The sequence below is a fragment of the Artemia franciscana genome, chromosome 18 (assembly GCF_032884065.1).
Source record: "Artemia franciscana chromosome 18, ASM3288406v1, whole genome shotgun sequence".
NCBI lineage: Eukaryota > Metazoa > Arthropoda > Branchiopoda > Anostraca > Artemiidae > Artemia > Artemia franciscana.
This window is the reverse complement of record NC_088880.1, coordinates 23190114-23254118: the sequence shown is the minus strand read 5'-3', so window position 1 is coordinate 23254118 and position 64005 is coordinate 23190114. Positions and strand designations below refer to the sequence as shown.

Genomic DNA, 64005 nt, shown 5'->3' with positions numbered 1-64005 from the left:
TAGAGATTTTTTCGGAGCTAGGCTCTTACCATTTTGATGACTTATTTCTTGATGACCCTCCACTAATCTTAGCAATTAACTATTTATCAGGTGAATCGGTATTTATCCCAAACAACAACAAAAAAATTCCTAAAACAAAATAGTGAAATTATTTAATAGATTCCAGAAAACACAAAAACAAACAAAACTACGTAAAATAAAGTAAATGATTGGAAAATTGTAAGTATTTTTTGAGGTTGAGATAAAAACTCAACAATCCCCATAAGCACACGTTCCTGAATCCGCCTCACTTAAGGGGGGAATTCCTTGTATTCGTAATATTTCATGGAAGAGGAAACCCTCCCCCTGGTCATAGGACTTTTAAGAATAAAAAGAAATGTACAACTTAATATTCAAAAATATTTTAGAGGCAAAATAACTGCTTACAACTAAATACCTGTACTAATTTACTTTGTTAGGCGCTTTACTCATAATTTATTACAGCTATCTGAACCCCTGTGCTTGGCTGTCACGTTCTTGCTAACGTAAAAATTTAAAATAACAGTCAATTTCGCCAAATATAGTTCAAACATTGTCCATGCGTCGGGGGTCTTTCATGGGGCAAAATGCTAAATAAAACAAATTTAATAATTTAAATGACTGCCCAAAGATTCAGAAAATTTTCCTATTTGAGGGGATGAACCTCGAGCCTCCCCCTTGCGCATGTTCCTGTTGCAAACCTCTATTTTTGGCGAAATCTCATTATTTTAGTCCATATTTCGCACTCTGGGCTAGTACGCAATATAAATTATTCACAAAATGAAAAATTTTAGCTCCTATCGTGTGATTTGTAATAGTCAAACTCAGCTTTAATTTTGGAAAGATAATAATTTTGAAACTCAGCTTTTAAAGTTTGAAAGTTTGTCAGCTTTTAAAGTTTGAAACTCAAACTTTAACTTTGAAACTCAGCTTTAATTTTGGTGCAGGCATGGTATTGAACTCTGTGCATGTCGATTCATATTTACTTAACTATATTACCTTGTATGTAACATATTTAAGCATTCATGGATACAGTAGAGATTTAGTATAGTAGGACTTCTATTTCTAGCTCCTAAATGACCTAGGTCAAGCACAATTTTTACCTATCAGGTAAGTCAACTTCCTTCAATATGATGCTAGCTATGCAACGTAAAAACAAGAACAAAATCTATAATTGATACAGAGTCGTTTCTAGGGCTGGTGGGGTCTGGGAAAAAATTAACTACAGCACCATCCTCCCCACTTAAATATAAACAAAACAGCCAAATCAAAGAGAAAAGTTTGATCGAATTGGGCAATCCCCCAGCCACGCCCCCGGCCTCGGTGCTTGGGCAAGCTGACCCAGTTGCCCCCTAGGAACGGTTCTGAATGGATACTGATAGAAAATAAACTATATGAAAATCAAAATCACTGGACTCTTGGGGGAAGGCATTGGGCCAATGCCCCCTTCCTATTTAGCTGACTAACAAGACATTTATATGTTTATGGACGAAACTTTAAGTGGTTTTATATATTTTGTGCGAAAAAACATTTTTTTTTGTCATTATTCCAACATTTTCGAAGCCTAGATTGGGTTTATGCAAGTGTAGAATACTGAACAAAGCGAGGGGAGAAATCGGTAAGCATCTTGAAAAGTACAGCATTACGTGCAGAAGACTACATAAAATTTTCACTTGACTGCCAAATAAAATAAAAAACAACTGTTTCATATGCCAATTTCACCTTATCACTTTTACTAACATCACAATGGGTTCGTTCTTTACTAGGTTGTAGCTGTCACTGCAACTGTGATCGACCTAATAATTATTCCTATCCTGTCCATCCTATTTTTTCGGAAATATAATCTGGGAGAACTGACAAATGGTTTCTTCACTCCCTTTGGAAAACACTGTATAAGAGCCTTCCAGTATCACCGGAGCAGAAAACAAATTAACCACAAACAACACCCGCTCCGACGTATGATCTTGGCGACAAAATCAAATTCAATTACAGGAAAAGCGGATTTTAGTGTAAAATCCAATTTCGTTGTTTCATCGCAAAGCTGTAATAAAGCAGGTGGCAATGTGCTAATCTACGACACAGCTTTTTTCATATATGAAAAAAAGACGTAGATCCTTTCCCTTTTGAGGTTCGTATGTACGTCTATTTTTGCAGGATTTATGGAAGTCCCCCTTCCAAACTGTTTGGCTCTGAAATACAGTTGTACATAGGTGCCCTATCAAGATGATCGAGCTTGCACCTTTACTGATAAAATGAACCAATTTTTTTTACGGTCTATTGAATTTCTTTTATTTTTCTTTTCTTTTTTTAGTGGCAGTAAAAGTCAGTGAACAATCTTGCGCTTGTACCTTAACTGACAAAATGAACTAACTATTTTTACGCGGTCTATTAAAATTTTTTTCTTTTTTTAATGACAGTAAAAGTCATGTGAACAACCTTGGGCTAGTCTCTTTTTATCATAGACATGCAATAGCTCTGCCTAAATAGAGAGCGAAGTGGGCTCTCTCTTTATAAAAATTAGAAGATTTTTTTTTCATATAAAAAGCAAAAGGTGTAAATTATGTTCCGGCAGGCACGGGGGGAGTCAACCCTATTTTTCTTAATTTCTACTCGTTTTGGGTTTGACTCGGTTATTTGTTGTAATTTTTTTTCGTTATGGGTTTGGTAGTTGTATGCCTGAAAAATCATCTGACTTTATTTCTGCTCTCTTTGGCTTAATGTAGCTCTTTACTTTTCTTTAAGAACCTTCATTAATGGAATTTTTTTTAAATTAATCTTAGTAAATGAAACGATTTATAGTAACAGCCAATTTTTCGCAATATCAGAAAGAAGACAGATTCTTTAAGTTCTTTCAAAATCTTGGTTGTTGCTTGGAATAAGTATGATTTTCCTCTTTGTAACGTAATAATTAAAAGTGAAGGAGACAATATGGAATTATGTTTTGCTAACACAAAAAACGATTCAGGTATAAATTAAAAAAAAAACTTACAAGCTACCGGAAAAACAAATGTAAAACTACACTTTTCAATTGTTTTTACTGCATTACTTCAGTTGCATACTGAATAACTACAAAACGCAGTTATTTTCGTGAAAAGTATAGAGAATATTTAAAAACTTAAAACCAGCAGACTAAATTAGTTAATTTGACAACGAGCATAAGTTTTTATGAACAAGGACGTTAATATAAGGACGTTAATTATTAGCATAATCTTTTATGAATGACGACGTTAATTCAAGGACGTTAATTAGTTAATTTGTGAAAATTAAAAGAGCATAAGCTTTTATGAACGAAGACGTTAATTCAAAGACGTTAATTAGTTAATTTGTGAAAATTAAAGGAGTATAAGCTTTTATGAATGAGGGCGTTAATTAGTTAATTTGTGAAACTTAAAAGAGCATAAGCTTTTATGAAGGAAAAAATTAATTTAAGGATGTTAATTTGTTAATTTGTGAAAATTAAAAGAGAATAAGCTTTTATAAACGAAGGAGTTAATTTAAGGACGTTACTAGTTAATTTGTCAAAATCAAAAGAGCATCAGCTTTTATGAATGAGGACGTTAAATTAAGGACGTTAATTAGCTAATTTGTCAAAATTAAAAGAGCATAAGCTTTTATGAACGACGAAGTTAATTGAAGGATGTTAATTAGTTAATTTGTCAAAATTAAAAGAGCATAAGCTTTTATGAACGACGAAGCTAATTTAAGGATGTTAATTACTTAATTTGTCAAAATTAAAAGAGCATAAGCTTTTATGAACGACGAAGTTAATTGAAGGATGTTAATTAGTTAATTTGTCAAAATTAAAAGAGCATAAGCTTTTATGAACGAGGACGTTAATTCAAAGACGTTAATTAGTTAATTTGTGAAAATTAAAGGAGCATAAGCTTTTATGAATGAGGGCGTTAATTAGTTAATTTGTGAAACTTAAAAGAGCATAAGCTTTTATGAACTAAAAAATTAATTTAAGGATGTTAATTTGTTAATTTGTGAAAATTTAAAGAGCATAAGCTTTTATGAACGAAAAAATTAATTTAAGGATGTTAATTAGTTAATTTGTGAAAATTAAAAGAGCATAAGCTTTTATAAACGAAGGAGTTAATTTAAGGACGTTAATTAGTTAATTTGTCAAAATTAAAAGAGCATCAGCTTTTATGAATGAGGACGTTAATTTAAGGACGTTAATTAGCTAATTTGTCAAAATTAAAAGAGCATAAGCTTTATGAACGACAAAGTTAATTTAAGGATGTTAATTAGTTATTTTGTCAAAATTAAAAGACCATAAGTTTTTATGAACGACGAAGTTAATTTATGGATGTTAATTACTTAATTTGTCAAAATTAAAAGAGCATAAGCTTTTATGAACGAGGACGTTAATTTAAGGACGTTCATTAGTTATTTTGTGAAAATTAAAAGAGCATAGGCTTTTATGAAAGAGGACGTTAATTAGTTATTTTGAGAAAATTAAAAGAGCATAAGCTTTTATAAACGAGGACGTTAATTTAGGGACGTTCACTAGTTAATTTGTAAAAATTAAAAGAGCATAGGTTTTAATAAACGAGGACGTTAATTTAAGGAAGTTAATTAGCTATTTTGTGAAAATTAAAAGAGCATAAGCTTTTATGAAAGAAGAACTTAATTTAAGGATGTTATTTAGTTAATTTGTGAAAATTAAAAGAGCATAAGCTTTTATGAACATAAAGGAAGCCTAAAACTAACAGAGATTAGAATGAACAATGAAGCTAAGCATAAAGCAAAGCAAATGACAACAAATGAGACTTATGTTGCGACACAAACCTTATATTGGCTGAAAGTTTCATTTTTAATTTACTGAAAACTAAGTACGCCGCTTAAATAAGATCCAATAATCAGGCGTCTGGGGATGACAAAACTTATTTTAATTTAACGGGCATTGTGTTTCAGCATTTGCTCTCAAAGAATTTTGACAAAAAGTCAAACATAAGCGTAAGGAGTAAGGGGCTGGGAAGGGAGCATGTACGATATAATTTATACTCGTTTTGAGTTTTGATGTTGCTCACAAATCTTTCAAAAGGCTAGGACGGGTTTAAACGTAAGAAACCTTCGGTGAAAATTTAGTAAAATACAGATAAACCAAATTGACTGTTAGACTGTTACATATATAAAAGTGAAGAATGCCTTGAGGAGTATTTACTATTTTAGAGTTATATAGTTTTATAATTTTAGAGTCTTATCATGAGCTATAGAGTTAATAAGTTTTCATTATAGAGTTTTATAATGAAAAAGGAAAAACGCAGAAAAAAAATGAATGTTTACAGTACAGCACAATTCATACTCTTTATTTTTGAGGACAAGAGGAAAATAGAAATTATTCACTTTTTATTATTTTTATAGACTGCTCGCAAAAGAGGACAGAGTACAAAAAAAGTACAGGTTCCAAAGAGCTTGGATATCTGTCTTGAAGCACCGAGGACTTCAACTTCAACTTTCAACTTTTTTCTTTATTCAACTCAAAAAATACACAAACAATATTATGCCCCAACAGAGAGCAGAGCTCGTAAGGCTCGGACAGTGCAAAAACATAAGAAAAAACATCAACATCTCATCGTAATAATGATTTCAAAATATAATACGGTAGAAGACACACAAAATAGAAAAAACTCATAAAAGATAAGTAAATATATAAATACCGGGCAGGAGGGGCGTGGGAGGCCATCCCAGACAGAGGGACACAAAAAAAAACACACAAATAAGAAGATCAAATAATTTAAATTTCCATCATCAATGGTGAATAATCAAAATTTTAGCAAAAAAGAAAGTAAGGTAAAATATAATTAACCGAACAGTTTAAGAAGACACAATTTACCTATGAAGGTCTTACCATCAGCTTACCTGATGCAGCTTGTCTTTGGGTATCAACAGTTTGTTAATGGGTCAACTTTTACGGACAAAAAGCGGTACCAATTTAGCAAATTAGTTTTGCTTATTCATTTTCTTGTTTCATGACAACACTGATAAAAATGTGATGGTTCTCTAAAAGTTCAACTCAGTTCAATACATTTAATTACAAAATGATATAACACGTAACATTAATCCAAGTGGCTACTAAAAAAAAGACATGGAAGCACTTTGATATATCGCGACCACATGTATAACAAACACTTAACAAACAAAACTCTTAACAAACAAACAAACAAGGAGTAGATATGTATTGTACCGACCACACTGTTGTTGGTGATCTATTTAAAACCGGTTTCTCTGTTTGTACTCAGAGATAATCACTTTAGCCTAAATGAGATAAACCATTATGCAGGTATTTTTATTTAAATACTTAATATATAGATTAGGTATTTAATATAATGCTTTCTGGGTAGCTTGCTTTCCATAATTCTCTGTTGTAGTTTCTATAATGAAAAAAGAAATCCCCAATGCAACAGCACAAGCACAAAAACAAACACACACCGCACAACCAAACATAAAAATAAAAATATTAAATAATAAATAATATATACTAAAGTATATAAAAAAATAATAAAAAATATAAAAACAAGAGAGAAAGACAGAAGGAGAAAGGAAGACTTTTTTCTTGCTCTAGTAGTTGATATAGGTAAGTACTTGAACGTGGCCTTCACCCTACTCATCCATCCAACTACATAGGTCAAACAGCATAGCCATACATTCAACCGTAAAGAATAATCCATGGACAGGCAGTCGTGTTGTAATTAAGTATAAGTCGTCATATGCCGAATATTTAAACCTATAAATTAATTAATTATGTTACTAAAGTGTAATATTTTCATCATATTTTTGTTATTATTTCATTATGATTAACCTAACCTCACTTCTTGAGTGGGGTCGTTATAATACGTAAGCACGAAAAAAGAAAATAAAACAACCAAACTATGAGCATTCTGATTATTGATATGATGATTGATATGAACATTCAAATTATGACCATTCTGATTATATTATTGGTAGTCTTCAAGTTGCCCAACATTAAGCGCTTTGAGTTTATTATTAAATAAAAAAAAACAAGTTTTTTTAACGGGAAGTAAGGAGCGACATTAAAACTTAAAACGAAAAGAAATTACTTTGTATATGAAAGGGCTACTTCCTCATCAACACCCCGCTCTTTACGCTAAAGTTTGACTCTCTCTTAATTCTACTTTTTAAAACAGTAAAAAACTTTAGCGTAAAGAGCGGGGCGTTGATGAGGAAGCAGCCCTTTCATATACGAAGTAATTTCTGTTCGTTTTAAGTTTTAATGTCGCTCCTTACTTCCCGTTAAAAAAAACTTGTTTTTTTTTATTTAATTTCTGAACGTTTTTGAATCAATGCATGTTTTGATTTTAGCTCTCCGCAGATGTATAATTAAAACGAAATTTTTATATTTATTTTTTTGGCTAATTGGCTTTCTCGTAGTTTTGATCGAGTGATTTTGAGAAAAAGGAGCGGGAGAGGAGGCCTAATTGCCCTCCGATTTTTTGGTTACTTAAAAAGGCAGCTAGAACTTTCAATTTTTAGGAACGTTTATCAGTAAAAGATATAGGTAACTTACAAATTAGCTTACGTAACGAACTACCGTATTCTCATGTTTTTATTACATATATGAGGGGGCTCGCCCCCTCGTCAGTACCTCACTCTTTACACTAAAGCTTAAATTTTTCCCAATTCATTAAGAATGACCCCTGAATCACAAAAGCCGTAGAATAAATAATTGAAATTACTAAAAATGTTTTAGCGTAAAGAGCGAGGTATTAGGAGGAGGTGAGCCCATCATAGACGTAATAATTTCTGTTCGTTTTAAGTTTAAATGCTTCTCCTTACTTTCAGTTGAAAAAACTTTTCATATTTAAATTTCATGTTTTTTTTAAATAATGCTAGAAAATCCTGCTCTCCCTTCATGAAACTTTTCTTCTCCCATGACAAATTCCTCCAAGTAAAGTTCCCCCAACATATATCCCTCCTCTCACCCCCCCCCCTCAACCTAAAAATCCCCCAGAAGACGTCTGTACTCTTCCAAATAACCATTACTATATGTAAGCACTGGTCAAAGTTTGTAACTTGTGACCCCTCCCACGGGGACTGTGGGGGAGTAAGTCGTCCCCAAAGACAAAGTTATAAGGTTTTTAGACTACGCTGAATAAAATGGCTATCTCATAATTTTGATCCGGTGACGTTGGGAAAATAATTAGCGTGGGAGGGGGTATCTAATTTTCTCAATTCAAAACGCCAGAAATCTAATTCTGTAATAATTTCAAGAATCAGATTGCACAATTTCTGTAGTCACTGAATTAATTCATGGCTAAGGAATCAAGTTCAAACAATTCAAAAGTTCAAACAGGTGTAATCCCTTTGAGAGCTAGTTCAATACTGCAGCATATGAGTATACTGCAGGCATCTTCTTTGAATTAAATTCATTTTTTTCGGTAATCTCGGTTAAAACTTTTTTTCTGACATTATGAGAAATAGAAAAATTCAGATCGAAATAAGGATTTTTAATTTTATGAATGGCTTAAGAATATTAAGTGGAAACTTTCAGGGCATGATGAGGGAGATGTAAAACTGACGAAAAGGCAACATGTGCATACTTCCTTATATGAAATTACTCCGTATATGAAAGGGGCTTATCCTCTTCAACGCCCCGCTCTTTACGCTAAAAGTTTTTACTGTTTTAAGAGGTAGAGTTAAGAGAAAGAGTCAAGCTTTAGCGTAAAGATCGGGGCGTTGAAGAGGAAAAGTCCCTTTCATATGCGGAGTAATTTCATATAAGGAAGTATGCGCATATTGCCTTTTCGTCAGTTGTACATCTCCCTCGTCATGCCCTGAAAGTTTCCACTTAATATTCTTAAGCCATTCGTAAAATTAAAAATATTATTTCGATCCGAATGTTTCTATTTCTCATAATATCAGGAAAAAAAACGTTATAACCGAGATTACCGAAAAAAATTAATTTACAAAGAAGATGCCTGCAGTATACTCATATGCTGCAGTATTGAACTAGCTCTGAAAGGGATTACACCTGTTAGAACTTTTGAATTGTTTGAACTTGATTCCTTAGCCATGAATTAGTTCAATGACTACAGAAATTGTGCAATCTGATGCTTGAATTTATCACACAATCAGATTTTTGGCGTTTTGAATTGAGAAAATTAGATACGATAGCCAAGTGTGGTGTATAGAGAAAATTGTATATAATTCGCCTGCCCGTTAATTACACTTTTTAGTGTAGAGAAGGATTAGCAGTTGGGCCGACCTCGCACAGTTTGGACTGATTGTTCACAAGGATACATTAATGAAGCTCGGCCCTCACGGAAAGATAAGTTTCTTTCACTTTATAATCTTTCATTTACTAGGCATGAATCCTGCGAACATTAAAATCGGTGATTTATTCCTATCCAAATTTGCGGACTATCCCCTCTGGCTAATTTGAATCCTAGAGGTAATGACACCGAATACCGGAGACTGTTTTTTGCTACGGCAAAAAAAGGGGATGTTCCCTCTTCAACGCCCTGCTCTTTGCGCTAAAGTTTGACTTTTTCTCTCAACTCTAATTTTTAAACCTGTAAAATCTTTAGCGTAAAGAGCAAGGCGTTGAAGAGGGAACAGCCCCTTTCTTATACGGGGTAATTTCTGTTCGTTTTAAGTTTTAATGTTGCTCCTTACTTTCAGTTAAAAAACCTTGTTTTTTATTTAATTTCTGAATGTTTTTTAGTTAATCCATGTTTTGATTTCGGCTCTCCGCAGATGAATAATTAAAGCGAAATTTGCATATTTATTTATTTGGCTAAATTCCTTTCCCATAGTTTTGATCGAATGATTTTGAGAAAAAAGGAGGTGGAGGAGGCCCAGTTGCCCTCCAATTTTTGGGTACTTAAAAAGGCAACTAGAACTTTTAGTTTTTTACGAACGTTTTCATTAGTAAAAAATATATGTAACTTACGAATTAGCTTACGTACCAAACTTCTATATTCGTACGTTTTTATTATGTATATGAAAGGATTCACCCACTCGTCAATACCTCGCTCTTTACACTAAAGCTTAAATTTTGCCCCCTGAATCACAAAGGCCGTAGAATAAATAGTTGAAATTACTAAAAATGCTTTAGCGTAAAGACTGAGGTATTAGGAGCAGGTGAACCACTTACATGCGTAATATTTTCTGTTCGTTTTAATTTTTAATGCTACTTTTGCATATTTATTTTTTCATTGTTTTTTTTTTAAATAATGCCATAAAATGCTGCGCCTCCATTTATGGAAATCTTCTTCCCCCATGACAAATTCCTCCATGGAAAGTATCCCCCACATAACCCCCTCTTCTCAACCCCCCTCTCAACCAAAAAATCCCCCTGAAATCGTCTGTACACTCCCCAAAAACCATTACTATATGCAAACACTGGTCAAAATTTGTAAATTGCAGCCCCTCCCACTGGGACTGGGGGGGAGTAAGTCGTCCCCAAAGACATAGTATAAGGTTTTTCTACTATGCTGAATAAAATGGCTATCTCAGAATTTTGATCCGACGACTTTGGGAAAAATGAGCGTGGTAGGGGGCCTAGGTGCCCTCCAATTTTTTGGTCACTTAAAAAGGGCACTAGAACTTCTCATTTCCGTTCGAATGAGCCTTCTCGCAAAATTCTAGCACCACAGGGTCGATACGATCACCCCTGGGAAAAAGAAAAAAAAATAAACACGCATCCGTGATTTGTCTTCTGGCAAAAAATACAAAATTCCACATTTTTGTAGATAGGAGCTTGGAACTTGTACAGTAGGGTTCTCTGATACGCTAAATCTGATGGTGTGATTTTTGTTAAGAATCTATGACTTTCAGGGGGTGTTTCCCCCTATTTTCTAAAATAGGGCAAATTTTCTCAGGCTCGTAACTTCTGATGGGTAGGACTAAACTTGATGAAACTTATATATTTGAAATTAGCATTAAAATGTGATTCTTTTGATGTAACTATTGGTATCAAAATTCTGTTTTTTAGAGTTTTGATTACTATTGAGCCGGGTCGCTCCTTACTACAGTTCCTTACCACGAAATGCTTGATATATATTTATGTATATATATATATATATATATATATATATATATATATATTTATATTTATATATATTGGTATCAAAATTTTGTTCTTATAGTTTCGGTTAATTTTTCTTACTTATAGTTCGTTACCATGATCTGTTTGATAATTTTGAACTCTCAAAACAGGTAAGATAATAATAACAGCCTTATAATACAGTCATTAGTGTTATTTATGCATGTAATAATTACATGTATAATTATAGTAATATGTTATAGCCAGTTCATATTAGTAGTAATACGCGCTAATACATTTTATTACTAATAACTATCTAATAAGAACCAAGTTGAAACTTTACATGGAAACTACATTTGGTCAAAATCAACCACTATATCATGAATATATGTTAATGATTTTGATTTTGAACTTCTAAAAAGTAGCACTAGCACTAGTACTAGCACTAGCACTAGCCTCATATTCGTAATCAAAAAGTTAAGAAAACCTTAAATACTCGCTTCGGTAAAGCTGAAGCGAGAAAAAAGAAATTTTAGTTGTGTTCATTATTTTTTTTTAAACTGTTTTTTCCTAAATTTGTTAAGATTATTTTATTCAATGCTTATTTCCGTTAAATCTTCTTCCTTTTCCAAAGATCTTGGTTTTTACCCTTTTCGAGACATTTAATATCATCCGAGGTCGTGAAACATTTTTTTTTATTTATACAATCTACAATTTAATTTACTAAATCATTTTCAAATGCTTATTATCCTGGAGTTCAAATCCGTGGTCTTATTTCTAAATGTTCAATTTTCTTCAATTAACAGCCCAAATTGTAAGGTTAAGAAGCATTTATATTTGTATTGTCATAAGCTAATATGATAAAAAAAAAATCAATGGTCTGTTTTATCCCCTGTAAAATCACACCTGTCGTTCATATAAATCTTTTCATCAATTTACTGATAGAGAAAGCTAATCTCTGTGTATTTAAAGACCACATATGTTCAAAAACGTTTTTATGTTGATCCCTCCATGGTCAAGACTCTTACGGGTTATATACTTAACCTCCCATATAAGAGAACAATACAGAGAACAGCTGGGTTCGCTAAGGGGAGCCTATTGTGATGATGATTATGACAAGATAACTAGCGCTGTCATCTATAACAATTGTTATTCATTGTCACTGTCGAGAGTAAGTTTATCTTTTGTTGAATAGTAGACACCTATTCCTGAGTCTAAAATGAAAGCGCACAATCTTCAATGTGCTTTCTATGTATGATTGAGTTTTAATCCTAGTAATCCATATTTTAATATTGATTTATTGTTTAGAATTGATTCTTATTTTAAATGTTGAATTTATTTTATGAATGTCTTTAATTAGCATATTCTTTCAACTCACTGTTTCAACTTTTTTTATATTTAAATATCAAGGTAATCTAGCTTGGTTTTCGAAAGACAAAGAGAAAGTTACAAAACTTGAAACTAAAGTGAAGTACATACAAAGGAGCATATATTTGTGTGCGTGGGGGGGGGTATAAATTTAAAAATGCAAAATATAGGCAAATTGAATAAAAATCTTAGGAAATAAGGTAAATACATCGAGATTTATATGAAGTATGTGTGGCTAATAAACAATTTCCTACATACATACATCCCTGTCTCCAGTCAGCTCAACGGATAAATGCATGAGCTATTCTTAGCAGTTTTGAGTTTAGTTGAGAAATTGTCGATACTTTTTTGATTCTACTTTTCACAATGATCGTAGCCACAGCTTTCTTTTTTCTGTGCTATACCCAATGTTGCACACAATGTTTCTTTTGTCTGTAATGTTATATGTGCCTCTTTAGTTCTACTTTGCACCATGTGTTTCACCTCTAGTGTTTTAACTTACCCCTAGTTTTTTTTTTCCGTACATTTTTACACAATGTTTTTTTGTCTGTAACGTTATCTGTGCCTCTTTATTTTATTTTGCATCATAATACTGATAGCGCCCGTAGGGTTTCAATTAGCTCTAGCTTTCTTTCATATGTGCTTCTTTACACGATGTTTCTTTTGTCTGTAACGTTGCCTCTGCTTCTTTAATTGTATTTTGCACCATAATACTGATCGTGCACGTAGTGTTTAAATTAGCTTCAGCTTTCTTTCATCTGTGCTTTTTTACACAACGTTCCTTTGTCTGTAACATTGTCTGTGCTTCTTTAATTTCATTTTGCACCATAATACTGATAGTGCCCCTAGTGTTTAAATTAGTCCTAGCTTTCTTTCATATGTGCTTACTACACAATGTTTTTTTGTCTGTAACGTTGTCTGTGCTTCTTTAATTTCATTTTGCACCATAATACCGATAGTGCACACAGTATGTTTAAATTAGCTCTAGCTTTCTTTCACCTGTGCTTCTTTACATAATGTTTCTCTTGTCTGTAACATTGTCTCTGCTTCCTTAATTTTTAATTTTTTAAAAATTTTTGTCTGTAATATTGACTGTGTTTCTTTAATTCTTCTTGGCACAACAATTCTGGTACTACCCCTAGTGTTTAAATTAGCTCTAGATTTCTTTCGCATGCACTTCCTTACATAATGCTTATTTTGTCTTTAATTTTGTCTGTGCTTATTTAGTTTTATTTTGCACAATAATACTGATAGTGACCCTAGTGTTTAACCTAGCCCTAGATTTCCTTCGTCTGTTCTTCTTTCCACAATTTTTTTTCTTGCCTGTAATGTTGTCTGTGCCTCTTTAATTCTACTTTGCGCCACAATATTGATATTGCTCAAGTATTTTCTCTTAACCCTGCTTTATGAATTACGCAACCAAAAAAATGATTTGTGGCTCTATATTTTAATTACTGAGTGAGTGAATTCCACATTCTTGTAAGCAAGTCATAAATGATTCCCAATTTCTTCTGCTGAAATAGTTTGAGCAAGGTCAAATGACTGAAAATTGGATGTTCAATTCAACTATCTTTTTCTTTCCCGAAGACCAGAAATCAAATCAATTCCCGCAAGAAGGAAACTTGCCATTAAAAGGAATACCAACTATTTACACAGAAATAAGACATTTCTCAAATAGGCAAAAGTGGACTCGATAGATGGGGAACTTTAGTAAATTTCCATAATGAAATATCTTGTCGGTGTGAAATGGTTTTATTTTGTTATTCATATGACTTAGAATGACTTCTTGGAAAATATAGGGGATATCCCCCATAAAAATACAGCCGCAATTTTGCTCTTTTGAAATTCCTTTTAAATTAAAGAGCTGGGGGCTCAAGAACAGGTCAAACAGTATTCAATTCAATTCAATTCAATCACATGTATTTAAACAAAAACACATAATTACATGTACATAATCTGCCAGGAAAGCAGTGCTTGACTAGGGCAGAAACTTAACCAAAGAATTAAACAATCAACTAACAGAAACAACGGATCAACTGGATATCAAAAAAAGAAAAAAAAAGAGAAAAAAGGGGGGTGACGAAGAGAAAGAAAAGAAACGAAAATAAAAAGAAAAGAAAAGAAAAAGACCGAAAAGAGAAGGACCGCACGATATTCAAATCTAAACAGTATTTCTGTAACGACCCTTCACTGCTCGCTTTAAGGTAATAAAGTTATTTGAGTTCCGGATATCCAAGGGGATTCAATTCCAGATAGCTGGTGCAAAAAATCTAATTAAAAAAGAAGCTCTTTTTGTTGACGGTGTCTCGTGGACAACAATCAATTTAGCATGTTCATTCCACGAAATATTCTCATAAATAGTAAATCCAAGATATCTACAGGTTTTTACTCTATTTATAATATTATTTTTTACAATTGAATTGAGGTTTGTTTGGACTGATCCGATTCTAGGAAATAAAATAAAATTTGTTTTACCATAATTTAGTGTTAAATACTGTGAATCAGCCCACGATATAAGTTCAGTCAGAGCAATTTCCATTTTTTTTAAATAAATAAGGTAGATTTTCACAAGAAACAAAAAGAAGTGCATCATCTGCAAATATTATGATATTAGCTTCAGATAAATAATATTTTAAATAGTCAATATAAATGAGAAAAAGCAGTGGTCCTATTATTGAACCTTGTGGCACTCTACACGGTAAAAGATGGCACTCTGATGTTGCATTTGCATTTTGTACAACTTGAGCTCTATTAATAAGATACGAACGAAACCATTTTAAAGCCACATTACATACACCAAATGATTCAATAATTTGGATTGATTTATCATGGTCAACAGTATCAAATGCCTTTTTAATGTCTAAAAGTAAATCTGCGGGTATTAGACCTTTATCAAATGCATCATTCACCCAGTCAACCAATTTAAGAACTGCAAGGTCCGCAGAAAGTCCTTTGCGAAAGCCAAATAGGGTATCACATAGAAGATTCTGCTCCTGGAGGTAATCATACATTCTTTTATGGACTACTTTCTCATAAATCTTTGAAAAAAAGGTACAATAGAAATGGGTCGTTAATTACTCGGTTCATTTGTTGACTTCCCTTTGTGAAGGGGTAGCACTCGGGCTAATTTAAGTCTTTCTGGAAGAGTTCCCTCTTCAAGTGATAAATTAATCAGATGAGTCAAAATAGGAATAACAGTTGTTTTTGTTGCTTTAACAACTTTTAACGATACTTCATCTACTTCACAGGATTGTGATTTCATACTCATAATTATTTCATTTTCATCACAGTTTCTAAAAAGGAATTCAGAAGTAACATGACGAGGTTTAAGTTTGGGGACTGGTGGACTTTTTGATCTTTTAACTGCTTCATGGCACAGCTTAGAACCTTCCTCTGAAAAATACTTGCATAAATTTTCCGCAATTTCTTTTGGATTCATCATTTTAATCTGGTCCTTTTCCTTTTTATGCCCCAATGACTCATTGATTTTTATCCAAGTCTGCGTCATGTTTCCATTTATTTGTTCAAACTCTTTTCCGTAATAAGCTCTTTTAGCGTACCGTTTAATTTTATTCAGCCGATTTCTATACTCTTTGAAAGTCAGGAGTTTCTCATTCGTGGGGTCTTTCAAATAATCTTTACACAGTCTATTCTTCATTTTTACAGAAACAAGGATACCGGTCGTCATCCATACTTTCCGAAGGTAATTTTTTCCTTTTTAACTTTCTTTAAGGGGCAAAATTTATCAAACTCAGTTAAAAATATATCCATAGACAAATTATAAGCCTTTTCTACACATTTCCATTTGAAAACTTCCGAAAAATCAACATGTTTCAAATTTACAGCCTAATTTTTCAAACTATTTTCTGACAAATCTCGATGTTTAATCTCATCTTTTGGTGGTCTCCGCTTTAAACTATCAATTTTACTCATCAACATAAGGTGGTCTGATCCATTAGTAACAAATACATCGGCCATACAACCATTCAATAACTGCCCACTAACAAATATATTATCTATTAAAGTTGCCGAAGAATGCGTTATTCTCGTTGGAACTGTTACTAAAGGGTACAAATAAGACGACAACATTGTATTAAGGAAATCAACACGATCATCTGGATTTAATAGATCAATATTGAAATCTCCTATTAACATTACCTTTTTATTTTCTTTTGCAACTTGTGACAGAAGACTTTCAAATACATCTAAAAAATCTTTCTTCGAAAATAATGGTACTTTATATATTATTCCAAACAGTAGCTTTTCTGACCATGACGACCTTATTTCAATAAACAATGTTTCGAGTTTACCTTCAAGCTAGAGTAAAAAGTCATGTCTTACCTCATAATCTACATTGCTTCTTATTAAAGCAGCTAATCCTCCTCTCTGCATAAAAGAGCGACCTTTATATTCAACCCTATACCCTGGAACAGAAAAATCCATTACATTCAGGTTCTCATCACTCAAAAACGTTTCACATAGGCCTACAAACAATGGTTGCGATTTAAGACACTCCATTGTCCACAACAAAGAACATTTAGCCGATCGGAATCCTTGGCAGTTCCAGAAAAGTAAAGAATTTCCATTACATATATCCCATTTAGTAAGATCATCAAGTCCACCGTATGAACTATCATTAGGGTACTTTTTTAATCCAGCTTTAAATCACGACTGACCAAACGAAACATCTGAAAACACATCATCAATAACTAATCTATTTTCCTCATACTTTTTCAGTCGATCACGGGACCCTGAGATGACCTAAGTGCAAACAGAAATTGATAAAGAGTAAAAGCAGAGACAAAAAGAAAGAAAGAAAAAAAGTGAAGAGCATAAATGAGAAAAAGAAACAAAATGTAGGGTATTGCAAGCGGAAAATGGTTGAAAGAAACAAAGAGTGAGAAAATGGCACTGCACAAACTGACATGAGAAAAGTAGTAATTAAGCTGATGATCCTTCACCAATAAGATCGTTTGCACTTCGTATTTTCCTGATATTCAGACCCTGTTTGCACGAAATCTTTGCACCTAATATTTGGTCCCTGAATGGGACCCTGTGACGAAAAGTTAGTTGTAGCATACATTACGATCTAAATAGTAAAATTTTCAAACATTTTGCAATATCAAACTTAATTTAAAAAAAAAGACTAGTGGTAAAACTAGTCTAAACCCTGATAATTTGGCAAAAAAAAATAATCTAATTTGCCTGATGATTCTAAATAAGCAATTATTAATTCCAGTCCATTCATTTTAAAGTTAAGTATCGAAAGTTAATAGCCACAACAAATTTCTATAATTTTTCGAAATGGGAAAAAATACCCTTATTTATTTTAATTTCTTATTAATTAATTCTCATTTATTTATTTAGTAAAAATGATGCCATCATAATTCAGCGTATCAGAGAACTCAGAAGGCAAAAGAATCAAGCCCTATCAACAAAAATGTTAAATTTACTATTTTTTCCAAAAAGATCTGTCCCGGATGCTTGTTTAATTGTATGTTTGTAGTTGTTTTTTTTTTTTTTTTTTTTTTTTTTTTTTTACCAGGGGTCATAAAGGTGTTGTAAAATATCTCGTGGATCGTGTGCTTTCTTAGAAGTATACATTCAAGACAAATTAAATTTTAATAAACATATCTTTGCAGACGGTTAGAGTTAATATATCTCTTTTATTGATAATACAATAAGTCATTGGCTAAATTAGACATTCATTAAAATCAAAGTCTTTTATTTAGTTGATAATTCTAATAAACTATCAAATATGAATTACCTTCCATTCATGTCAAAACTACAAGAACATGTATAAAAGCTTATGCACAGAGATTCTGTTGTTTTTACAGGCAATTTTAAAGTTATGAATTTCTTTAACTCTGGTAAGGATAAAACTCTAATTATTCGTCAAACGATAATATCAAATACCAAGTGACTGAAGAAATTATTTTGGTAATAGAACTCACGAAAATTTTGATATCTTGAAATTTAATAATTTTGTCGGTTCAATCATCAAACAGTTCGTGGTAACAGAACTGTAGCAAGGAGCGATCCGGCTCAATAGTAACCAAAACTCTAAAACACAGAATTTTGATACAAATAGCTACATAAAAAAATTGTATTTTAATGCTGATTTCAAATATAAAAGTTTCATCAAGTTTAGTCTTATCCATCAAAAGTTACGAGCCTGAGAAAATTTGCTTCATTTTAGAAAATAGGGGGAAACATCCCCCAAAAGTCATAGAATCTTAACGAAAATCACAAATCAGCTTAAACAGAAAACTAAATTAGAGTATAAAAAATATTTACGGTCTGCAAAATCTAAAATTTGCAAATTCCCGTCAAGTAATTTCGATTGGAAAAATGTGGTAAATTCAAATAAAATTGATGACTCTTCGTCAACAAGTAGCCCAATTAGTCCTGCTGCCTGGTGCAAATATTACGACCAGATTTCCAACACTATAAACCATTTTGTTCATGCTACTTTTATGAGGTTTCTTATTTCTGCGCTTCCCATATCACTCCGCCAGAACCAGATCCTCCCAGTTAATTTAGTTTCGCTGGCACAAGCTATAAAGAAGCTTAAGTCTAGCTTTATTGATTGTGATGGTACAAGTGCCAAACACCTAAATGTTGATTGTCCAGCTCTAGTCCAATATTTACAACTTCTGTTTCAAATGTGCTTATGCACCTCGGTTGTGCCTGAAAGTTTTCTGTGCGGAACAGTTACTTCGATCCCGAACAGAGGAAAGATTCCGACTGAGTGTGCATCTTACAGGCCAATAACGGTTTCCTGCAATATAAGTAAAATTTTTGAGTGTCTTCTCCTCCCATCAGTTAATTCTTCGGCATTTTTGGTGAAAATCAGATTGGGTTTTCCGTTGGGGTAGGTTGCCAGCAGGCTCATCGAGTTTTGGCTAATGTTCTTACTGAGGCTACTAAATAGGAATTCGAGTTACATTTATATGCTTTGGATCTCTCCAAAGCCTTTGACACTGTTACGCATTCCCAAGCTATATTTTCTCTTTTTAGTCACGGTATCAGCATATCGGTAATTTTTCTTCTTAGATATTGGTATTCAAACTCCTTTTTGCGGATTAAAACGGATATGAGGGTTTCTGATACTAAAATTCCAGTACGACGTGCGGTCCGGCATGGTGCTGTCCTCTCCCCCTTTATTTTCAAACTTTGTATATCATCTGTCCTTTCCTCTATCCCACCAACTTTCATCCTTAATTCTGTAAATATTTCTTATCTTGTCTATGCCGATGATATTCTTTTGATCAGTAGGACTAAAAAAAGGGCTCTCTTTGTCTGTTTCAACAGTAGCATCTAAATTTCATGCGATTGGACTTTCTCTTAATCTTTCAAAGTGTGAATATCTTTCATTTAATAGTAATATCACCACTCCTCTCATATGTGGATCTTTTTCTGTCCCGTTGGTTTCTTCATTTCGGAGGCTGGGAATTAATGTTAGTAAAACACTAAAATCCTTACGGACTCTCGCTGTTGCTGATTGCAAGAAGAAAATCCAATTAAGTTAGTCAAAAACTGTTGCTAACCGAGGTAGATGCAATAGGAAGTCTCTTGCTAGATTATACTCGGTTTTTACAGATCATTCGGTTTTGTTTCTTTCTGGTATTTACCCTATTTTTCATGAAAAAGATATCAGTTCAATTCGTTCTTATTATTTCCGGTTTTCCCGTTTTCTATTGTATCTGCCTCTATGGTATAGGAATAGGAGCCTCATATCTGTTTACAGTTTCCCGGATATTGGGTCGAAGCTCACGGAGCTTTCTGGCAAAATATCCCGGTCTACTTATAAGTATCTGCCCGCCCACAGTGGCCTTACTCGTTTGCTTTAGCTTCTAGTTCTTTCTGTTTTGTATAGTGTTTGTTTTGTTTCTTTTATTGATACTCCGCTTAGATTTTTTTTTGTAGCGGTCAAAAATAAATCAGTATATATATATATATATACTAGCTGTTGGGGTGGCGCTTCGCGCCACCCCAACACCTAGTTGGTGGGGGCGCTTCGCGCCCCCCCCCAAGCCCCCCCGCGCGCGTAAGTCGTTACGCGCCATATTAGTTACGCGCCATTGTAGTTGTGTCCCTATGTCCCACCTGTGAATATAGGTAGATATATATATATATATATATATATATATATATATATATATATATATATATATATGTTTTTAACTACGTAAAACTTGCGAATATACAACATTCTTTGCTGTCCCATTGTCTGTGCATATAAATAGATTGTCAGGTTTACCGACTCTTGAACATGCAACATATAATGGTCCATGGGAAAACAATCCGTATTCAGATCTATACCTCATGATTCTAATGATTGCCCTTGAGCTTTGTTGATGGTGATTGCTAATCGACCATTCCCTGAGTCGCCATCGTCATTTATATATCCCCCTGTGCACCCCGGCGTCCCCTTTGTAGTTATGTCCCTGTGTCCCGGTCGTCATTTATATTCCCTGTGTCCCGGTCGTCATTTGTGTCCCGGTGTTCCAGTCTGTGATTTCTCTTTGAGTGTCCCGGGCGACATTTATATTCCTTGTGTCCCGGTGTCCCGGTCGCCATTTATATCCCCCTGTGCCCCCCGGCGTCCCCATTGTAGTTGTGTCCCTGTGTCCCGGTCGTCATTTATATTCCCTGTGTCCCGGTCGTCATTTGTATCCCGGTGTCCCGGTCTGTATATACATTCGTTTTTTAGTTTTGTTTTTCTCCTTTATTTTTTTCCTTTTTTCTTTTTTTTCTTTTTTAGTTTATTTAGATTTTTAGATTTTTTAGTTTTTTTTATTAGTTTTTAGTTTTTTTGTAGTTTTTACCATCTTTTTAGTTTTTTTAGTTTTTTTTTTTTACTTATGTCCTGGTCGTCATTTATACTCCCTGTGTCCCGGTCGTCATTTGTGTCTCGGTGCTTTGTTGATTGCTAATTTATATTATATTTATATTTATATTTTTTATATTTATTAATATTTTTTTAGTTTTCTTTTTCTCTTATTTTTCAGTTTTTTCCTTTTTTTTAGTTTTTTCTTTTTTAGTTTTTAGTTTTTTTTTGTTTTTTACCTTTTTTTAGTTTTTTTAGTTTTTTTAGTTTTTTAGCTTTTTTAGTTTTTTTATTAGTTTTTAGTTTTTTTTTAGTTTTTGCCTTTTTTTAGTTTTTTCAGTTTTTTTTTTAGTTTTTAGTTTTTTACCTTTTTTTAGTTTTTTTTAGTTTTTTAGCTTTTTTAGTTTTTTTTCTTTTTAGTTTTTTTTTTGTAGTTTTTACCTTTTTTAGTTTTTTTTCTTCTTTTGTATTAGTGTGAAATAATTCAGACGTCATATGCGGACAAACACGACGTCACTCGACAGACAGACAGACAGACATAACCCACAAACAACTTATTTTTATATATATTCATTCATATTTTTTTAGTTTTCTTTTTCTCTTTTATTTTTCAGTTTTTTCCTTTTTTTTAGTTTTTTTCTTTTTTAGTTTTTAGTTTTTTTTTAGTTTTTTACCTTTTTTTAGTTTTTTTTAGTTTTTTTAGTTTTTTAGCTTTTTTAGTTTTTTTATTAGTTTTTATTTTTTTTGTAGTTTTTGCCTTTTTTTATTTTTTTCAGTTTTTTTTTAGTTATTAGATTTTTACCTTTTTTTAGTTTTTTTTAGTTTTTTAGCTTTTTTAGTTTTTTTTTCTTTTTAGTTTTTTTTGTAGTTTTTACCTTTTTTAGTTTTTTTCTTCTTTTGTATTAGTGTGAAATAATTCAGACGTCATATGCGAACAAACATGACGTCACCTGATCCACAGATCCACACACAGACAACTTATTTATATATATATATATATATATATATATATGTATATATATATATATATATATATATATATATATATATATATATATATATATATATATATATATATATATATAGATATATATATATATATATATATATATATATATATATATATATATATATATATATATATATATATATATATATACAGACAATTTGAGCCATTTTTTGATGTCTTGAAGTTCAAATGGACCTTAAATTAGAAGTAGTGCCTTTGTAAAATTAGGTTTCTTTAATTGGATCTTTAACTTTTGCCTCGGTTTGTCTTTTGTCATTATGAAAGGCATATCTTCGAACCTGTTTCTTTCAACTGTTCAGATGGTAGGACAGATACTTCTTTTCCCCCGGCTTGTCTTTTGTCATTATGAAAGACCCGTCACATAACCTTTGTTTCTTTTAATCGTTTAGGTGGTGTGACAAAAACTTTTTCTTTTGCCTCAGCTTGTCTTTCGTCATTATTAAAAACATATCGGCGAAACTTGTTTCTTTATGGAACTTATCTTCTTCATAAATTTAGTTTATAGCAAATTTGATATATCTATATATATATATATATATATATATATATATATATATATATATATATATATATATATATATATATATATATATATATATATATGTATATATATATTACACTGATAAACAATGTAAATTTGGATACTTGTTAATTATATGGAACACACTCAAGAACTACACTATGTAACATCTATGAACACCGGTTTTATAGCCACAAAGACAAGTGATGGGTGACAGAATGCATTGGACTTATATAATTTGAGCTATGCATTTTTACATTAGGGAAGGGAGGAGGGGGAAGTATAGCGGGTCTGCATGCAAAATGTGTTAGCAACAATTGTTCCGCATATTAGGAAGTAAGAATTGTTTTTTAACTTCACACTATCCAAGTACTTTACCCCTCTCCTAATGTGCAAACATATAGTCCAGATTGTATAAGTCCAATGCATTCTGTCACCCATCACTTGTTTTTGTGGCTATAAAACCGGTTTTCTGATATGTTACAAAGAGTAATTCTTGAGTGTGTTCTATATAATTAACAAGCATCCAAACTCGGAGCGTTTCACAATGCAAATTATGAAAATTATTCTTCAATTACCGTTGTGAAATCCATTAGACCAGAAGCCTAATTTTATGATAGGAGCCAACAAATATTATGCGGAAATAATCCCATGGCACTATGCAGCTTAATCCTAGCTAAGTTACTTATTTGTGGCAAAGTTAGAATATTTCATTTAAGCAAACACGGAGCTGGGAAGGCTACTTGAGCCTTTCCTTTAATGACTTCATTAGCTTTACAATGATAGAATTGTAGCCCTAACATGATTAACATAGTGATAGCCCCCGCTTTTAGATAATAGCAATTGAGTAGTGCCTCAATAAAACCGAAAGATACATGAATCGAAAAGGTTATGTTTAAGTAGCAGTCAGTATTGATACATGAAATATGAGATGTGCATTTATTAAGAAAAGAAAACAAACACTATTCGCCATTCGCCTGTCAAGAAAGGCAATAAGCTTGGAAGGGCAAGTTATGAGCGGATTGTGAGGAGGGACAGCCCCTTTAATATACGGAATAATTTATCGTCGTTTTAAGTTTGAATGTCACTCCTTACTTTCAGCTAAAAAAAACTGCTTTTTTATTTAATTTCTGTACGTTTTCGAATTAATGCAGGTTTTGATTTTGGTTCTCAGTAAATGAATAATTAAAATGAAATTTGTAAATTAATTTTACTTTTTTTGGCTAAATGACGTTCTCAAAGTTTCGATTGGGTGATTTTGAGAAAAAGGGGGCGGGGGAAGGGGCCAAGTTGCCCTCCAATTTTCTCGCTCTCAATACCTAGCTCTTTACGCTAAATTTTGAATTTTGTTCCAATTCTTTAAGAATGACCCCTGAATCACGAGGGACATTTAGTTAGAATAAATAGCTCTTCTGAAATTACTAAAAATACTTCAGCGTAAAGAGCGAGATATTGAGGAGGGGACGAACCCGCTCATATACGTAACAATTTCTGTTCGCTCTAAGTTTTAATGTTGCTTCTTACTTTCCCTTGAAAAAACTTGTTTTTTTAATTCAATTTCTGAACGTTTTTGAATTAATGAAAAATTAAAACGGAATTTGCATATTGGTGTTACTTTTTTTTAGCTAAAGGGTTGTCTCGAAGTTTTGATTGGGCGATTTTCAGAAAAAGGGGCGGAGGAGGGGGCCTAGTTGCCCTCCAGTTTTTGTGGTCACTTATAAAGGCCACTAGCACTTTTAATTTTATTTACGAACGTTTTGTTGGTAATAAATATACGTAACTTACAAATTAACTTACATAACGAACTTCTTCATTCGTATATTTTTGTTACGTATATGAGAGAGTTCGCCCCCTCGTCAATACCTCGCTCTTTACACTAAAGTTCGAATTTTAATCCAATTCTTTGAGAATGACCCCTGAATCACAAAGGCCGTTTAATTAGAATAAATAGCTCGTTTGAAATTACAAAAATACTATAGCGTAAAGAGCGAGGTATTGAGCAGGGGACGAGCCCCGCTCATATACGTAATAATTTCTTTTCGTTTTAATGTTGTTCCTTATTTTCAGTTGAAAAACTTTTTTTATTTAATTTCACATGTTTTTTTTAAGCAACGCTAGAGAATCTGGCGCCCCTTCATGGACATTCTCTTCCCCCATGATAAATTCCTCCATGGAAAGATCCTCTCGCATAACCCCTCCCCCGACCCCCCTACCACCAGAAAAATCCCCACTGAAAACGTCAGTATACCTCCCAATAGTCAATGCTATATGAAAACAATGGAAAAAGTTCATAACTAGTTCACAACATGAACAAAGTTTTTAGAGTTTCGGTTACTATTGAGCCGCTCCTTACAACAGTTCGTCACCACAAACAGTTTGATAATACTGCAGGATATGTAACAAATCCAAAGGGCATACTTTACATTTCCGCAGTTCAACACAAGATTGACAACAAGGTTTTAACGCCTTTTACTGAAAAACACTGGTTGTTCAAGTTTTTAGTAAAGAGAACTGTAAAGATGCAGTATATCAAAGGATTTGTGGTAACAAACTGTTAGTAAGCAGCAATTCGGTCATTAGTAATCGAAACTCCAATAAATGACATTTTGAGAAGAAAAAATACATCAAAAGACTTAACTTTTTATGATGATTTCATACATATACAATTCGTTGCGTTTCATGTTATCCATCAAAATCCAAGAGCCTGAGAGACTTCGCGTAATTTTCGATAAAAGCAGTCAACACCCCAAGAAAGACAACCAATCTTAACAAAAATGACACCATATGATTCAACATATCAAAGAGGCCAAGTGTAGAGGATCAAGCTCTTATCTGCAAAAATGTGGAATTTTATTTTTTGTCAGAAGAAATATCACGGATATGTGATCTTTTTCCTCAGGAATGACCGTATCGTTTCGAACCTATTGTCCTAGAACGTCGGGAGAGTGATCATTCGAACGGAAATTACAAGTTATAGTATTCTTTTTAAGTTGCCGATGAGATTGGAGGGCAGCTAGTCCTACTCACACGTTCACTTTCCCCCACTGACATCCGAGCTAAATTTTGAGATTAAGCCATTTGGCTTAACATATTTGAAAGGACTAATAATTATGCCTCCTGGGGATGACATGACTCCCCATAGCTTCTTGTGAATGTGCTCTAGGCTATGCAAATTCCCAATCACTTGGATATAGTTTTTACTATTGGGAAATGAACGAAAATTTTTCAGGGGGTAATTTTCTACACAGAGATTTTCCACGGGTAGAATTTTTCATGGGGAGGAAAATTTCTGTGGGGAATTCTCTAGGTAGAATTTTATACGGAAGGGGGGAAATTTTGGCATGATTTAAAAATGGTCGTAACTTATATAAAAATAACAAGTTTTTTTTCGGCTGAAAGTAAGGAGCAACGTTAAAAATTAAAACGAACAGATAGTATACCGTATATATGGTGAACTGCCCCTTCCTCATCCCTCGCTCTTTACGTCCGAATTTTAAAAGAACGACTCCTTTCGTTTTAAGTCCCAATATCGTTCCTCACTCTCAGCTGAATAAATTCGTTGCCTGGGATAGTCAGAGTAAATAAACATCTTCATCTTCGACTATTAGGACTGGCTCCTCCCCGTAAAATATCAAGATTATGACGATTACGACAATAGCCAAAAGATTATTGGATACGACCCCTATATTTTCTTTATTTTGCGTATAAAAACATTAAAAAAAAAAAAAAACAGTAAAGAAGAGAGAAACGAGGATAATACAAGCTCGAAAAATATAGATTTCAATGGAAATATTTCGGTCAATACCTCCGTTGACCGTCCTCAGTGCACAATATCAAAATAAAAATAAAAAACACTGATAAAAATCTAAAGATAATATAAAAACCAAACCTTAAAACAAACACAAAAACTAAACTGCGTAATCTCCGTTTTTCACTGGGTTGTATTATCCTTGTTTCTCTCTTCTTTACTTTTTTTTTGTCAAAATTAGCCAATGTGGTCTCAGAAATCATTTATTTGGCGTATAACCGACCTACTTTTTTGTATTTTTTTTTGTTTGTCTACCCTTAAACGCAGGCCCTCAAATCTAAACTTCTGTAAATATGCGAGCTGTAGGCAGTAGCAAGAATTTAGATTTAGTAGAAATTTGATCCAACTCGTTTTTGTTGGGCTGTCAAAAACAGGCCTGGAAACCGATACCCGAGTGATTAGGCTATAGCACCAAAATCAAGGGTGTATGTAAGATTTTCTTTCGAGGGGGTATTTTACACAAACAAATTCTAAAAATATTTCAGAATTTATTAATATGCATTTCTGTTAGGTTTTTCTGATTCGGCCGGAAATTTCTGGGGGGAGGAGTCAAAACCAGTAAACCCTCCTCTCTAGATACAGCCTTTCCTCTGAATAAGTTCCGGTTAGAAAACCGGAAGCCTAATAACTTATTTGTGTAAAACTTCCTTTGCGCTAAGTAGGAAAGATCAACCCATGCACCATTATATGCACCAGTGGTGGGACACGCCACTGCGTAAATCCACTTCTTCCTCCATCAGAGTTTTTTTAGGCCTTTGCTTTGATCACCTCCTAAGATATTTCAAAGCCTTGTCGACCTTTTGTATAACCTCATGCTTAGGGGTTTCCTCAATTTCCTGAAATTCCATTCCTAAGGTTGGCATGTTGGGAAGTATGAAACTTTATTTCAGAAAGTTCATTATATTATTGTATAATATATTAAGTTTTTCCAAACTTTTTAGTCTAAGTATATACTCAAACTGATTCTTTACGATAAATATGACACAGGGGTATCGGTATCCCCAACTTTTCTAAACATTGCCTTCCTTTATTTACTCTGCCCATAATATCAAAAGAAAGGGTACATTATTCACCCTTTGTGAATGGGTCATGGCGCCGGTCCCTTTCCAGAAATTCCATGTTCATGGATTAAAGTACGATAGTCTTAGTCACCCGCTCAATGTCTCTTAAATATTTCCCTTAAGGACAAGGAGCGGAATGATTAAGTCCCCAAAAGCAGCATTTCTTAATGTCAATCGAAATAAGTGGGGACTCGTGTTGAACCACAAATAAGTTTTCGGCTGTGATTGCATATGCCTATAAATGTGGCAGTAATCATAATATCGACTGAAGAACTGAAAAATATTCTAGCAATAAAACTAAGTGGAAATCTAGATGAGGAAAGATTTGCAACAGTGCCTTAGTGGACTTTCTTTTCTTATGGGGATTTACGAACATTTCAACTATTAACAAGACATAAAAATATGGCCTTTTTAATATTCCTAAAAAGAAACACTGTTTTCAATTACCTAAATTGTCGAGTTGAAATGACCTCAAGGAGAGAGAGACTGACATTATATATATATATATATATATATATATATATATATATATATATATATATATATATATATATATATATATATATATATTTTTATAAGACATGAGGACTTTTTGTACCAAGATGAGGAAAAAAAATTAGCTATATGCAAATAAAAGCGATAAATTAGAATTACGAACTATTTGAGGCCAAAAACTGCAAAATTAAGAGCCTCAGCACAATCGCCTTGGGAAAATTCAGCTATGACTGATAAACAGGCTGTTCAATGAAAAAAATACCGTGGTTAAGTACTGGTCTTCTTTACAGCAGACTTGGTGATGAGTTTAAGTTCAGGATGTTTTGATTGCATAACAGAGTTTTGTATTAGATAAAGTTAAAAGTAACCAGAGGATATACTCGAAAAAAGAGCAAGTTTCAACCCTAAAACTAACAAAAACTAGACCTACGTTGCCTGGGCAACGTGAAGTGTTGCGGCAACCTTTGTCCGGCTTTGCCGATTAAAGTGTTGCGAGAGCAACACTTTGGTTTTGTTTCTTCGCTATCGGTTAAATGCTGAAGTTGTCAAAACTATCAAAGCTTTCAAAACGGCATATTCAAAGAAGAACATAATCAGTAATCACATGATCAAATTCTTCAGCGTTGAAAAAACAACAGCAAAAGAATATCGGAAAAAGGGACTAAATTGAGTTTGCAGCCAGTTGAACTTTATCCTTTTCAATCGTAGACATCGTGACGGATGGAAACTTGGAACATTATCTTATATAATCTAGTTGGTATTATAAAGCTATCCGTAACTTTTCAGGATCAAATACCATAGATGTGCACCAATTTGCACAAATTTGTAGCCCCTCATGAACCTCCTCTAGCAACCCATTCTTGCTTACAAGTCCCTCTTCCGTGAGAGACAAAGAGTAACACAATCAGTAATCAGATGATCAAAGGCTATTCCTCAGGGTTGAAAAAAAAAAAATATTGGAAGAAGGGACTAAATTGACTTTGCAGCCAGTTGAACTTTATCCTTTGCACACCATAGGCTCTGGCTCGAGGACAAGCAAAAACCATCCTTTTTGGCCCCAGGCAAGAGTCGTACGGAGCTTTCCAAAATATAATGTCATATTCATCAATCCGGCCCGAGGTCCACACTATCAGCCGATTATTACTTACTAGGCCCCTAAATGTCACTTTGCAGCCGGTTGAACTTTATCCTTTTCAATCGTAGACATCGTGACGGATGGAAACTTGGAACATTATCTTATGTAATCTAGTTGGTATTATAAAGCTATCTGTAACTTTTCAGGATCAAAATACCATCAGGGACCCATAAATTTCCTGTAATGACTCGCCATCCAGGATCGCTTATTATTGGATGGCGAGTCATTACAGGAAATTTATGGGTCCCTGATTCCATAGATGTGTACCAATTTGCACAAATTTGTAGCCCCTCGTGAGCCTCCTCTAGCAACCGATTCTTACTTACAAGTCCCTCTCCCGGGATATACATCCAAGTTCACCGGAAACAAATAATGGGTACACCAACTAGCAAAAGTTCCAAACCCCTTGTCGCTGAAGTCATTGTAGCCTAACAGCCGATTATTACTTACAACTCCCCTACATGTCTTACAATCGGGAACCAAGTTGTTCTTACCATCAATTACACCAGAAACAGATAATAGGTACACCAATCAGCAAAAGTTGCAAACCCCTCATTGCCAAAGATGATTATAAGCTAATAATCGACTGTTGCTTGGAAGTCCCCTACATATCTCACAATTGGTATCGGCCTATTTTTGGTTCAAGTGTGTACCTTACCACTGAAGTTGTCAACCCCTTGAAACTTTCAAACTGGTGTATGTCATGAAGGAATTTTTGTAACAAAAAATGGATGACATATACTTTGATCAGCTCATCAAGGTCTATCGATTGTCATTGAAAGAAAAATTCTATCTGTCTTAGTTCAAAAGTTGACTTTTTTGCCGGAGGCCAACTTTCTAACACCACCACTTAGAAAGGAGCAAAGGATAAGCTCTAATTTCTTTAGCAATGAGAGAACTTTTAAAGTTTAAGAGGTATATCTGATACCATTTCTCTATTGCAATCCCAAGTAGAAAAAAAAAGAATGGTAAAGTCAGCTGAAATCACGAACAGAAATGGCTAGAAACAATAGATGGCAGCACTTTCGGACCCGTGGGAAAATCGCACTTTTTTGTTTCTGTAAATTTTTCTATTTATCACTCAAAGAAGATATATTGGCTGTGGGGCCGGGGAACTACCGCATATATTTAAAACTTATAGATTTTAGTCCATCTTCAATTTGAAACTGGTGCCTGCCTGCTTGCCTGCTAGAACGGAGCTTTCCACTCGAAAGCAGAAACATGGTTTGATGAAACGAAAGCTTGGCTGCACAACTTCAGATACTCCTCTCTGACATAGGCTATATAACTCCACTTCACTTCGCAGACCATAAGCTCTGGCTCGAGGACAAGCAAAAACCATCTTTTTTGGCCCCAGGCAAGAGTTCTACGGAGCTTTCCAAAATGTAATGTCATATTCATCAATCCGGCCTGAGGTCCACACTTTCCGTAAAAACCGCACAGGTTAGACCCTTACCAGTTTCCAGGAATAAGCTGAGATCGGCGGCATAGGAAAAAAAAAAAAAAAAAAAAAAACGGGACAAAGCCAAAGTGTTGCTCTCGCAACACAATTAGTTTCTATAAGATATGAAACTCGAATCCAGGAGAGAGTATCCTGTAAGTGAGGGAGCTGGTCCCTCAGACTCATTCTGCCACAGTTGGAAAGTAAAGCACTAGTAAAGCTTCAATATGCAGAGAGGAGTTCAAGGGGTGGAGCCTCCTAATATATAGGATAATACTTGCACCTTTTTAACTTTAATATCATTCTTAACGTAATTTGAAAAAAAAAAATGCATCAGTTTCTTATCTTTAATTAAAATTCTAGACTTTTGGCAGCTGGCCTTGTGCATTTACTAGAAGCCGGCTCTGGTTGCTATTTCATTTTATTATCTTATTTCGTTTTATTTATCTTACATATCATTGGATTATTTTTATTAATTTGTGCTAAGGGTATGTTCAGCCGAGGGTCTATTTATTGGTTTTAGGCGTTTACCCCCCCCCCCCCGAAAAATACCCCCACCCTCCCGTGGAAAACAAGGTTTCCAAATTTGAGAATTTCATTTGAGCTTTTGTTTTTCGTTCAAAAGTGCTGAAGAAAGTAAAAAAAGAAATTTACACATCATAAGTATTTTAAGAAATTGGAAAAAAATGTGAATCCATTTTTATTGAAAATATTTTCATATGAACTTCTGCAAATTTTGGCAGTAGCAGGCGCCAGATAAAAAAAAAAGTAAGAAATGTAGGTGAATAATCATCAAAATTCTGTTAAAAATAAATGGCAAAAGTTCAGCTAAAAATATATGGCATCAAAAAGCTGAAGAAGATTCAGTTTTCTTTTGAAAGGACAGTTGGCTTTGGGAACTAACAAATTCTTATTGTTTAAGTTTTTACGGACGGAAGCGTTGTTAAATTCTACAAGTCACTTCAACCACTGTATGGCACTAATACATTCCCCTGTGACAAGTAATTACGGTCTTATCTTTCAGTGTTATGGCCAGGCTACATTATAATCACTTTTGTGCAATAAACAAAAATTACGCACGTCTACAGCACCAATTATATACCCCGTTTGCTGGTTTTTGAGTGGTAGTGCTAAGGATTTGTTGGATTAGTCTAATTTAATTTTTGTCCTATTTGAAATGAGTTTTTAATTGCAAGCTATTATGGTTTTTTATTTAGTTTAATTCATCGCTGGTGGCAGCTAGTTAATTAAATAACTGAAATGTTTGTTCAGGCTTACACAAGACTGTCTTATAGAGTTCTCATTTCTACTTACCTTCTTGTCTTACTTTATGTATTTGGTAAGTATCTTTAACTCCCAGCCATTTACTAATCTGAAGATAATCATGTTGCATTATATAGCAGATACCTGAATTCTGAAGTGAATATTTCTTCGTGGTAAGATGAGAGTCAGCTGATTTTGATGGTAGCAAGAGAGTATGCGCTTTTTTAGGCCTGTTGTTCTTTTGGCTAGTTTTTGAATAATATGTAAAAGGCACAGTTGCAATAACTGGAAAGCGGGCACTTACCCTCTAGATTTTGAAAACCTTTTTGGTATTTCTATTGGGCAATACCTTTCTTGGTAATTACAGCGAAAAAAAATCGAAAATAGAAACAGTTAACCTACTCCCCCCTCCAAGATCTCAAAATGAAATTTTGCTGAATCCCTAACAACTTTGTGAAATGTGCCATTGCAAAGACATGAAGGAATACACCATTAGAATACACCATATTTAATAGAATACAATACACCATACTTAATATAATTAAAAATAAAATCAGTGAAAGATTATGCTATGTCTGTAAATAATTATAGCACCGGGCTAGGTCACAAAAAAACAATATTTTAATTTTAGATTGCTGAAGGAGCAGCCTGTTGTATTTTACCACGCTGAAAATTTGTTTAGCAACTTAAAATTAAATTAGCGACATTGTGGACCCTATATTTTTAAACTTAAAAAATATTTACGGAAAAACTTACTTTATGTAAACAATTAACAAACAAGTTTATTTGGTTTTTAAAAGATTAACAAATAGAAAAATTAACAACAAAAAATGTTAAAAATCATTAATCTTTATTGAAGTCCTTATAAGAAGGGTTACATATTTTTTCATTTTCCGGTTTGTTTAAACTTCTTGGTAAGTTGTCTCAGTATCTGATTTTATAAGAACTTAAAAATAATATCAAAGTTTTTGTACATTTGTTTTTTAAACCTTTTCCAGGCATTAATCTTATAAAAACCTCTTTAAAAATGTCGCTTACCTACGTAAATGCAATTAGTTTACGTTAATACCAATTTTTTGTTACAAGGTCGATTTATAGGAAGATTATTCTTTCGACAAAACATATCACGTAGTATCTTTTAAATAACCGCATTCCAAGAAAAAAAGCGTTGGCTAATAATGCTCTGATTTTGAGCTTGCTGCTAATTATGTTGGTTTTTATTCTTTAATAATTATGTTGTACTAAAATCATATTATTTTTTTAATCATTTGATAACCCACTATACAGCAATGCAAATGTCAAATAAGCGTCAAGCTATGTTGTCCTCAAATCATTTTTTTTTTTTTTCAAAAGTGCATATGAAGTATTTTAAGTCAACAATTTTAGCTATTAAACACTTGGTTATTAAATAAAAAAAAGTTTTTCAACTGAAAGTAAGGAACAACATCAAAACTTAAAACAAACAGAAATTATAACTTATATGAGGGAGGTCCTTCTCCTCAATACCTCACTCTTTACGCTAGAGTTTGAATTTTTGTCCTAATGCTTTAAGAACGACTCCTGAAGCACAAGGGTTGTTTAATTAGAATAACAAGCTTTTTTAGAAGTTATAAAAAAACCTTTAGCGCAAAAAACAAGGTTTTGAGGATGGGCAACCCCACTCATATACGTAATAATTGCTACCTGTTTTCAGTTTTGATATTGCTCCTTACTTTCAGTTGAAAACTTTTTTTTTATTTAATTTCGTATAGTTTTCAAATAACGCCGAGAAAATAGGTTTCCCCTTGATGAAAAATCCCTTCCCCCACAGAAAATTCCTCCATGTAAGGATTCCTTGACTTTTAGGGGATGTTTCCTAATTTGTTCGAAAATCAGATCAATTTTCTTAGGCTCGTTGCTTTTGATGGGTAACACTGAACCTAGTGAATGCTGTATATTAGGAATCAGCATAATAAGCCGATTTTTTATATATCTATTGGTATTAAAAATTTAGATTTTTAGTTTCGGTTACTATTGAGCTGCGTCACTCCTTACTTACAGTTTGTTACCGCAAACTGCTTGATTTATATTTACATTTTAAGAACAACGTCAGTATAAGACGATAATTTTTAATACAATTTCTTTGCGACAAATAAACCGTTAACCTGAGTAAGATCAAAGCAATATTAGCAAATTAGTCTATAAAGAGTACAATAACGTCATTAATTAAGACTAGCATTTAGAAAAGCCATGAGCACAACTTGTAAAGTGAGCTAATTTAGAAAAACGTCTCCATTTTCCAGGTAATTACCTTTTCAATCCTCAACGCAAGGATACAATAATGTCAATATCCCTTCGGGTCCGCTTTCGAATCTAATTTCCCTGATGAAGTCCAGTCAGGAGTGTATCCTTTGAAGATTATTGAATTTTAAATATCCACTCTCGACATATTATGCAAAAGGAAAGCTGACTTTTTAAATGTTGGTCCCTCAGAAAAAGAAAATACTCGTACGTTGAAGCAAAATGTAAAAATTACTTTAGTGGGTGGAGGGGTATAAATTGCGTTTGGGGAGTCCGATTGCTTCAGGGAGGATATGATTCTTTTCCTTTGATGATTATGTGGATCTAAGAGTATGGAAAGAATCAATTTATTCCTTTTCAAGTTTAAAGAACCTTTCGGGAATCATAACGAAGACGACGCCTTTAAAAATGTTAAGTTCTCAAAAATATTTACAGATATTGAAGGTTTGACATTCTTTATGACATATATTTTAAATTTTATCTTCCAATTTGGATACCATTGAACAAGTGTTGCTCTATGCTGTTACCTGTTGGAAATTTAAACAACGAATATTAAAGACTAAAATTAGCTAGAAGCCTCTTTGAAATATCCCACATTAGACATATAATAACAGAAACAACCCATTTTGTATTTTCTTTACATGCACAGTCAGGGCCGTCACATACGGCGGTAGAGGAAGGGGGACGCCCCCGCCCAATATTTTGGGTCATCTGGTAAAAAAAAAGTCTTAAATTCTATGTTCGGTCCAATATAGACCACGAAAATACCGACATGTCATCTACAGAAACTTTGAACTTGGTCACTAAACGCAGCAGTCCTCCGGACTCCTGCCGTGATATATATATATATATATATATATATATATATATATATATATATATATATATATATATATATATATATATATATATATATATATATATATATATATATATATATATATATATATATATATATATATGGTTCCACAATTTTCTACTTGGTTAAATAACCAGCATTAAAATAGTGACACGGTATGTACCGAAACCTGAATCTTGGTTGGTAAATTCAGTGATTTTACCAACTCGTGCAGTGATTTTACGTATTGTATTCGGAACGGACATTATGCTAAATTTCGACAAAAACGGTCGGTAAAAATGACCAGCCAGTTGGTAAAATGTCTTTTCCCCCCCCCTGCAAACATTTTGACTAGTAATGACCATGTGTACAGTACCAATACTACATAGGCCTAGACTAAGATCTAGTAAATTCTAAAATGAAGTGACGAATGAGTTCTAAACGAAAATGGGTTGAAATAAATGTTTAAGCCCAGTTTAAGCAAATGGGCTAAATGAACAGTGGGGATAATCACTAGCCTTGGAGCTTTCTTTCACTTCATTGCATTTAAAGCTCAAGAGTTTGGTCCTCAACAGAGACATAATTTCGTCAATATCCTAGAGTGGGCAGAAGAGCTAAAGCCGATTTAACCAAGTCAAGTAAAAACAACCTAGTAAAAAAAGGAAAAATGAGCTACAGAGTACCATAAAAGCATGGGTATACTAAAGCAAATTAATCTGTTTCTGTAGATGCTTGAATAGGCCTATCTTAGTTTTGACGATACTCCCGAAGCCGCTAAATTCCAGCCGAGGAAGGGGGGAGGGGAAACCGATGTCTAAGGAAAGGGACTCCTTCTTCTGTCTCATAGAAAATTATGCCCCTCTTCAAGGGGTAGCTTGAGCCCGGTGCTTGGGACAAACAACTCATAGTGGTTAGTCAATAAATTCAATTGAGGCTTAAATTATATTGACGGTTTGTTTTGTCCAGACTGCGTATATGAATAGGCCACCACCACCAGAGCTGCGGACGTCGTCAACCAGTCTCAGTCACGTAAACACATCATTCTTGTTATTTTGGACCATTAATCCCAATAAAATGGCGCCTGAACAAATAGCTTCCGAAACTGGACAACTATTCTCAAACTCGAACAACTAATCTCACGGATTTTTCATTTTCTAAAGTAAATAAAAATGATTTTCCTTAGGTTTCTCTGCCAGTTCTTTATATTTTTCAGTGTTACCTTGATTTCTAGCACCAGCTCCCGCTCTTATAAATTACCCATACTCTTTGGTCTTGAGTTCAAAAAGACGAAGTCAAGGTATAAGCTGCTAATTAAACTTTAGACTACGAATGGAAAAAAATGCAAAATCTCTATAAAAGGTGAAACACTGCAGTTTTAAGTGACAAAAAGAAAATAAGATATTATTAAAAAAAATCTAACTTTTTGAAGTCAAAGACCCTAAGAGAGCAAAAGAAACACTGGATCAAACAATCAAAAATCAAACCAGAGTAAATGAGAGACTATTTACAAATTTGTTTAGTTATGAACTCTATGCTTAGCGATTAACATAGCTTGCCAACTGACCTGATTTTTATTGTTAGTGTGGCCAGATGATCTTGGTTTAAAATGAGGAAAAATATTATTTGACTCTCTTAATAGAAGTTAAGTCAAGTCAGTCTTAATAGAAGTTACTGTACATTGGGTTTATAGGAACATCTCCAGTATCTCTATTTAAAGCAAGGATCTATGTATTTTTAAATCTCAATTTAATATTTATTCCGTCCTCTGGGTGAAATTACTCCCATTTTTCTGTTTTCTTTTTTTTTTGCATATATTTTTGTCTTTTTGTCAAATGTCGTGTATGGCCAGTGTCGTGTTAGAACGCATTTACTGCAGATTAGGATGCAAAGAAATTCAAAGACTATGAAGGAAGCCTGGCTGAAAGTTGGCAACTGATTAATTAGCCAACAAGCCCAAATCGTGAGCCAATGATTCCCAGTCATCAGCCTTGGGAGTCAGACAGCCACGTGGCCAATAACTTGTGTAGCCACTTATTGATAAGGATAAAGATCCTCCAGCGCCATTGCTGGCGCATAGGGCGTCGAATCGACGTTTCAGTTGCTGGTTGTTTTTACAGGAACAAGTAGCAAGCTTGTCGCCCAACCTTGCTGCGGCGGGGATCGAACCCTGGGCCCCTTATTATTGAGCCACTTATTGAAGGGCTAAAAATATGATTGCACAAAAAGCGATGGTAAATACCAGAGTTTTCTTGTCTCTCTCCCAGATATCCGTGTATTTAGTATGTTATGTGTACAAGATAGAAAATAAATGAACCTGAACTGGCGATACTTTCATTTATCTTCGATCAGTTAGGTCACGCAACTTGAGAATACATACAAAGCATGAAAAAATCGGCAGCTGGAATGGACTTTACAATCATTTAAATAGGCAGGACTGCAGCTCAGCTCCGTGATGTCTGACGAGGTTTCGTAGACACCCTCTACGCCATTCCTGGCTCTGTAGGATGCAAAGTATAAAGTAAACAACTTCTCATAACTGGCCGACAATGCAATCTATAATAATATACGATAGACAACTCTTAACGTTTTGCGAAGACCCCTTCATCTCCGCATTGCGCATTTAATTCAAACATATCTATAGATTTCTTTAAGGTAATGTGTCGGTATTTAATTATTTTCTTCATGTCTTTCAAGTTCGTGGAACGCCTAAAAAGGATCTAAATCATCGAAATATTTTACTTTTATTTCCAAGGAATGGTAATAAGGCAATAGAAAAAAATGAATACATTGCACTTACTTTTCTTATACTTAATTCCAACTGCACCTTTTACTTTATTTTAACAAGAAAAAAATTATAGAATGATTATAGCCGTTAGATATTTATTTAAAATTTTGCGCCCATAATTCTGCACCCGGAGCAAGTGCCCCCTCTGCCCACCCCCTAAAAACACCACTAGAACACAAAGAGTCCGGTTAGGGACACTCTTGTAGGACAATATGGCAGTTAAGTATGGTGTGCCACAAGGATCTTATTTACAATATACTAATACAGCTCATTTAATAAGACTGATTTCTAATAGAAATATCTTTCACTAAAAACCCAGTTATAAATGCATAACCTAAGAGATGTAGCGATAATTTTACCAAGCTTTAGCCTAACAGTTTTTGGCGTACCACTACTAAGCCAGTCCTATTCTAAAAACAAACATAAAAAAGACCATCAACTATTGTAACCATCTTTATTAAAATTCATCCAAAGAGAGTTATTCAAGAAAAACCTGAAAATTATAATCTAGGCAATACAAGTTTACATAAATCACTCCGATCAATCCTATATTCGCCAAATATTGTAGGAATATTTCAAAGAAAAATAACAGCTAATTAAAGCAAACTAAAACAGAAATGAAAAGTTATAAAGTGACTTTTGACTAAACAAAGTTCGTTTCTCTTAAAATCAGAGACAACGTTACAGAGAAAAAAAAAACATTATATATATGACATTTCAATATCAATAAATGCAGGGTTAAGTATCAAAATGAACCAAGTAAAAAAATAACTGCTCAAGCAAAAGTTTTATAAGTTCAATAACCAAAAATAGCATGTCAATTAAAAAATAATATCTTAGTTGACACAGTGGCACGTCTTAATAGGAAAAAATAAGGATCCTTGCTTTTTAACCAATGATGTGATTGATACGAACAGCGCAAGTTATTAATATGAACAGTGCAAATACTATGAATTATATCCGCTTACAGGCTCAATAGGGGAGGAACGAGCCGTCTCTCCTAATCCTCCTATATACTTAAACGAAAATAATAAGGAAGCAGAGACTTGGTTTCTTCTAATCATCTTATACACGAATTAAGACCACGCGAATTTTCTCTTTGCAATTTGTATATAAGCTTCCAAAGATGCAAAATTTCCACGACCCTTAATACATCAATTAAGACCGGACTTAACTGACCTGTTACGTTTTAAAGACTATTTAACAAAACTTTGGACTTACAGCTTTCTATTTGTACTAACCATTTAGCACATTAAGAGATTGGAAAGCCATTTGTGACAAAACTATCTTGCTTCACATAGATATTAAACCCTGCACATGAAACTTAGATATTTATACAATGAGCAATAACAAAACTAGCTGTGTGTTACATTTACTTCGACGAGTTTGCTTGAACAAAAAAAAATTTTCCTTTCTTTTTAAGTAAAAATTATTTCAAGAAACAAAACTAATAACGCACAACTCCATAGTACGGCTGTCAACTCTTCATGCACCATAGCTACGATATTAGTCGATGAACTGCGAGAGCCATCTGAAGGCCTCGCCATATCCCGTTTTCTTCAGAACAGAGACCATGAAAAGCTCCAATGGTCGGCCTCGAAGATCACTCTTGTTCATTGGTCCCTGCAAATTTACATATTGTCGTATAAAAATGTGTGAGTGATATAGTCAACTTAATATAATATTATAAAGCAAACAAAAAAGGAAATAATAGAATACATTGCTTATTTTGATTTTTAACTGGTGAAGTAAATATTCATGATTTTTTAAATAGCAAAATATATCTATTTTGTTTGTTTTTGGATTAAACAGTAAAGTTCTTTGGCTTAGAATAATCATTTTAACCAGTTACTGTTACTAAAAACCCACCACAGCACCAAGTCGCCTGAGGCCGACACAGCTACAAACGCCCCCCCCCCTTCATCCCAATTTGGTCAAAACAATCCTTTTACCTCCCTCCCAGGAAATTCTTATTTACGTTAGATCTTTCCTTAAACATCCTTCCACCCCAAATGACGTCCACCTGTTCTTCATCTAGACTTGGACGGTTGGCCGGCAAGGGCAATCTTTGGTAATCTGTCATCCTTAATCCGCAGAACGTGTCCTAGCCATCTCAACCTTTCTCTGATTATACCCATGACAGCGTGGTTGAACCATACTTTTTTACAGCCTACTCTTTGAGCGGTCAGTCAGTCAGACACCCAAAACAATCCGTAGGCAATTTCTCTGAAAAACATCTAGCAAATCTTCCTCCATTTTTTGGAGCGCCATACTTTCTATTTTCCCATGTAAATCTAGAAGCTAGTTAATTGTGGAGAAGATGGATCACGAAGTGATGGAAAGTGTCTGAGACTAAAAGTTTGGTCGGTAGCGAAACAAGTGAAGGATATTTTACAGAACTAGAAAGCCTAAAAATGTCCAAAAATTTCCGGGCTTTAATATCATTTTGTGTTAAACATTCATTAATAGACATATAGATTGATAAATAATACATAGATAGAGCTCTATTGATAAAGATTATCAGAAGCTCAAAAATAACCGAACTTGAGTTAAAAAAAAATCAAAACATTCGGAGTTGCCGCATAATTCAAGTCAAAATCATTAGGGACAAGAGAAACATTTGTAAATATTGAGAATGAAAAAAAAAGATTGTACAAACGACTAAATTCAGATAGTCCAAAACATGAAAAACATACAAAAAAAAACTGGAATGAAAGAAGCATCATAAATGGGCAAAGAAGGAAAACGGAAATAAATAAAGTGGAATGGATTAGTTTGTGACAATAAATCAGTTCAAAATGAGACACAAATTTTGAAACCGTTTTTAAAGTGACTGAAGAAGGGAGAATCTCTACTATGCTCGTAAGATACTCTTTGGAAATAAACCCTGCTCTTTCTCTCTTGGATATTCACAAACGTAACTTGCCCTCTATGAGTTATACTAGATTTACGAAACAAGAATAAAAATAACGGTTCGCCAGAAAAATTAACGACAGCTTGTTTAATTTGATATGTACAATGATATGTACAAAACATGATAGGTACATTGACATACACATGATATGTATATGTACATATGTACATGTACATGATATGATATGTACAAAACACCGAAGGTTTTAAGAGACAACATCTTTGGGAGAGAGAATTATTGTGATAAATGGCTAATAAGCCACTTTGGGGGCTGGGGCATTGCTCAACCTCAAGGACTTATCCAGCATTTCTGTTCGGAGAGGGGAAGGAGGATACAAGTAAACCTTTGTTTATATGGATCTTTGTTACGTTTTCACAAGTCTGAAAAGTCCCGGAAGGGGGCAGGGGTCAAACCTCCTACGTCCTAACCTCCCTGGATGCGGCCTTGCTCAGCGTATACATGGATCACATTTAAAATTCCGCCTGTGTTAAGTTCAATGATGTTTTTTTTCAAAAAATGTATTATATAATCATATTTCGTAGGAACTACTCCCCCAAACCCCAATGTCAGAATTTGCCTGCGTTCTCACGTACTTTTTTTTTCAAAGTTTTCCAGCGGCGAGGGGGATAATGCAAATTACACTGAGGGAGGAGGTGCACTTTCTACCCTCTGGGACATGTTTTCCAGTGACTTTAATTACCACTACTATCATGTCAAGGCCTTACCTTGCCTGTTGTCAGATGATGAATTTGAAATACGGATCTTAACTCCTGCTCTGACGCTGCATCCAAGCGATCAATTTTGTTTCCAAGTAGCAATATTGGAACAGTTGACAAAGTCTCATCCGTGAGCACTGAATCCAACTCTTGTTTGGATTCGTCAAATCGGGCCCGATCTGCAGCATCGATCAAGAAAACAATGGCATCAACAGCGGGGAAGTAGTCTCGCCAGACTCTTCTTGCTAAAATTAAAACAATACTGAGCCCCTTTTATTCACACTTTAGATTCTTCATTTTGAACCTGTTTATACGAGTAAAAACCATTTTTCACAATCTTTGTAGTTTCTTTTGGGCAACATTCTTTGATCCGAGACATTTAATAGAAACTTGATATATTCAGAGGCGGTTTTACGGGAGGCAAGGAGGGGGGATCCGAGGGAACACTTGTCCCAGGCGCAGAAGTTTTAGGGGTGCAAAATTTCTAAAAAATAATCTAACAGTTATAGTAATTTTTTTTCAAATTTTATTTTTATTGAAATAAAGTTGAGGGTGCAGTTGATTAATGAAATGTTTAATAAATTAATTAACAAGATAAAGTAAAAAATAAACAGTAGTTAAAAACAATAATTAATACTAATTAATAATTTAAACAATAGATTAAAAATAAATTATTAATTAATCAATAAATTGAAAAGAATTTTGTTAATGAATGAAAATTTTGACCTGAAAATGTTGTAGGAGACAGGGGGAGGAGGGGCAATTAATCAAGATTTTCCCCTGGGCGCAAGAGAGGCCAGAACCATCACTGAATACGCCTCATATTTGTGTATTTACCTGGCACACAAAAGCACGGGTTAGTCACATTGCAAAAGTTTGAGCTGATAGAGAAAAGACTTGAATACAAATAATTTCAAATGAAACTGAAATTAGCTGAAGATATATCACTCCGCCCCCTCTTTCTACAGGAGTCAAATCCGAATTAGATCGAATACACAACTAAGAGTCCAAAATTGGTAAATGCTACTCTCCAGTAATAGGTATGCACAAGGCGCAATTTAAATTATTGTATAGACCATGCCCCTTGACTATCCAGATACAGAACCCTCTTGCCCCCCCCCAAATAAAAATTTTGGAGATTCGCCCCTGGGTAGGTATATGCCAATCTGAACACCGTTCCTTCTCCCCCATATTTTTCAAATCAATCCACATTGTTCAAATTTGTATGCATCTTTAAAACCCTCCCCTGCTCCGTAGCTTACAGATTCGAGTTTTTGTCGTTTAATTAAACAGAAAACATCGTATTCTTCGTCACTAGAAGTTAAAGAGTGATGTTAATGCTAAAAAGGAACAGAAATTATTCTATATACATATAATGGGCGCTCATTACCCCCACCCCACCCCCATCCATTCTAATTCATCACTCTTTAAATTGAAGTTTCACCGCATTACAGGTAACGATTATACAATCCACAAAGAACAAGTTAAGCGTTAAAAAAAGGGGGGCTGATTGTTAGTCCATGTTTATAGAATAATTTCTATTTGTATTAAATATTAAAGGGATGTCAATACGATTTTTGAAGAATACCAGTGACACTCAAAATGTTTGGGCAAAAGGAGTGGAGCTATTTCCCAACAGCATTAAAATTGCGTACTTATCGAAATTCATTCCTCCAAATGGCGGAGAGTGAGAAAAGGTTTGAAAAACATAATTCAAAAATGTCAATCATTAATAAAATACGTACTTAATCTTCTTTTTTAGGGTAATGTTTAATAAGTTTACTTCTTTCAAAATTTAAAGATCAGGAGAAATAAAATTGCCCAAAAACAGAGCAAAAACACTGAAATGAGAAGGAAGAAATTTTTGCCGTAAAATGAAATATTACAATAAATTAAAACATTAAATAATTATTTAACTAAAAAATTATTTGTTAAATTATTAAATGTTATATATTATTAAATTATAAATTAGTTTATTAAAAAATTATCCAATTAAAATTAAATTACTTAATTAAAATATTAAACTAAAATAGCAAATTAAATTATTACAGATTAGAAAATGAAAATTTTCTATTTCTTTGATTTTACAGAAACTATTGCTAGAATCAGGATAGTCATATTGAACTGCAAAACTTGCCGGGATTGCCCCGATAAATTGACTGGATCAAAATAATCATACAAATTCATCTTTAGCGCTACAGCATAATGTTATTCATATATGGTGTTTCTGTATTTGAAATAGTTTAAATATGTGCTGTTTGGAATAGGCCAACTAAGCACAAAAGAATATAAGCTTTTACAAACAATCCCACAAGAAGATGAAATATTGGAGGACTTGGACACTCCTATCCATGAATTTTAGTTCTTGAGATAAAAAGAAAGGTCATTATTCCCTATGAAATTTTTTGAGTGTTCCTATATTATACAACTACTGTACTCTAAAATTTTACCTACTCGTAGTTCCAAGAAGAACTAACAGGCCGCCAAAATAAAAGAAATTATTATACGAACTGATATCAGATAACAGACAAAACATTGGAATACACATTCAGGTAAAAAGCCACGCATCTAACAAGACTAATGGAACTTCATTAGACTTAAATTCATTAAGTCTTAAATTTTCAGATTCTTTACACTTAAATTCAGCTAGTCTAAGACTAAACCCACTTAGTCTTTAGACTTATCATTTAGCCTTTAGATCAGTTTCAATAGACTTAAATTCATCAAGTCTTCAATCATTAGACTTAAATGGAGAAACAAACAGACTTAAGTTGCTTCAGATTACCTTAGGTTACCTTAGTTTTCTTTAGGAAGCTTTTGCTTGTGGCATGGACACAAAAAGTGCATGGAACTTTCTAGAACACATTCTGTTTTTAGTCTATTAAAAAGAGTATGGGTAGCTTAAAAGAATGAGAACTGAAATTACTGTCGACAAAAAAAAAAAAAAAAAAAAAAAAAAAAAAAAAAAAATCAACGCCATCTAGTATTTGGCGACACGAGATTTTTTCAGTGTATTACTAAGAATAATTAAATAGTTTAATTGGTATAACTGGGGTAATAATAAGCATCTGATCTCAGTTTCTGACAGAAAAATGATAACAGAGCTTGGAAAAATGGTAAGTATCACCAAACGTTTTTTTTTTTTTCAGACACTAGCTGCATTTCCCGCTCTTATAAGCTACCCATACTCTTTAGTCTATTTAAAAATTAACATATTGATATCAGAAGCACTCAGGTAGAGGTAGACTCAATCCACTTAACAATACACCTTACTGATACAAAAAGATCAAAAATACACTTATTATTTAAGAAAGTATGCTAATTAAATTAAAGATAAAGAAAATGATTTACCTTGGCTGTGACCGCCCAAATCGAAAGTGGTAAACTTCATGTTGCCTATGCATAGTTCTTCTGAAGCTGAAAGAAGAAACATTCTTAACAAACCAAGCATAAATAAATAAATGATGCGTCAAGGAACGATTATAAAGTTAGCTCTGTTCCACAATATTATCAGATCTGATCGAATTTCTGTACATATTATATAATTAACTAGTCATGAGGAAACAGAGACGGCGTTGTCAATAACTTAACACACGTAACTTCTACATGTAAGACAAAATAAGAACTCATTTTCAACTTATTAAAAAAAATAATTAACCGTTTTATCAGTGATTTTTCTTCCTTTGACAAAATACAGCTATACTACTAAGCTTCCCTCCATTTACTTACTAAATATTTAAAATTTTAAATATCAGTTTTCTATCGAAGTTAAACCTATTCCAATTAAAAAAAAAATTAAACACTCAACTAAATTTCACTTTAATCCTAAAAAGAGAAACAGAATTAAAGTATAATCTGCAACACCATCTACTATTTAGATATTACGCGGCTACGATATCCAGAAATCACGTATCATTTTCTTGTCCACATAAAAGACTAAAATCCTAAGCCCAAAATTTAAGACAGGATGATTAAGGTAAAAGAAAAAAAAACAAGGCCCAAATACTTTAACATGATCGTCACATCCACACCTCGTATGAACAAAGATGGTCACTTTTCAGGAGAAGATAAACAAAACTAATCTTGGGCCTTTCCACTGATCATGGAAATAAATAACAGATGGGAAAGAAGAGAATATATTTCAATTGAATTCAGTAGACTATTTGTAAGAAATTTATCAAAACATGCCAAGTTTTCTTAGATTAAAAAAACCGCAAATTATTCCTCTTGGGTGTACCACTTATTTTTAGGAAATCAATGGGATTTTTATAGGTTGAACCAATCGACACAACTAAAAAACTGTATACAGAAGAAAACTAAACTGATCTGCGTCCGAAGCAAGGCCGTTTCTGACAGGTAAAAACGTAGCAAAAATGCATTAAAACAAATTTTTGATACGTTTTGCACACACCCCCCTCCCCCGAACAAAAATATTGGCTACGGCCTAGGTCTGGAGTGTCACACACGAGGCATGTAACCCAGGACCGCGTCATACACCACTACAAGGCCGTGTCAAAGGTTACTATTATAGTAACGCATGTTTAAAATCACATTCATTAAAGATTGTACTTTTCAGAGAATAACATGAACAGTTATTGATTAGCATTTAACTAATCGCAACAAGTACATTTACTCACTTTTTTCAGGTAAAACCTAGTATCAACAAATAAATAATTCAATCTTGAGGTTTTTATTCACACAAATTTGAGAAACTTGAAAGCAACAATCCGATTGTTCCTGCCTTAACTCGCTTCTTTGATACAACCTAACGTTTACAGAAAGAAGGAGATATTTTCCTGAGAAGCCCCATAGCCAATTCCACGTTTAATAAGCTGCTAAAAAAACTTGAAGTTTAAGGTCATATGGAGCATAACAGATAAAAATATAATTCTCTCTGTCAAAATAAAATATACACTTTATGAGTCTGCAATAACATTTAAGTTGTCCTCTCTACACAAAAATTCGGTTTCGTTTGGCGTTTTACGGGCAAAGCGAAAAAGAAATTAAACAATGAAACCACTAGACAAACTGCTCTGATGTAGGCTGCGACTGCAGCAACTACCATCAAGAGACCTTCAAATATATCATGATTTATTTTCAGACCCAAGATGGAGCTGACATAATCAAAAGATTTTTTTTAAGATTTTCTCTTTTCGTTCATGAGGTTTTCAGATTTTCATTTAAAAATGATTTATAACTAAGCTTATGCATACAAATTAATTCTTTGTAGTTGCTCGCGGCATAAAACAGTTCTGAAAAATTTATTTCTTTACGGGAAAAATAAGGGAAATAAAAGCACCCTACAAAAGCACAATCTACAAAAAAAGTAAGAAGCCTACATAAGAAAGTCTGCTTTTTTATAAACAAAGGATGCTACAAAAGAAAAGTTATAAGCAAAAAAACATGATCATGAATCCAAATCGTTTGCTCTTCCTTTTTATTTCTCGAAACCTAAAAAATCATTATTCAGCCAAATTCTCAGCAAGTCACGTATTTAAATTTAAAAAAAAAATTGGTCGCTAAGGAATCTGAGAAACCCCTATAGTTTCAGCTTTGACACGTTTCAGAAGTCCTAACACTAGCGCAGCATTGATAGTAAAAGGTTAGCAGCCGGAAGACCTTCTTTTTCTAGATTCAGGAACAAACATAATATAATCTCAACAAACGGTAATTTTTTTCCGATTCAGATATTCGCTTTCAGCTATTTTAATTTAGAAGACTTTAAAAATAAGCGAGGCCCATTAAACATTAACACTACGTGGAGTTTAACAAAAACATTGGACTAATCATATTAAGTCCAATATGTGGACTTAACAAAAACATTTCACAACCATCATACCTAAAAGTCGTACCTGATAATTAATTCTCCTTCTTCATAAAGCAGGAGGTCCATGAACATAAAAAGAAGGTCAACCTTTTTATTACACTGCCTACATAGCTGGGATATAATCATGACCAATTAAGGAAAGGGATAAATTAGGAGTTATACAATCGTAGCAGCAATATAATAACTAGTAAATTTGTCTCTTCTATGGCATCTCAATTGGAAAACTTAAATATCATTCTGTTGTAATGAGAAGGGAGGTTAGAATTCAGGATTGCGACGACAGTATTAGGTATTTTCGCCATATAGCGGAGACGCTTGAGGGTAATGGAGACCTCATGCTGTGGATGACATTAAAATGAGAGATGCAATTCCATAATGATATATTTTTCATATGTGATAAATTAGGTCGGTTTCAGTTTCCTGATATATTCTTCAAAAAAGGTTTGCCAAGCTGTTTTAAAGGGAAGATCAGTAGGGCAATTTATGTTCGATCAGACCTGGGTCTTCCCTTTAAGAACAGCTTAAAAAGGTGTTTGGCAATTATTCTATAAGCGTTTCATAAAGTAAATTATTACCTTGGTAAAATAAAATGATTAAACAGAAAGAGTACCACCAAAATCAGAAAAAAGTAAAAAGGAAACAAAATTACTTGATATTACCAGAGGTGTTTGGCAATTATACTAGAAGCATTTATAATTTTAAATTAATATTTTAGTAAAATAAATGAAAAAATTCCCAAAATAAGAAAAAAAGTAACAAGAAAACAAAATTACTTGGGTGCAGAGTTGGTACATGCTGTGCCATCCTATCATCTTTTAACATGTGCAATAGAGTAGTCTTGCCTGCATTGTCAAGGCCCAAAAATAACAGCTTGCCCGATTTTTTGTAGAGCCCTGAAAGTAAAGGATTAAAAACAGAACAGACAGCATAGGAGTGAAACAGATTTTCAGTAAAGATACTAATAACAGTGTAATCATCAACAGGAAAGTAAGGCCAAAATTAACAAGCTCAAATATTAAAAATACGTATATACAAGATATATAAAACAACATCACTCATTCCTACTTTCCCAAAGCAAAAGCTTGTCAGGAACGAAAATAAAATAACACCTCACACAAACAAATATACCGTTTAATAAATAATAAAAACATAAAAGAACGAAAGAAAAAAAAGTAAGTCTAAATGACTTAATATTACTAAATAAGGTTTATTAGAGGTGTAATTAGCCTATATGGGTTTTATTGATTAGACGTTGTAATTTATCAACAGTGATAATTTATAAAGAAAATATTAAAAAAGGTTTACATGACCAAATGAGCAAGCAAATTGTGAACAACCGTGCCAGTGTTTTTCCCTAAAGGGGGGGGGGGGGGGATAGGTAAACCTACCAAAACGTTTAGGAAAGACCTTTGACTGACCGTATCTCAAAAAGTAAGGTCAACGAAAAATGTGGTTCAATCCCGTTTTAAGGCTATAACCAAAGAAAGGGTGATATGGCTAGGATCTGTTGTGCAGATACAGAATGACAGATTGTCAAAGATCGTACCAATTGGCCAACCATCTAGGGCCAGAAGGAAAGTAGGTCGTTCCTGAATGGGATGGAACGACCAAATCTCTACCAGGATAAATTTATAGTTGTTTTGGCTTTAGGTGGCTTGGTGCCGCAGTGAGTTGTTAGTAATAGTAGAAGTTTTGAAGAAAAAAAGTTGCAATAAACGTCATATTTTCCCAAGACATACAAAATTCAGTAATTGTTCATATTTTCGGCTTCTTAGGGGACTGACACCATCCCTAGTAACTTCACTTGATGGTGGCTCATTCATTTGAAAATTAGTTTGGATATAAAATATATGCTACTATAAATTCACTTGTTTACTTCAATTCTTGTAAGACTACTTACACACTAAAAAGACTCTGAAAGGACCTAAACCGACTAAAAGGGATAACAAAATGATTAGATACAGAAAACAAAAAATTGGAAACTAAATTTCAAAATAAGTGCCAAAATTGCAACATAAATGACTATATTCCAGCCATCCAAAGCAAGATGCATATACAGGCAACAGCTAAGAATTTCAAACAACTTCACGACAGCATCCAGCTTTAGACTAAATTGAGAGTCAAAACAGAAACAAGGCGGATAAAAAAAATGAATTAAATATATAGACAAAAGTAGAACTATCAAACATTCTAATTTAGCTATCAATATTACTGTTCATACAATCGCATTTCCCATTAGAAGACGAAGCAAACTTCAGATATAGGCTTTTACAGCATGGTATTATATTTCTGTTAATAATTTTGCAAGTTCCCTTTTGTTTCATGCCACAAGTTTGAGCCTTTTCTTCTTAATATTGCCGTAACCAAACCCCAGCGGTATAGCTTACATTGGTATAAGTTCACAGGAGATTGAGAACAGGAGACATATGAGTCATGAGAATCATGAGTACTGCCAGGAAATTCTTTGCAAGGGACAAATGCTACAAGGAGTTTCGCTTTCACTGAGATTTGACAGGAAGTATTTCTCATTTTCCTATTTTTATATACATTTTTGATGTCTTTTGTTTCCCCAAGAAGGCGGGGGTGCCCCTGCCTCTTAATGGGGGCTATACAAGCTTCAAGAAGAAAATAAATATATAATTTACCATTGAATGGCTGATTCCCCTTTATACAACAGAAGAAATTATAGATAATTGGAAATAGCCATTTGGAAGGAACTTTTGTTCAAACAAATGTAGTGTAAGGGCATACACTACCAATGAATTCCAAATGGCAGAAGCAGAAGTTATTTATGTAAGCATATAATTATTTATATTACTATTTTGCCTAAAACAGCATCAATTTAGACCAGGTGTTTCTAATTGAGAGCATATTTAACTCCAAAGATACAAAATATGTATCTTTTTTGGTTAGGGGAGGGGGAGGGTCACATGACACCTTGAAATTAGGCCACATATCCATTTTAATTTAATTATCTTGTTGCAGATATAAATAAACATAAAGGCATAATTGTTTAAAAAACAACTGAGAAATTTGATAATTACCCAAATATCCCAAAACGCCAGTGAGCCAATCCCAGAGGAACATACTGAAAAAGAATAAAAATTTGACCTGAAAAAGAAAGAAGCCATGGTTAGCTCAATTTAAGGCCACAATAGATACTAAATAAGTTTCGATTCAAATAAGTAGTATAAATCTTCGGCAATAAAAGAGCAAAAGAAAACAACAATTTACCCTGAACAGAGTCAATATGCTATGGAACAATAATTATGAGACACCAAGTTGTTTTGGAACTATCAAAAAGCAATGCATCCCAGTTTTAAAGGCAACACTGTCACTAGTAATGCAGTTCGACCAAAGATATATACAGTTTATACAGACTGAACAGTTATTATGAACTGTTCAAAAATAAATAAAATCTCTGAAGAAAACCAATTTGTTGATATAATCCTACTTGATTAAGCTAAGGCCTTTGACAAAGTGAACCATTCTATATGACTTTACAAGTTTATCATATATAATTAACCTTATTTTATTGGTTTAGATTTCTGCATTGTTGTCTTATCACATGACATTATTTAAGATGATGATAATCAGGTTTGATCTATGCCACAGTTTATCATCAGTGATGTGCTTTAAGGAACTTAACTTGGTCCAATTTATTTTAAGCAAAAACTGCCACCAGTTGACATTGACGCTCAGATACAGATTTTAACATAAATAGTCTACAAAGATACTTAAACTCTGTCTCACTAAAGTAGGTAATCTGATTAAAAAAAACTTCTTTAATACTAAGTTCCCTGTGTTAGCCCTGCAGTATGTTGCAACAACTGGATTCAATCTGTGGGTTCTGTATTACAAAGCTAAAGTCTAACCCATGTGAGGCTTGTGATGGTAAAGAAATTTGACAAAACCAGATGCAAGTTCATTAACCTTAAACCACCAAAATTCAACCACTAAAATTATATCAGCAGTTCAAAATTTGAAAATTGTTTAAAAATTTCTTTTATGCATGCTGACAATGAGAAAGATATGGGAGTCATTTTTTACTATGTTCTTATATTTCATTCATACATTCAGGGTCAAGTTGGAAACTCAGCGAGTCATCAACTATGATTAAAGGCACCATTATCTCTAGAGATACTAAACTGACAAGATTATTTGCTGCTGCAGTTAGAACCTTAGCAGAACTTGGAGTTGCTATAGTTCATTCCCAATTCAAGATGGACATTGCTGTAATACAGTTTGTCCAAAGACGTGCCATAAAAATTCCTATGAAGCTTCAGTGCTTACAGTACAAAGAAAAAAAGAAAAATCAAATTATCAACTATTAGTTGCAGAAGAAGAAGGTGAGATACTGTTAAGATGCCTAACAAACATATTACACCTGTCCAATCAACTACTGCTTGAGATTACTCTAAGAAGATGGTGAAAAGTTTTGTCACAGTAGAAAGTGTAGCTATTGTTTGTTCAATAAGCCATCCCACAATGGAAAAGTTGTTCAAATCAACAATCACTGCAACTTTAAATAACAATATCAAGAATATAAATATATATGATGACCTTGCTGCCTTTCCATCAAAAAAAAAACAACAGGGAACTTTGTTGAAGTAATAATCCTGGAACTGCTAAAAAAATTTCAATTTTAGTTTTATAGATTTCATTTTATTGTAAGTGTTATTTTATTTATATACATAGCTTGCAGAGGCCACCTCTTAGATGTAGAGCCAAATTATTCTTAAGGTTTAAACAATTGTCTTAGGTAAATTCTCCCATTGTTTTACTTGTTGTTGCAGCATTAAAACTTAAGATAAATAGATATTGCCCCATTATATATGTAGGAACTGCCACCCTCTCACTATGGGTGCAGCAAGAGTTTTGAGTTTAGAGGGGGAGGGATACAATGAATGTGCTGGTAATATTGTCCAGTGTGCAGACAAATGTGGAAACATAAGACTACATCCCAACATGTTTGCACTGCATACCAGCACTTTGGAACTTAGGGGCCCTTAGATTCACCCCTGCCTCTCACTGCCCTGCTCTTGCATTAGATTTTAGTCTCGCCTCAATTCTTCAAGAATTACTGCTTTAGCACAAGAGTTATTTGATAAAGTTTTGGTTTTTATCATGCAGTGAGAAAAACAGGTTGGATGTCTTTGTTTTTGAGAATAATTTTTTCAGTTGGAATCATTTGAGAGGCAGTTTAGGAAAGCACTAGTAAAATTTTACCATAAACAGGAATAGAGTGTTGAGTGGGAAGTAACCTCTCTACCTTATAGGATGGTTTTGTTTGTTTTAAGTTTTAGCATTTCATGAGCAGAATTATAAAAATAAAAGTAGGCCTATATATAGATTCACGACCAAATGTATTTAATTACTAGAGGCAATAAGCTTCAGCAATCTTTTACCTGTACACAGAAAAGATGAAGCATGACGAAATTGATATGCTCCAAAGAACTCTCACAATCAAAATAAGAAATGATGACACTGAAATTATTCTTTTTTAATCCTCTAATGCTGTCTCCTCCTGAAGTGAAAGGCTATCAACCCTAAAACTACCATCTTTGACCTTCCAACACAGGTACAGTGACATGTTACTAACACATATGTATGTTAACCAACCCAAAAACAAGCTCTTAACTCAGTTACCTAAAGAAAGACAAATACAAGGTCACTCTAAGAAGCTTCATAAGCCCAGAATCAGAGGAGATTTCTCAGCCCAAGGATCATCAATGATTGGAAATGTTTAAGTGTGGTTATCATGTCTTCAACATCAGCCAAAGTTTTCAAAAGGAGGCTGAACAAAGAATGGCAGACAAAACCTTTGAATTACAAAAGGAGCTGCCCATCACTTGTGTCTCATAAATAGTGATTAATAATCATAATAATAAATCTTTATTTGTTCCCTTTTATCACACTGTAATAACATGGATATTATCTAATCAAACAGTTCGTGGTAACGAACTGTAGTAAGGAGCAACCTTGCTCAATAGTAACCAAAACCCTAAAACGCGGAATTTTGATACCAAGAGTTACATCAAAAGAATCGCATTTTTATGCTGATTTTAAATGTTTAGGTTTCATCAAGTTTAGTCTTACCCATCAAAAGTTACGAGCTTGAAAAAATTTGCCTTATTTTAGAAAATAGGGAGAAACACCCCCTAAAAGTCATAGAATCTTAACGAAAATCACACCATCAGATTAAGCTTATCAAGTTTCAAGCTCCGATCTACAAAAATGTGGTATTTTGAATTTTTTGCCAGAAGACAGATCATGGATGCAAGTTTGTTTGTTTTTTTCTTTTCAGGGGAGATTGCATTGACCCAGTGGTCCTAGAATGTCGTGAGAGGGTTCATTCTAACGGAAATTAAAATTCTAGTGCCCTTTTTAAGTGACCAGAAAATTGGAGGGCACCTAGGCCCCCTCCCGCGCTCATTTTCCCCCAAAGTCACTGGATCAAAATTCTGAGATAACAATTTTATTCACCATAATCGAAAAACCTATTAACTATGTCTTTGGGGACGACTTACTCCCCCACAGTCCCTGTGGGAGGGGCTGCAAGTTGCAAACTTTGACCTGTGTTTACATATAGTAATGGTTATTGGGAAGTGTACATACGTTGTCAGGGGGATTTTTTTGGTTTGGGGGGGAGAGAAGTCGATGGGGGGGCTACGTAGTAGGATCTTTCCATGGAGGAATTTGTCATGGGGGAAGAGAATTTTAATGAAGGGGATAAAGGATTTTCTACCATTATTTAAAAAAAAAATGAAAAAATAAATATGAAAAGTTTTTTCAACTCAAAGTAAGGAGCAGCATTAAAACTTAAAACGAACGGAAATCATTGCGCATATGAGGGGTTTACCTCCTCGTAATACCTTGCTCTTTACGCTAGAGTATTTTTAGTAATTTCAACTATTTATTCTATGGCTTTTGTGATTCAGGGGTCATTCTTAAGGAATTGGGACAAAATTTAAGCTTTAGTGTAAAGAGCGAGGTATAGACGAGGGGGTGAGCCCCCCCCCCCATATACGCAATAAAAACATACGAATATAGAAGGTCGTTATGTAAGTTAATTCGTAAGTTAAGTATATTTTTTACTAATGAAAACGTTCTTAAAAATTTTAAAGTTAAAGTTGTTTGATCTTAATTAATCAAAAAATTGGAGGGTAACTAGGCCTCCTCCCTCGCTCCTTTTTTCTCAAAATCTTCTGATTGAAACTATGAGAAAGCCATTTAGCCGAAAAAATTAATATGCAAATTTTGTTTTAATTATTTATATGCAATTTATTTATTAACGAACAGAAATTATTCCGTATATAAAAGGGGTTGACCCATCCTCAACGCCTTGCTTTTTATGCTAAAGTTTTTTATTGTTTTAAAAAGTAGAGTTGTGAGAAAGAGTCAAACTTTAGCGTTAAAAGCAAGGCGTTGAGGATGGGTCAACCCCTTTTATATGCAGAATAATTTCTGTTCGTTTTAAGTTTTGATGTTGCTCCTTACTTGCAGTTAAAAAAACTATTTTTTTTTATTTAATAAAAGCATAATAAGACCAACACCTTGACTTCAGGACACTGCTGTTGTTACACCTGACACAGTAGGGCACAAAGGAGTTTAAAATTTCGTCATCAAGTGTGTTAGTGGGCACCCTAACAGTTTTTCCCCTCTTTTATAGTTGCCAACCTTGTTTTGTGTGCGTGGGTCTCTGAAGTAAATGAAGACAGGATATCTCAGTGTGTTGAGGACTTCAGGATGTCAACTCAAACTTTAGCAAGTTTTATAGCATAAAAAAGGAGTTGCTCTGTCATCTCCAAACAAGAGATCATCACTTAACATGATGCCAAGTATTTTTGCTGTTTTCTTTGTTTGGAGAGATACAGATTTGTCTATGTTCTTCTTCTTCAGGAAGTTGAAATGCATTAGAAAGCTTTTCTTGAGGCTTAGCTGAGGCTTCACTTGATCAGCTTGATGTTGAAGCTTTGCAGCCAGGGCTATTAGTTGAATGGATATCTGTGACAGGAAGTTCAGCAGGCTTAGCCAAAGATCATATGCAAATTTATACCTCTGTTTGTGTTGCCTTACCAGTCCACTGATGACTATCACAAATAAGATGGGACCTAACTTGCTTCCTTGGGCTACTCCACACATTATGGCTTGGGAGTCATACCCAACCAACTTGCATACTCTATCACAAATTGATGTTTTGTAACAGTTTCTACTCTATACTCCAGAAGAATGGTCCCCTTGATCATACCTTTATGTGGTCAATGTTGCCAAGTGGGCTTAAATTACATCTATCACTCTCCTAGTTGAAAGCCATGCCACTGGACCATAAACACAGTCAAAACCATCTTGTTTTTATATTTTGTGTTAAATACTTAAACAGCCAAACAGATCCAGCATTGGACCTTATCTTGCTCCAGAGTGCAAATTAAGGTAGTTAAGGTAATCAACAGATGCAAAACAACAGAGAAATATATTGATTAGGGTTATATATAGGACCATCAAGTCATATGAGGTGCATTTGTAAGTAAACAATATTTTAGATTTGGAAAGATTATAAAAAAGGCATCAAGCAATGTATTCACCTTGTCCCTATGTCATTTATAAGAGTCATGTATGCATTTACCCTATTTGATTCCCTAATCAATGCCCTTTTGAAATAGAAGGATTAACACCATGAACAAAGTGGCCCCTCTTTAACTGAGCCAGACATTGTCCTATGCCCAGGCTATATGCAAAACTACAAGAAAATAGTATAATAAAGAGCTAAAAACTTTCCTTTATAATAGGCAGAGAACCCATGTTAATCAAATTTACATGTTACCTTCTGTTTTCATCTACATTTTAAAGTTTGAAAATATATTTGTTGAAGCCTAACTGGACAGACTATGCCAATTTCACAATTATGTTATTTTATCAACTGGGTTAACAAAAAAAGTGCCAATTAAAGAAGATATATAGTATGATTCAAGCAATAAAAAACAATTAATAAATATATCACTTAAGAAAGTATTCCATCTGGCACTACTGGAGAAAAGTATGGTTTCAATTATCAAGGTAGTATCAAATAAGTGTTTTTTGGGGAAACTGAAGGTAACAACTCTTTTGTTAGTATAACATAGCCTTCAGAAGAGCCCACGGAACAGTATTACTGTATAATTAAACCTCTTGAGAAGGAAATTTGTTAAAAAGCCAATTCTCATGTCATAATATGCTGAAAAATTGTAGTTAATCATTCCTAAAAGCACTTTACTTTACCCCTAATGTGCAAATATGTAGCCCAAATTATATTTGTCCCTTGCATTTTTTTTCATTTCTAGATACTTTACCCCCCCCCCCTAATGTGCAAATATACAGACTTAGCCTAAATTATATATCTCCTATGTGTTTTCTGTTTCTTGACTTTGTCACTGACGATTTAATTTATGGGTAAGCCTAGACAGCTTGAAACAAGAGTGATGCTTGTCAAAATGCAAGAGAATAGCCCCAATTTAGGCTTCTATCAGTATAAGCCTAGAAAAGCTGAGGAAGAAGCATGTTAAAAACAATACTTACTTCATAATAAGCTGAAAAATTGAGGTTGACACATTTTTAAAGCAATTCCACTATGTTTACCCTACCCCCTCAACTCTTCTAATCTGAAATATTATAACTCAAATTATATGTTTCTTATGTGTCCCTTGTTTTTCCTATTACTCATACACTGAACCAATGATGACAAAATGAAGAAATGGAAAAAACACACAGGAAACATAATTTGGGCTACATATTGTCACATTAGGAGGGGGTTTGGAGTAAAGTATAGAGGAATTAGAGTCAAAATGTATTAACTACAATTAATTTGCATATTATAAAGTAAGAGTTGTTTCTTAATATGTTTACTTCTTAATATGTCCAATTCTAGTCTTGGTATATACCTAGTTAAATAATTACAGAGAAAGAAACATATTAAGAAAACAATTTTTGCTTCATAATAAGCAAAATGATTGCAGCTAATACATTTTGGATGCAGCCCTGCTATAGTGTACCCCAACTCTACCCCTAATGTGCAAATATATAGTCTAAATTATATAATTCCAATGCATTCTGCAACCTGTCACTTGTTTTTTGGACCCCTAAAGTGCAAATATACAGCACAAGGGTAGTTCCTTGTAGCCAGTAGACACTTGAGAATTGAAGTTAGGTTAATCCTAATGAAATAGGGTACTAAACCAATTACCAACCCCCAACAAATAAAGTAACACACCACAAATTTTTTTTAAGAAAAACCTAATATTTCATCCTTAGGAATGGCAGCTTTTCATCTTTTCTTCCTCATGCTTAACTTATGACAGCATTTCTAGGTCAGTTTGATGCATCTATTGACACAAAGCAGAGCCAACTTTTGCCAGCCAAGGAATTTTGCATGGATTTTGAATTTGTCAAAAGGTATTTAATAATTAAACAAAATTTTGATCAGTTTTGAGGAATGGTGTAGTTTTAAATGGTTGGTTTTCTTAACAATAAAAAATTATCCTTTCAATAATCAAACAGGGTACAGTGTTGCTTTACTGGTCACAGCAAACCTATTTCCCAATATGGTCATTTTTTTAATATAAACAGAAAACTGGGTGGATGGCTATGTTGTAAGGTGATTTGGAGCTTTTTCTATTTAATTATGGCCATACCGTTTGTAAAACAATAAAAGGAAATATTATTTAACCTTATTTTATTCAGGATGCTGATAATGTTAATACTCTGCCTCAAATTTTACTATTTTCTCCTTCCTAGTTTTCTCTTGGGTTTTAATAATCTTTCACATTAAAAAAAGAAAAAAAAAACATATTTGCTAAGTTTCCATAAGTTGGCCATTTTTCTAGGATTTAATCAAGTAATTTTAAGATGAATACTTTATTTGGAAATACCCAATTGAACCTTTCAAATATTTTCTGGGAACAAACTATAAGTTAGGAGTGATGCAACTCAATAGTGACCACAATGCTAAAAAACTGAATTTCGATACCAATAGACATATTAAAAGAATTGGTTTCTTTTGGTGATCCCAAATGTATAAGTTTCTTTAAGCTTAGTGTTACCTATCAAAGGTTTCAAGCCTAAGAGAATTTGCTTGGATTTCAAAAAAAGGGGAAAAATACCCCTAAAAGTCAAAGAATGTTGACAAAAATCACTTTATCAGATTAAGCATTGTAATTTAATTAGGCTTCCTTTTTTAAGCATGTGACATAATACTTCAACTAAATTGTCTGTTTTTCTTTAGGTAGAAATAAGCCTGCAACAAGTTCTGATGGTGATAGTTGGTGCTATATTTATTGTCATAGGCTTGGAATGGTTGTGGGTGCTTTGATTCACTTGTGACAGGTGTGAGGTGGCATATGCATTGGCAATGTCTCCCTGAAAATATTTCAACCAATTACAACAAGTCATTGATGAAGCTAGATGATTTCTTAAAGTCAAAAGAAACTATGTTTACTGCCAGATATGTTTGAAAGAGTAAAACTTCTGGTTTGTTAGTTAATACTGTTGCTTTTTTATATTTTTTACATTTTGGTATTATAATTTTATTTGTTCCATTACCAAGCTCCTATCTGAAAAAAATATGGAATTTGTATTTTTTTTATTTTTTTTTTTTTTTTTGCCAGAAGAAAGACCATGGATATGTGTTTATTGACTTTTCTAGGGGTGATAGTATTGACCCAGTGGTCCTAGATTATTGGGAGAGGGTTCATTCAAAAAGAGATTAAATGTTCAAATGCCCATTTTAAGTGATAAAAATGGTTAGAGCACAACTAGGTCTGATCAATATTTTATTCAGCATAGTTGAGAGGCCCAATAACTATACCTTTAGAAGTAACATGCCCCCACCACCCAAGAGGAAAGGTCTATCCCTGAAGTATCCTTGAAGACCTATCAGCCAATTATGCAAGTCATCAAAAGAGCTAGATGAGTTTTTAAAGTCAAAAGGAAAAACACTTTTACTTCCAAATACATTTAGAAGAGTGGAAGTTCTATTTTCTTAGTTAATACTATTTCTTTTAATATTTTTACATTTGGATATTATAATTTTATTTGTTTTCAATACAAATATCTGAAGGTTTAGTTTATATATATATATATATATATATATATATATATATATATATATATATATATATATATATATATATATATATATATATATATATAATGAAAGAAGAAATCACCAATGCAACAGCACAAACACATAAAAAAAAAGACAGAAGGAGAAAGGAAGACTGTTTTCCTACATTAGTTATTAATATAGATCAGTACTTCAATGAGGCCTTAATCCTACTCATCCATACAATTACATAGGTCAAACAGCATAGCCACACACAACCAACCATAAAGAATTATCCATGGACAGGCAGTTGTGTCATAAGTAAGTATAAGTCATCATTTACCAAATATTAAAAACAGAAAAAAAGACAATAATTCAGAAGCAACAACCCAACACAAGGGCTCATCAGGAGAACACACTTGCCTATAGGGTTTTGGCATAAAGTATGGGTTGGAAAACTGGTTTGGCCTGTTGTGTACATGGTCACTGTTGAGAGTTTAAGAAAAGCACTTTTATATATTAGCAATGCTGCTTTAAGCATACTTTCAAAAGTGCATGAAACAAGCAATGACAGAGCTTTCAGGTGATAGACTAATTCATATTTGAGTCAGTGATTTTGTGGCTTTTGTGTTGATTAAAGTAGGCTACAGAATATTTTTCTTACAGTTGGCAAACTGGTTTAGTGCCCTATACCAAATGAAAATATAATAGTTTAGTAACAAAATTATGGAAACTACAACAAACAATTATGAATGTATTATATTCAGAATGTATTATACAAAATCCCTAGCTTAATATAGCCCATCCCAACCAAAATACCATCTCTATATATTAGATTTTAGCTAAACCTAAGCTAATTATCTCTATATACTGACAACTATAAACCAGTTATTGTCTGATCTTGCTGATCAAAATTCTTGAGTGTGAACTGGCAAATACACAAAAACAAGCCCAAAAAATAAAATTTCAATGTATTTTGCCACCTGTCACTTGTTTCATCACAGTTGATTCAATTTATATACAAACAGGTTGAAACAAGAGATCTAATTTGGGGGAATAGGCTTAGATGGAAAATATATAATTTGGGCTATATAATTGCAAATTAGGGGGGAGGAGAACCCTTCCACCAATTTTGGGTGTGATTGCAAACTAGGGATGGGGGGTAGAGTAAAGTGAAGCACTTTTATAGAAGATTAACTATAATTTTTGGTAAATTTATGGCAAACCATATAACTGGCTTTTGTATAAAGTGAATATACTACATGATGCCTTTTTTATGCTATTTATGAATATAATAATTGCTTCTTCCTTAAATTCAGAGTTAAGCACTTTTTTAGCTCTTAAAAATGATGAATTTTCAAAAAATATGACAGTTCCTATAACTGACTTACCAATGAAGCAAATATACCACTTGATGCCTTTTTGATGTTCCTTATAAATATAATAATTGATTCTACCAAAAATTCAAATCTAAGCACTTATAAAGTATTAAAAATGATGAATTTTCAATTAAAGTACAAGTTATCCATTGTTTCTGACAAAATAATACTACAATTTCTCAGTGCAAAGAAGAATGTCATAAAACTGGTAAAATTAATTTATCCAAATTAATATTGGAAAATCAGTGCTTGTGGACTATATAACAATAAAAAAATGGATTTATAGTGAAACAGTAAGTTTGAGACAAATGTTTTTAGCCTTTTTATACCTATATTTAGGTCATTTTTCAGAGCTAAAAAAGCACTTGAATCTGAATTTGAGGTAGAATCAATTATTATATTCATAAATAACATAAAAGAAGGCATCAAGTGGTGCATTCACTTTATGTGAAAGCCAGTTATATGGTTAGCTATAATTTTACCAATTTTTCTGCTTATTAAGAAAGTTGCCAAAGGCTTGATTTCCTAACATGCTTCCTTCTCAACAGGCCTAATTTTACTCTAATACCCATAGAAAAATTGTTACTCACCCTTCTTCTACCTATCTTTAGCAGAAGAATAAAGGTTATAAGCCTATATTTTTTTCCAAAACATACAAAAACTTTGCTATTTTAAAGAGCAATTAATGTTTCACTATTGATGTGCTTCATTATTCTCTTAAGTGCGTTGCGTTTACTTGTTAGGCATACTAAAATGACAGTTAAGAAAACAATTTTTAAAAATGAATTAACCTAGCCTAGGGCCAGCTGGAATGTTAAGTCACCTTCTTTTTTTCAAAAAAAGACTTTTCAACAAAGTCAATGGATCATCTACTATATTTTAATGCAAAAAATGCACACAAAAAAGGTAAAGACTAAAGAAAGTTTAGTAACAGACCTAAAATATGCTAAATATTTATGATGGAATTAATTCTGACACGTTGGCAAACAGTGTTGACAAATCAGAAAAAAAATTCATAATAAAAAATAAGAACAGACACTATCTTTTACTTACCTCAAAACTCGAACTCTCCTGCTATTTTCTAAAGACTGTTTATTTAAGAATTTTAGGTAATTATGTATATAATCAAAATCGTTTATTATCTGTTGTGACAATGTAAAATCTGCGACATTCTCATTTAGCTAATTACAAGCCGAAAACTCTACATCAACGCTGTTGCCAATATTGTATTTAAAATAGATGGCAATAACACTAGAGTCAACACGGATTATTCTAGAGACCTTCAAATGCCATAAACGCCAAACAACACTATATTACGCGGATCACAAGAACATTAGTGTCCAACCGCAGTCTAAATCAGCGACTAGGTCATATTATACAACACAACACAAGATACAACACAAGAAGAATTTGTCAAACAGCAAAAAGTCATCAAAAACGCACAAGCTACGAATTATTAAAAGCACCGACAACAACCGCCATAAAGTTTTGTGATTAACGCTGTGATCTGGAGGAAACCAGTGTCCGTTTTGGAACTTTCACAGCCGTTTCTTTGGGGAGTTAGGCGTGAAGAAGTTCTTTAGAGAGATGAAGAAAAGGGATTAGTCTAAATTTCAAGCAGAGTTTTCTATGACGGACGAAAATGGGGTCAAGTTCAACTGCTCTTAGTAAAAAAAAGATTAAGGCAATGGGGAGCTTTTATAAATGATTTATAGTGATCCCTAAAATGCCAAACAGCCATTGATGTTCTCTTTAACAAGGAAAGTTCCTCTCTATTTTCTGATATTGTGATTCTAGCAAATTAAATTAGTATCTTCTTGCGAATTTTGGGATGGTGCCTTAGCCGCGATTGAAGGTAGCTTTTCAGAAACAGCAGTGGATACGACTATATCCACATTTATAGTGATAGTGATATTTATAATTATAGAAGAAAAATGAGAATTTAGGTCGTCCGTTCGTTGTCTAGCTGTTCCTTTTTTATGCAATCAACTGGTAGTCGGCAAAGCCGCTCCTAGGGCTGGTGGCACCCGGGTAAAAATTAATTACAGCGTTCTTCTCCCGACTCAAATATAAGCGAAAAAAGGCGAATCAAAGCGTAAAATTTGATCAAAGCGGGCGCCCCCCATTCATGGCACCTAGAGTGGCTTGCCCAGATCACTCCCCTTTTGAAATATTCTGGCTGTGGGCCTTACCCAGTTAGGTGCTTAACTTTATAAAAAAAACTGTAACGGCTTGGATTCGAGGAGGTTGTCTACTACTTAAAAAAAATTCCTGGGCTTGTTTAATTTTCTATTTAATTTGCTTTTAACTTCTTTGCTTCTTCTTCCTTCCTGCCAACAGATTGTTTTGGGTACCCGACTGATCGACAAATCTCAAACAGTAGCTATACAGCAATGCAGCTATACTAAGTGTTCGCTTTCCAGGGCTTTAATGAGAGAAAGAATGAGATGGCAGGGCACACTCTGTGGATGACAGATTGCTAAAGATTGTCCTTTTCAGCCAACCGTCTAGGACCAAACGGAAAGTAGGTCATCCCCAGTTAGGGTTGGAAGACGTCGTAAGGAAAAATTAAGGGAAATAGGAACTCCTTGGGAGGGTGCAGAGAGAGGCTTTGAATAGATTGGAATTGAGGAGGAGCGTGAGTAGCTCGGTTGGCCTCAAGCGGTATAGTGCTGCAGTGAGTTGGCACTTGTTGTGAATGTTTATGTTGGATCATTTGTTTAATCATTGAATCTACATATGGTTTGTCAGCTGCACAAACTTCGGTATTTTTTTCAAAAAATATAAAAAAAAAATCATTTAGTTTGCTATTAAAATTTTGCACCTGTGAAAGTGTGGCTCCATTCTGCTTTCCAGGGCTTCAAAAGAGAAAGAATGAGATGGATATATATATATATAAAATACCACCTTCTGGTATTGGAAAATATCAACAATATTGTTGAAAACCTCCTAGCACAGCTATGCCAACAAAAATGGTGTGTTTTCTGGATGTAATCTTTCGATTCTTGAAGCTTACCCCAAAAAACCTTTCTTACAGCAGTGGATTGACCAGGAAGCAATGTTAATGCTTCTGTTCTTTGTGGGCAGAATACAGCTTAAACAAAAATACAAGTATGCGTGAAGGTAAATTGTCAAACGAATTGTTTGTGCATGTTCAATCCCACTTTCCAAGGGTATAATGAGAGAAAGGTTGAAATGGCTGGA

The 64005-nt window shown here is 33.6% G+C and overlaps 1 protein-coding gene across 2 annotated transcripts; it reads right to left on the bottom strand.

Annotated features, from left to right (window-relative positions):
• Positions 1 to 38329: 38329 nt before the first annotated feature.
• Positions 38330 to 62022, bottom strand: LOC136038768 (small COPII coat GTPase SAR1A-like). 2 transcript variants are annotated; one of them, XM_065722143.1, is made up of 6 exons: positions 61855 to 62022; positions 50391 to 50457; positions 48120 to 48239; positions 44871 to 44936; positions 41529 to 41764; positions 38330 to 39512 (listed from the first exon to the last, which is right to left on the bottom strand). In XM_065722143.1, exons 2-6 carry the CDS (start codon positions 50431 to 50433, stop codon positions 39396 to 39398), a joined length of 582 nt encoding a protein of 193 aa, XP_065578215.1. In that variant the 5' UTR covers positions 50434 to 50457; positions 61855 to 62022; the 3' UTR covers positions 38330 to 39395. The 2 variants fall into 2 exon arrangements, with proteins under 2 accessions (XP_065578215.1, XP_065578214.1); XM_065722142.1 differs by lacking the exon at positions 61855 to 62022 and adding an exon at positions 61738 to 61814.
• Between the last annotated feature and the right edge of the window lie 1983 nt (positions 62023 to 64005).

What these genes read in the sequence shown, in the direction of transcription:
- LOC136038768 (XM_065722143.1), bottom strand. Translation starts at nt 50,433, where the DNA reads ATGTTCCTCTGGGATTGGCTCACTGGCGTTTTGGGATATTTGG. An exon ending in TGTACCAACTCTGCACCCAA is followed by an intron (nt 44,937 to 48,119) that starts GTAATTTTGTTT and finishes TTCTTCTTTCAG; the next exon opens with CTTCAGAAGAACTATGCATA. An exon ending in ATCATCTGACAACAGGCAAG is followed by an intron (nt 39,513 to 41,528) that starts GTAAGGCCTTGA and finishes GTAAATTTGCAG; the next exon opens with GGACCAATGAACAAGAGTGA.